Below are 71,646 nucleotides of genomic sequence, written 5' to 3'. Positions count from 1 at the left end.
CCAGTGTTAATTATGGATGACTCATCTGAAGACTTGAACTTCCATGAACAAGGAAGTGAACTCAATCAAAAGTGACACTAGTTTATCTTCAGTCTGTGATTAGGAACTCAAGTTCAGAAATACTTATTTTCCTTTCCCTCTCTATTGTTGTTTGTCTTATTTTTTTTTTTAGAGTAGAAACTATTTTACTTATCCAGAATATGTCAGGATTAGCCTTGGTTTTTAAATTTTGAGCAAATTAATCCCATCCTTGATTATTCACTCACTTTTTTGCAAACACTATGGGATGTACCTTGAGGCATACCATGGCTGCCCCCACCACTAGCTCACAGGATTCCAACACCCAGAGCATGTTCCTAGCATTCTGGAATCCAGCACCCACGTGTCCCTAAAGGCTTCACAGGATGTCTCACGCACCGCCTCAGTGCCTAGCTCTTTTCCAGATGTTGCTAATAGTGATGTCATCAACAGCCAGCTGCTCTGCCCAGGCCCTGTGCTGGACACTGCTGATGGCGAAGACACATGAGCCTCCTTCCCTTAGGATTTGGACTTTGGCATGGTAGAAAAACAAGGTCAAAATTAAGATAACATTAAAGCAGTATGTAACTGAGTAGAAAACTTACAACTGTAGGTATGCTAGGGTGGAAATTAAAAAGTGATGAGAAGCATGACATGTTAGGGAGAATTTAAGTTGGTGGTAAGGAAGGAAAAGCAAGGGAAGTGACGTTTAAGCTGAGATTGCAAGGTGGAGGAGCCAGCTATTCTCAAGGTGAGAATGCAGGGGGAAAGAATTAGTCTGAGGCAGAAAGTTGTTCTCTCCAGGTGAGTGAGTGGGGGGCCCAGCAGGAATTGGGGTGGGGGTGGGGACTAAACACCACTAGAGCAGTCATAGAGAAAAGCCTTGGAGATCATGGACTTGCCTGTCAATCTTGTTCTTGGTCTACAGGAAAATCATTCTGAGTATTTTGGGATGGAAAGTCACCTGAACCAAATTCTGCGTTAAGATTATGCCTCTCAGCAACATGGTGAGTGGGTTGGAGGGGACTTGCATGGAAGCAGATAGAAAATGTGTCACTGGTCTCACTTGAACAAGTATTAATGGTGGTTGCAACTATGGTAGAGAAACTAGCATATTTATGGTATACTTTGGGAACAGAATTAGCAAATTAGCTATATGTGCTAATGGATGGGATATGGGTTAAGGAAATTGGGAGAAAGGATTTAAAGACTACTGGTACGAGGATTGCTAAGCAGTTTGAAGATGCAGCCATTGATCACTGAAAATGATTCGTGCTATTGTAAGATTCTGCTCAGAACTGTAGGAGAGAATTTGGTGCGAATCTGGACTAGAGTTGATGAAAATCTTTTTATTCACTTGAGCCAAAAGTCACTTGACCCAGTCCTTTCTTGAAATAGCAAGTTGTCACCAGTGAAAGAAGCTATGACCTTTATGAGCAAAGGTGAATTAACCTAACTGGGAGGGTGTTTCCTATCCGTCACTTACCGCAAGTTTTCTGAGTCTAAGTACTCACTAAGTAGGTCTAACTAGAATCTCTGTCTGCACTGTATGCATTTTCTGCAAGCTGGCTGGCATATGTGGTGACAACATGTGAGCTTGAAGGTGTTGGTAGACCAGGTAGAGAAGCTAAGATATGGTCCATTAGGGGACCTAAGGCTACCTTTTCCCCCTAAGAAGAAGAGGCAAAGATCTCAGAGAAACAACCTCTGCTCATTCATGGAGTCTTTTACGGCTGTGGCAACCAGGTTGGTTTTTCAGCATCTGTAGGTGATCTCTTTGGAAACATGCCACCCTGTGCTACAGCCACCACAGATGTCTCATGTTGCACCAGTCTGCTCTGTTACAGCCTCTTACGTTGCGTCCGTTGTTTTCTTTCTCGAGTCTTCAGTAACAGAAAAGGTGAAACTGGAATGAAGCTTCCAAGAACTTCAAATGATCATTGTTTTATCTTTATAATGGCTTAACAAATAAATCTAGGATTTTTTTCATAAGCAAGCAAATCATAAAAGTGACCGGATACATTCAGTTTGACATTTCTGTCAGAACATACAGGTGGAGATGTAAACTAGGCTATGAGCGAGTTAGGCCACAGCAGTGGGTCTTGAGCTTCAATGTGTGTATCAGAGGACTTGGGTCCCACCTCCAGTGTTTCTGATTCAAAAAAAAAAAAAAAAAGAATCTGGGTGGGGCCTGGGAATTTGCATTCCTACCAAGTTCCCAGGTTCTGCTGGAGCACTGGACCACAGCTCCCACTTTGGGAGCCACTGGTCTAGACAGAGGATAATTCTAGGAGTACAGGAGTCATCAGCAGAAAGATAACATTTAAATCCACTGGGCTAGATGAGATTGCCTGATGAGGCTGTGCAAGTAAGCAAGAGAAAGAGGCCCCAGCCTCCGTTCTAAGCATGAGTAAAGAGGAACCCAGAAAAGACAGGGCAGAGGTGTGGAGAGGGAAACCGAGAGCAAGGAGTTGTAGACACCAGCAGGAGCTGAGGGCTTCAGGTCCGGACTGATGGATCATGAGAAGTACTGCTGTAAAATAGAATGAGAGCAGTGAAGTGTCTGTTCATTTACTGATAGGAGAACCTCTTATGATTTGTTTGCTGTTAGGTCAAGACCAAGTACTTTCCATTATCTAACCTCAACCTTCAAAAATCTCATTAGATGAATCTCACTGTTTCCATAATGAAAGCAAGTGAGACTCAGGTTAGTTAGAGCAGCAAAGGCTCTGACATTCCAGATTTCCATCTGCTAACATCCCTGAAAATGTAAAGTTCGCATCTTCTACTTGCTGATACAACCTACAAGGCAGGCCCACTTGCGACAAAACCTTGGTGTAGGCATTCTGCTTGTTCCTCTGCATCCAGGACCCTGTGACTGCTCCCCAATTCCCTGCAATGGTGCTACCTTTTTCCAGCATCACCTGCCTCTCCAGTTAACTCCTCATGCCTCCTGGTCTTTTTGCTGGCTTCCCATTCTTGACTGCATTCTTTTCTTTTTTTTTTTTTAATTTATTCTATTTTTATTACAAAGTCAGATATACTGAGAGGAGGAGAGACAGAGAGAGGAAGTGGAGCTGCCGGGATTAGAATCAGCGGCCATATGGGATCAAGGAGAGGACCTTAGCCACCAGGCCACGCTGCCGAGCCCAACTGCATTCTTTTCTTAGTGTTATATACTCCACTGTGATCCAGTGACAGTGGCTGCAAGGGGGTAGCTGGTGTGTAGCAGAGATTTCACTGCCATCTTTGTGAAGAGGGAACAGGCTTGATTTGTGATATGTGGTGGTGTCAATGCTAATGGCTACTTTTGAGCTGTGGATGTGATGTGAGCTTAGGCTATAAAGAGATGCACCCATTAGGCTCTTGTGAGCTGCTGCAAACTGCCCATCACTGGGAAGATTTCAGAGATTGATCTTTGGGTAGCACGTGTTCATTCAAACCTTCTAGACATGTCTTAACCATGGGGGTAGGACTTCAGGTCATATGCCCAGTCAAGGGAGGAAGATACTAGGAACAGGGAGGCCTAGTGCAGCCCTTAAACTATACCTCAAAAGCATCACCTGCTTCCTTAACATTCCATCTAGCTCAGGAGCCAAGGTGATGTCAGTCTCGAAGCTGGCATTCATATCCTTCTCTGGTTTCATAGGCTCAGGAATATTCTTTTCTGGGGATTACTGGCTTGTTGTTATTTGGTGTCAGCACAGCTTCATGATGATTGTTGCAGGAATGAGAGTTTGGGTTTGGATTAAACTGTCCTTTTTCTTGCCAGGCTATTTATAGTGGCGACCAGACATACCTATAGCTTACACCCATGTGTATGTATATTGCAAATGGATGCAGCTAATTTGGGAACAAACTCTTTGAGGCTCAAGCTTGTTTTTTCAATTTGGCAATCTGGGAAAGAATCTTTTGCTGCTTTTTCAGGGAGGTGACCACATTATCAGGTCTTAATCCTTAAGGGCAGCTAAAAAGACAATGGCAATGGCCAAAGAGGCTTGTGGAAAGGAGTTAGCCACAGGCTGTGTCTGATTGCAGACCAGACACCCAGTGCACTGCTTCCCTTTGTAGGCAAACCCTTTTTTTCCAACAGTTTTGTTTGATTGTGTGTCAGTTGCCCAGACTTACATATCCACGGGTTGCTTGTAAGCTGATACTTGAAGGTCACACACTTTCATCCAGGACTTGCAGGTGCAAATTTGCTCACACTTGCATGCATGCAAATGTGTTAAAATAACGCTGATATGTATAATAACACTTTGCAATTCTACACTGCCTTTCATCTGTAGATCTCCAGGGAACTTTGCAAGCATTCATTACTTCTCCCCACATTCCTCTGAGGAAGGTAAATATTATTATCCTCCTCTTTACAGATGAAGCAATTGAGTCAGATAAGTGATTTGCCTGCAGCCAGTAAGGGAGTGTAGGTGGAGGGCTGAGATTACCAGCTCTGAGTTCCTAGAGATGTGCGTTAGGAAGAGCCACAGCAGCTAAAACACGGAGGGCACTGTGGTATGTCACACACGGGGCTGATTCCAGGGGTCGCTTTGTTTTCTTTCACCATGATGTTAACAGTTACTAATTAAAATCTATTCAATATTGAGTGCTTGCCATATATATATATTGCTAAGGTTTCCTGATGCTGAAACTAAAGTCATCCTCATAGTGTGTACCTGGGGACTGAAATGGACCGAGCTGACTGTCTTGTCCAAGATCCCTGCACTGAGAAGTGTCCCATCTGGAATTCAGAGCCAGATGTGTTTGCTTCCTCAGCCTGTGTTCTTTTCCCCAGCACATATCTTGGGCTTGTTTCCAAATTGCAGGTAGGCAGCTTTTCTTCTTCCCAAGTCTCTGCTTTTAGTCTACAAACTCATGTTTGTCCTAGTTGTTTATCCTCAATTTCTTTGCTTTTGACCAAGTTTAGGGATTGGTACTTAGAACATGTCTCATCTGTACAAATTCATTTAAAAAAAAACTTTATTTTATTTGAGAGAAAGAGAAAGACATCTCTGATTAACTGGTTTACTACCCAAATGCCCACAACAACTAGGGGCTGTGCCAGGCTGGAATGGGGACCTGGGGACTGTATCCAGGTATCCAAATGAGTAGCAGGGACCCATCACTTGCTAACTCTTAGAGTGCATATCACCAGGAAGCTGGTTTGAGGAGCAATATTAGGTGAGACTCAGACCCATATGCTATGATATGGAATACAAATGCCCATGTAGTATCTTGAGTAGTCAGTCAGACTCCTGCCCATAACACTTTTTGAGCATAGGAAAGGGAAACCACTAAGGTAAGAGGCACATATGAAAAAATCAGGAGAGACCTTGATTTGAGGTGACTTTTTGCTGTATTTGGTAAATGTTATCAGCTTGGCATTTTTTAAAAATATTTATTTTTTAATTGGAAAGTCAGATATACAGAGAGGAGGAGAGGCAGAGAGGAAAATCTTCCATTCACTGATTTACTCAAGTGACCGCAACAGCCAGAGCTGCACTAATCTGAAGCCAGAAGCCAGGAGCTTCTTCTGGGTCTCCCACATGGTGCAGAATCCCAAGATTTTGGGCTGTCCTCTATGGCTTTTCAGGGCCACAAGCAAGGAGCTGGATGGGAAATTGCAGGGTCGCCAAGATATGAACCGGCACCCATATGGGATCCTGGCACATGTAAAGCGAGGACTTTAGCCACTAGGCTACCATGCCAGAGCCTTAACTTGGCATTTTTAAAGCAAAACAAGGGAATCATTACAAAGAAATATAATTTCTCCAGCAATAGGAATATTTCCAAATGCGTTGTCAGGAGGAGTCCAAGGAGGAGCTAGAGGGCATAGGGGGAAAAGTGCAAGATGAACTTAGTTTCCTTCTGGTCTTCATACTCTGCAGAACTAACGCTGCTTGCAAGGTTTGCACAGAACCCCAGAACCTCTGTAAATCAAGCTGAAGGTCAAAATGGTATGTCTCGTGGACTGGGGTAGTCATGCCATCTATGGAGTTGAGAGAGGATTGCTGAAAAGACCTGAGAGCCCATGGAACTGCTGATGTGGAAAGGAGCTGGGCAAATGATGCAACTCAGAATGCGAGCCCATTCAGTGAGCAGTAGAGACTGGTACAGCCTCAACAGTGCCTCCTGGAGGCAGGATTCGCAAGGCCCAGCCTCAGGCCACCATGGCCTGATGAGGAGTTTGGGGAGTGGTGTAGGAAAGGGCTTCCAAGATTCAGTGAATCACACCAAACCAGATGGAATCAGCATCCTCTAGAATTAGACTCTGGGCAGTTAGCTTTATAGTTTGAATCACTCTGTCAGCAAGATAAGAAAAATCAAGTATAAATTATAACTCATTGGAAACTTCATTTTTCTTGGAGAAGTGAGAACTAATACATTTTAAAAATTAGTGCTTCTACAAGAATCTGAACAGAGCTGACCTGTTTTGTTCGATTCTTTTACAATTATTTCTATTATAATCTCAGTGCCCCCTCCCAGCTATCCCCTATTCATACACAGTTTATGTGTGGTTTCTATCATATGCCTATGAGCCTAGCTTCAGCAGAATGATTGATTATCAGCATGCTGCCTTGGACTGACTCAGGGTCCACTCACTTGTCATCATGTGCCCCTCTATGCATACACTCTTAAGCAACCAGGCGTAAGTCTCCAGGAGAGACTGTGACATGTGTGGCTGAGGAATAGACTTTTGTTCGCTATTTCCAAGGGACTAAAGTGTCCAAATCTAGAGAGCAATAGGAGGACCGGAAGAAGCTGAGCACCCTTATTCAAGAGGATTTTAAACTCAGATACAATCCACGCTTTTTATGACAGATTGAAACAAGCCCAATGTTAATAAACACCTTCCCAAAATAGCAGTGTGAGCTCAGCTTCCACCTATCCCACGGAATAAACTAGCATGCTAGAATCTTTTGTACATACTGGCAATCTTTTAGGAGAACTGCAACATTCATTCAGCCATGAAATAAGGATTCTAACTAGTGTGCTTGGTTTTTGGCATGAATGAGAACAATAGAAGGAGAAAATTCCCCCCATGTGCCCGCTGTGCATCGTGTGGAAGGCAGTGCTGATGATGGATGGGGCTGTGTGGTGACTGGCTGGGCAGCAGAGCCTACACCTGCTTTGAATGAATGTGGGCATCTTCTGTGCCCAGAATCCAGTGCAGATCAGCCAGATTGGGCAATGTGCTTCCAGCCCCATGCTTAACCTCACAATCATGAAAGAGCAGGAACTTCTGCTTGTAATCCTGTGCTATAGGGAGGGCTGGCATATTTGGACTGCCTCACATTCCTTCTGGCCTGCTTTTGAGAACATACTACATTTTAAAACTTGTTAGTTTCTTTCATGTTTTATTTGACCCTATGTAATTGCATTCCTGAAGGAATAACAGGCCCCCCTGGTGATTTACGCCCTGTATTAAATGTCAGTTTTGAAGAGACCCAGTTAACAGTTTGGTTTAACCTTCTGCCTTCCCTCTCTCTATTAGCTCAAAGCTGAATGTGAGCCCTGCGGTACAGGCTGGGAGGGAGGGATGAAAAGATAAAATAGTGATTGGAAGCAGCAGCAGCAGCAGCAGTGGTGCCATGCAGGAAACCCTGAACTCTTCTCAGTCTTCCTATGCTTTTCTCCTGGGCAACCAATCCCCAGAGTACAAGAACAACCCTTTGCTTAAGGTGGTTCATGCCGTTCCCTCTGTCCTGATACCACGGTGAAGGTGGCGAATCAAAACCACCTTCTGGACTAACTGGGCTTCTGTTTCATTTGCCAACCCTTGTTCCAACCCCAGGGACATCGACGTGGCTGTCAACCGTGCATCTGTCTCAATCATGCAGTTCTCAGTGAGTGGTAGGTTTGTTGGATTTGTGGTGGGGAAAAATTATTATTGTATAATTTGCTCGCTTTCATTTCATTTTGTCATATTTTATTCATGTAATTGACTTCTGTAATGTTAAAATATCTCATTTGTTTCTGAGATTCATTGAAAGCACACTTTTAAAAAGATGTATTTATTTATTCATTTGAAGGAGAGTGATAGGTTTTCTATCCTCTGCTTCACACCCTAAATGCCCTCAGCAGCCAAGTCTGGTTCTGCCCAAGGTCTAGATCCCTGTCTTCTATCTGGGTCTCCGATGCAGGTGACAGGCTCCAAAAACTTGGATCATCTGTCGCTGCCTACCCAGGCGTACAAGCAGGGAGCTGGATTGGAAGCAAAGTAGCCTTAACTCAAACTAGTGATCCAATATGAGATGCTAATGTTGCAAGGCCATTTAGCAACATTCTATCACCTGTTATGAATTAAATATTGGAAGAACCTTTCAATAAATCTGAATGTAAGGGTGTATTCTCTAGAACTCTGTGTGTGTGTTTAAAATCTAGAAGTAAGTATAATCTGGTGTAATCACCGGGTAACTTAAAATTTCATTATTGCTTTCAGAGATACATTTTTTTTAATTGGGAGATAAGAAATTTCGTTTTCAAAAATAGCTGTGTAGCATGTACACTGCATTCGTCTTCATCTCGCCCAAAATATCCTCCCCCCCAGTTTTCCCTCATTGATCACACCCCTTTACAGTGGCTAAAAGTGAAGTCGAAATAAGGACATTTGTGTTCAGCTCACTGCCAAGGTGAAGATGTGACTCGTCATCCTGTCAGCACCTGACTCTTTGGTCCTCCTACTCTGAAGTCACTCGTGGCATCAGCTAAACCATATGAACCCGGAACTTCATGTCTCCAGGGAGAACAATTCACAAGGACTTAGGAGGTGGGAAAGTTTGGCTTTTTTGGCACATATTTTCTGAATTATTTCAGGGGGCTTATGAAATAGAAGACATTATAAAGCAAGCAGGACAAAGACATGGTGAGGCTATGGGAAAGCAGGACAGTGTGAGAAAAACAATGTAATGATGTTCAGAATAGCACTTGCTAGTTGTAAAGCAAGACACGGTCATTTTGCCACCACTATTGCAGCTGATAGCAGCCGTGACATGGTAACTGAAGGGACACAACTGCTGAGTGTTAATGCTGTGAGATGCCACCCACAACGAGCTGGGGTTCATGTGTCCAAGCGATTCAGCTTTTGTAGTAGCCACATCCAGCAAGGTTAGGCACTGTCTCCAAGAATGGATGAAAGGAAAACTTGACATTTATATTCCATTTACAAGCACATGTCTCCAATAGATAGCATTTACAAGTTGCTAATATTTACCACTTAGTGCCTTACTGTGATCAGTGTTATTTTTATGTTCACTTCTTTATTAAGTCATGACTCTGATGACTATGTTGTAACACTTTCAGTGGCAAAACATCTGTGTGGGACAAGTCCAAAGGGTCTCCAAGGAGTTACGGAAGATGTATATTATGAAGAAACCATGCGTGGATTTCAAAATTGTCTTAAATCAAAGCAAACTTATCTTTTTAAATTGTATGTTTTTAAAAAGAGTTACTATTTATTTATTTATTTATTTGAAAGGCAGAATGACAGACAGCAGAAAAAAGCAAAGATCTGCCATCCTCTGGTTTCTTGCCAGAACAGCCAAGCTAGACCAAAGAACAGGAACTCCATTCAAGGTTCTCATGTGGATGACAGGAAACCAAGCACTTGGACCATTTTCTGCTGTCCAGCAGGAAGCTGGCTTGGAACTCAGAGAATGGAACTGATCACAAGTGCTCAATATGATATATGAGCATTCCAAGCCACTGCTTTAACCTGCTGTGCCACAATGCCCACCCTATAAAATTAGCTTTTGGAGCCAGTGCTGTGTCAAAGTGAGTAAAGTTGCTATCTGCAGAGCCAGCCTCCCACATGGGCACTGATTCAAGTCCTGGCTGTTACTTTTCCAATTCAGTTCCCTGCTAATGTGCCTAGAAAGGAGGAGATGGTGCTGTGTGCTCATGGGGAAGACTCAGATGAAGTTCCAGCTCCTGGCTTTGGCCCGACCCAGCCCTGGCTGTTGCAGCCATTTGGAAAATGAACTAGCAGATGGAAGATTTCTCTATTTTTTTTCTATTTAATATTATTTCGCTATAATTTGCAATAATCTTAACATATGTTTATATTAATCCTTATTATATAATCCAGTGGATATGGATATATTTTGCGTAAAATATATCTCATGGGAGCAATCACATCATTGCAAAAAAGTAGAAACAAAAAAGTATTCTTTGTATGGTTCTCACAGTTCCAAACAGCTAATCTTTTTAACCCCCTTTCTATGCAAATATACACATTGTTATCTATTGTATCTATTTCATAATCTAATTTCCCCCTTATCGTTATGTCTTGTACATGTTTTTTAACCACTGTATGCCTATCCACACGTACTCTTAATTTTTAGTTAAAATTTTATTATGTTGTTAGCCCATAGTGTATTTAATAATTTTTACACAATTTTGTCAATTATTTTATTGAGGCAAATGTTACTTCTTATGTGATATTTGCTTTTTTTGTTAGACTTCTGATTTATAACCCAATCTGTGGCTTACACAAATCTATGACATTCGTATAAACGTAAAAATGGGCAGGAGCTTGAATGGAAATTCTAGTATTTTTTACTGATTTCTATGTTATTTTAAAAATAAATTCTGGTCACAGCCTACTCGATTCATTTCATGACCCAGAGAGGAGCTCTTCCCTTCATTTGGAAACCCCCGACCATTTATGCAGCTGTAGGGGAGATGGGACATGCCACTCACAGCCATCCCTGTGGAATGAACAGACTGTTGGTGAATGTGGCGTGCCCCGCATTAACTGTTGCAGTAACATGGTGTCACAGCAGGGCGGCATTCTGAAAAATGCATCATTAGGCGATTGCATCATTGTGAGGACGTCACAGTCATAGATTGTTCTTGCACAAAAGGTCTGCCTAAACAACTCCAACCTGCTGGATCTCTCCTTCCCGTGAGCGCCAGCCAATTATAGGCAGTTCCATACCATGTAGTACTTAATTATCTGCTGTCTAGTTGTAGGTTTGTCTCAAGGTGCTAATGATTTCCCCCAATTAGAGTGTAAGCTCTTTGAAATCAACCACCATGTCTCCTATTTCTTTTGGATCCCTCACTGGCTTGACACATAGTAGGTATTTAATAAATCATCAAAGATCAATTGTTTGATCCGAGTGTCAGTTGTATGAGATTTATATGTAGACCTTACACTGTTCATAAAATAAATTCAAGATAGAGCAGATATGAAAATATTTTCAGTGAGGTAAATCTAATTACTAGAGTAAGATAAGTGAGATAGTCTTGTGGTTCATCAATGTTTTGATTTGGCTTTTATACTGTTGTGTGAGAGAGATGTGTCTCCTTCTAACCCTGTTAAAACATCAACACATTACCTATCTGGCTTGAGCAAATTATTTATGTTAAAACCATGGAGTAAATGAGATGAGCCAATCTTTCTAAATAAGATGCAAGGTCAGAAACCGTACATGAAATAAAATGTAGGTAATTTTCATTTTTAATGATGTTAACCTGTCTATGCAAAGGCCGAATGTATGAGGAACTTATACAAGAAGGTGATGAACCTCGCTGCCCACATCCAGATGGCCAGAGGCTGGAAATGGTGTTTTCCCTGTCAGTCTTTGTTCTTCACCCTTCTAAGGGCCTTTCACCTCTGCTGAGGCTCTGGGAAGTGAGCCTTGCAGAGAGGTGAGATTTGCTCCCTGGTGAGATCTCCTCTCCCTAGATGCGTTCTCCTCCTTTCCTGTCCTCGCTGTCATCCTTTCTGCTGTGATTCCTCAGCATGTCAGAAGTGAAGGACTTTGTGGTCATGCTTTAGAACAAGAACTCACTCTAACTGGATGGTTGTTGAAGATGTGACTCTCGCTGGGCACACCAGCCATGCAGAGTGTGGGTTTGTCCAAGTAGCACACTGTTGTCACCAGTTTGTAACTGGGACCGGGTCTTGGATGGCTAACCTCTCCTGACTGGTCTCCTTGATGTTGAACTCAATGTGGTATCTGCCTTGTTAGAAAGGCTCTAACACTGCAACGTGCAAACTTAGAAAACTTGGAAGCATCAGAAGTTTCCTGCAATGCTTTATTTTGGGATGAGGGCTGAAGTATATACAAGAAGAAGAAAAATCATACATCAATATTTCATTCGTCTTCTATTATTTGGCACAACAGAAATCAAACCAGGAGAATCTTTTTTGTTTTTATAATACCAGAGAAAATATTAGGCTTTCTGATATTGTCAAGCAACTGAAAGGCAGCATGGGAAGACACTGAACACAGAGAAAACAGTGCCCCCAGCATCTCTTCTGGATGGCATTTTTGAGGATATTGTTCGTGAGGTTGGCGTAGAGATAAAGGAAGGCACTGGAATGGATCTAAGTTCATTTTAGTTTTTTTGGGAACACATGAAAAAGTGCCATTGTTGATAAAATGGAAAGAGAAGTTGACACTGAGAGAGAAGCTTATCTTCCATAAAGTATAAACTACTACAAAGACTAAAGAGGAATTAAAACTATCAGGTTAGCGTAGCCAAGAATGTCCACTTGGCAATGCCGAACTCCCGACATTCTGATTATCTCAAAGAGTGCAGGGAAGACCACGCACGCACAAGCACACAGCTTTGTTTTCCTTTGGAGTTTCTTCAGAATATTCCGGGGAAGTGAAATTTTGTCAAGGTGTTTTGTTTTGGAAATTTAGAAAAGATGTTTCTTCATCATAATTATCATGTATTTCCACACACCTGTATGTAAGATGAAAGATACTATTTTGTACAAAAGGTACATTTTGTTCAAGGATATGGAAGCTTTCAATATAGTAAAATACCAAATTGCTGCAAGAAAGAGACACAAGCATAGTTGTATGGTAAGCCTGGCAGTGAACCCAGCAGCCCCAAGGCAGTTTCTCAGCTGCTGGAGTGGCCTTATGGTTGCACACGAACTAGCTCCCAAAGTGGGTTCCAAATGGTCCCATTCAGTTTACTCAATGTAAATCCTTCATCACTTGTACACTTTGGAAAGTAAACATGTTAATGAAAATTGAAAATTCGAGCCATCATCTCTATTTTGTAATTTTTATTTTACAGTGCCTGCATCCTCCAGCTGAGTCCCTGTCATCCATGTGGGAGATCCAGGTGCAGGTAGGCTTCCAGGGTCCTGACTTCCCCCTGGCCCAGCGCTCACTGCTGTGGACCTTCGGGAAGTGAAGCAGCATATGGAAGATCTCTCCCCACCTCTCTTCTTCCCTCCCCCTCTCTCCCCTCTCTAGCTTTCAAGTAAAGTGAAAATGATTAGAAATTCTTTTAAAAATGACAACGTGAAACATTTAAAAACCTGTAGTCATACTTCTCATCAAGCAGTAGAAATGTTAAAGAAAAACAGAAAGGATACTAAACTGGGTAGGGAAAAAATATTTTAAGTAGGAAGAAAAAAAATAAAAACATAAGCAGAATACTAGTGACATAACACAAAATTCTTGTGTTTTACAGCACGATATTTGAACCTTGGAGTTGGAATGTCCAGGGTCAAAAATTGTTTCTGTGGTTTACAGATTGAGTGATGCTAGGGACTGTTTGCCTTAATTTCCTCATTTAAGAAGCTGGGATGGTGGGGTTTGCTATTAAATAGGGCTGTCGTAAGGAAAGAGAGTCTTCAATACATTTTTATAATTATTGTATATCCGGTTAACAACATGTCTATAGGATAGTTCACTGTTTCAGGAAAGCAAGCACAGAAATGTTTACCTTCCTTAACTTCCACAGCAATGATCTTTCCTTGGGGGAAAGCACATTAGGAATGCCCATGTAATTATGTGCGTGCAAGTGTGGTGGAAACTCATTGAGGGCAACAATTAGATCTTGTTCAATTTTTTCCCAGGATCTCGCCAATGTTTCACCTGCAAATGCAAATAGTGCTTAGGATAGTGCCAACAATGTAATGGGTACTGAACAAATGTTTGTGAGGTTGAACCCGAACTGAATTGAAATGCAAAGACTGGGCCCACCCAGGAGAAAGTGGCTGAGAGAGCTAGAAGCAAGCTGAGAGGTGGCCACCGTTTGTCATGCAGAAACAGGGCTGTTTTGCTGCTCTGTACCTGAATGGCAGGCACTCAACATTGTTGTGGTATAGTGGCAGAAAGGTAACAAAAGCTTGTTTGAGCCTACTGAGGTACAAACAATCTTTTAGGAAATTCAGACCGGCTAGTCTTGTAACTTGTAAGAATTCTGCCCCTCCCCTCAGCACCCCCATTGGAGGGCTGGTCACTCTGAGAACCTGAGGGGCTCTGGATGAGGCTGCCCTGCAGCATTCCTAGAGCGACTTTTCACTCTGCTGCGGTCCTAGTTGCTTAGATCCCTAAGGCTCAGATCTGACAAGAGTGTGTCTAGCTTTACTGGGTAGAAATCTGAGCAGAATTCCAGACACTGCATGTACTAATGAGACTGTCATATAAACACCGACGTGTGCGGGCATCCATGCAAAACACGGACTCTGAAACACACAGGTCTGTCACACATACACGTTCTCAGTGATACGCACAAATCCCAAACACAGCCAGAGCGCACACACGTGTTTCTAGTAATTGCTTCTAAACTTGCATTCACGGAGCTTTTGAGCAGTGACTGCAGGCATGGACATCCTTTCATGCGTGTGACATCACCAGTGCCTATCAGCATGTGGCCCCAGACCTAGGGGTTCTCACCAGACCTCAGTCTGTCCGAATCTCTTGGGGGGCGTTGACAAGGCACACTCTTGCCCTGTAGCTTTAGAGATTTGCAGCAGAGTCTAAGAACAGCACTGGCAGAGCAATCAAGTAACAGGTGACTCAGAACATGAACCGGCTGAGGACTTGTGGGTACTTGCTGTGGTCTCCCAGATGCACCTCCGTTTTAGCACAGACTCAGCAAGACCAGGGAGACCTCAATGGTTTTGAAAACTCAGACATCTAAGTCTAGCCGCAGCCTGGCTGCCTCCCCTAGCCGGTGTGTGTGTGTGTGTGTGTGTGTGTGTGTGTGTGTGTGTGTGTGTGTGTGTGTGTGTGTCAGAAGCATCCTAATTTAGGCCTCCTGAAAGGTGGGCAGATAACAATGATCCCGATGCTGCACACGGGACAGCTTGAGCAGCACTGATATAACAACAAAATGCTATGTTGCAGAAATGTTTTAGATTTCAAAAAAATTTTTTAGAATATTCACATATATAGAATGAAATCTTTTGGAGAGGAAACCCCTGTCTAAATGCAAAATTCAGGTTTCATACACATCTAAACACATAGTCTAAAGATAATTTCATGAAATATTTTTAGTACTCCCTGCGACTTATCACAGGAGGTCAGGTGTGGCACTTTCACTTGTGATTTTAAGTCTTTAAAAGCTTTCAGATCTTGGAACATTTTGGATTTGGAAATTTTGGAGTTCAGGCTGCTTCACTTATAGCTCATTTTTGTCTTGTCAAAGAAGGTACTTTGAGCCAAATCTCTTTTCTGAAAATTGTTATTCATTTATTTTTTATTTGGCATAGTGACAGGAAAGGGGAAAGGAGAAAGACAGCATGAGAGAGAGGGACCTTCAGTCCCTGGGTTTGCTCCTAACATATCTAACCCGCAGGGCTGGACCAGGAAGAAGCCAGAAGCCAAAACCTCCAACCTGGACTCCCACGTGGATGGCAAAGAGAACCACTTGAGCCATCTTCTACTGCCTTCTCAAGTTCATTAGCCAGGAGCTGGATCCTAACTAGAGCAGCCAGGACTGTAACTGATACTCTGCTAGGGGAAGTCAGAGTCACCAGCAGCACCTTAACCTGCTGTGCCACAATGCCAGTCCCTCCCCAAATCTCTCAATGACGCCAAACTCAGTATTGTTTCACTGAGCACAGTTGTCTTCACCAGGTGACCAGGAGTCTGATAAAGTGAAGCCTTTGTAGCACGTGATATTAAAAATACTTTGCAACCAGTAGAACAGGTGCAAGGCCCATCAGCTCTTCTGTGTATGTGTATGAGCCCCGAGGTTGTGGCCTGAGTGGAGTGGAAGGTGGCTCCGCCCCACTCTACTTACCCACCCACTGATAATGGCCAAGTACACTTCCTGATATTATCACGGGGACTCAGGCCCCTTATTAGGGGTGGGAGAGACAAGCAGGAAATCACCTGCTTCCATCTAACTTCCAGGACAAATCAGAGTCAACAGAAATTGGTGACTCCAAAAAATGCAAGTTCACTTTTATCTTGAGACTAAATAGAGGGCTGAATTCCTGTAGGAATGGTGACAGATCACCCTGAACCTTCAAATATATGCATGGCAGGTCCAGAGTTCCTGTATTTGTAAAGACCAAGGATCCTCCACATCTGTGACAACTGGCTGCCCAGTTACAGGCATCCTGTGGTAGGCAGTATAACCCCTGTCCCTCAACACATCAGACGCAGATACCTGGGCTGAGGTGGCTGCCTGTCTAAAGGGAGATTTGTGGAGTTGCAGCCAACCTCAGAGCCCAGATCCAGTGCAGCTCAGTTGCCAGTGGCTTTCTTCAAGGGGCTCTCAGAAGCCCCAGGTGAGGCAAGGCTGACGTTCTGAACAGACTGTGGCTCAACAGGAACTCAGCCCTTCTTCTGTCTCGCCTTTGGCAGCTGGCAGGCATCTAGCCTATTCACGCCTCAGAGTGAATCCTTTTAAATTTCACCACTCAAGAGTTTGTGTTTTGTCATTAAGCTCAAGTTTCTTGTTTGGTAGAAGGACCCGGCCTTCCTCCTCTTACTCTTTGTGCGGCCACTGACATGTTTGTCGTGAGGGTTCCAGAATGGTTTCGATTGTGAAGTCCTGCCTCTGATTCCAACCCCACGCTTCCTGCAGCCGTGCCTAATGAGCATACCTATGAGGTAGTTAATGTAATTGGAAAATATTTTATTTTGGCTTCACTTTCCTAAAAGCATTCCAACATCACTCATTCAAGTAGCGAAAATAGAAGTTTGATCTCAGAATTAATTAGGGATTAACACAGAATCTTAATTTTGAATGTATCAAAGGAAAGAAAACAATTTAGACCCCAGTGTACATCAAAGGATAATTCTATCTGGCAAGGCACAATGGCTTTGCGGAGCCTAATCTCTCACCACACCCTCGTGCTTCCATAGCTACGGCACCACAGAAACCACAACAACCTCCCTAGCCCCGACCCCTTCATGGAAGGAACCCTCCCCGAACACCACCAGGGCCAGGCTGTCCTTAATGATGGCTATTGACAACCCCCTGAGGCTGGTGAGACGCTAGCAGGAAAGCTCCCCAAACTCCCTGGGCAGCTGCGGTGAAAGTTAGTCAGTGTTGCTGCTGCTGCCACTGCCACTGAGCGCCAAGGGGACCCTGACCAGGAGGCTGGCTTAGCTTCTGCCCTGCTTTCCATCTCTGCAACGGGGAGAGGCTAGTGAGGCACAGGGCACTTGGCCAGAGGGGTAAGTGAGAGTCCACGAACAAGGTGGGAGAAAGTTCAGAGTCCAGAACGGGGCTGCATTCAGGGTTCACGGCCATGTCAAATGTCTGCAGGTGATCCAGAGCAGATTCATATGCGCACGCACCTACCCTCTCTAGGCACACATCTCTTGTGAGAGTTTGGTTTGGTTTGGTTTTTTAATTGATTGGAAAGTCTTGCTCTGCCACTGGAGGTGGAAGGGATCATGTACTGGGAGTGTTTCATTTGCAGAGGGCTGCTGCCTCCCCTGGCATTTCAATCACTGGGAAGGGGTTGGGGAGGAAGCTTTTCATTTAAAATCTGAGCAGGCACCATAAAAGAAAAAAAGGGGGGGCTCAGCATGCTGAATTCCAAATGGTCAATCTGAATGAAAGTCAATCTTTTGTTTTAGAGATCAAGTTTGACTCAGCCTTGAGTCAGGCTGCTCATAATTGGAGTCTGTAGTAGAAGAGTGGAATTTGGAGCTTGAAGAGTGAAAGTGGTCTCCCTAGGATGCAGATGCTTTTCATCGACTACAAAAGCTGTTCTACGCTCTGATCTTCCTCCTTTTTCTTTTCCTACTAAATGTCACTACAAAAAAATTGACAGGTTCTCCTCCAGCTGCTCTGCATTTCCAAATATTTGGCTTCCAGTGGCTTCCACTATGGTGTGGAGTTGGATCCTCCTGACAGTAGAATAGATATCATGGACAGCCTTTTTACTTCGGAAAATACTCCCCTGGCTACTTTCCCTCTTTCCTGGAGCCAAATCCTCCACTTGGATGTGAGATCCTTTCGCTGGGATTCTCTGGTGCTGAGATGGTTTTTATCTTGAAGAGGAGATTCTAACCAGAGTTGATCAACAAAAATATGTCAGTGAGTGTTTGCCTTGGGATAGTGTATCCCTCAAAGCATTTTTCCTAAGAAGGAAACCTTAAGCTCTTGATAAATGAAAAAAATAACCTCTTGTTCTCAGAGATAAATCATTACAATGAGAGCTTTCTTTCTCAGTCTTAAGGGGAAAAAAATAGAATACTAATCTTTGGTGTTGCATGGTAGAGTTACCTTAGACTGCCGGACGAACCCCACATTTCTCAGACCCCGTTTTGATGGAGGACGAGAGGAACACTTCCAGTGGTCTGAAACATTTAACCCTTTAACTAGTGGAGTTTAAGTATTAAGAACACTCAAAAGCATGTCCCTCACTTTAGACATTCTCAAGTTGAAATCGGCAAAGCAGAAAAGAATAAGCCAGGCTGCTCAGTTCTGATGAGACTGGTGATCGGCTCTGGTGAGTTCAATTTCTTCTCTGACTGCACTGAATGGCAAGAGAAATGACAGATTCTCTCCTCTGGGAGCCATGAGGTTAGTCTTTCACCTTTACAAACATTTTAAATTCTATCTCCTTACCTTGCTTTTGTGCATCCAAAAGAGGTTGTTGAAAACCCAACCATCCCCATTTCTAGCCTTGATCAAAAGCACCATATCATTGATCATTAGAAGGCTTTCTTACCAGCAGTTTCTAACTCTTGACCTAAATGAAATAAAATAAGTTTGGATGCTCAACCTCTGAAATGACAGCCCCTCAAAGGAAATCTTTTCTTTCAGAAGTTAGGGACTTCAAAAAGTTCGTGAAAAGTGAAATTTAAAAAGAAGTTAATTTTGATTTTGATGGAAAAGAATGGGATTCCATGCATATGAAGGTCATTACAAAGTTCAAGGAGGGGCAGGCATTGTGGCACAGTGGTCCAGGCTACCCAGTTGGGATGCCTGTGTCCCATTTTGGAGTGCCTTTGAGTCCTGGCTCCTCTCCTTCCCATTGAGCTTCCTCTGGTGGTATCATGGAAGTAGCAGATGGTGGATCAAGTGCCTGAACCGCTGCTACCTACGTGAGAAAGCTGGACAGAGTTCTAGGCTTCTGGCTTCAGCCTGGCTTTTGGGAAGTGAAACAGCAGATGAATGATCAAACTTTCACACATATACACTGCTCATTATCTGCTTTTCAAATAAATAAAATAAAAATTTTAATAGAAAGCTGATGAAAAATGCATAATATTGAAAATAACTAAAAATCAGGGAAGCCGACATTTGGTGCAGTGAGATGCCTCTTAGGACACCCACATGCCATACCCAAGTGCTTGGGTTTGAGTCCTGACGCTTCTAATTCCAGCTTCCTACAGTTGACAGCTCAAGTAGTTGGGTTCCTGCCACCCACATATGAAACCCAGATTGAGTTCTAGGCTCCTGGCTTTGCCCTGGGCGAACCCTAGATGTTGCAGCTAATTAGGGAACTCCTGGATAGAAGATTTCTCTGCCTGTCTGCCTTCCTTTCAAAAAAGTTTTTAAGAAAACTATATGAACTTAAGGTATTTTTTAAACAACAAAATAAATGTCTGTTTTAATTCTGTTTAAAATTTTTTAAACTTTTACTTACTTGAAAGGCACAGTTACACAGAGAGGTCTTTGATCTTCTGATTCACTCCTGAAATAGCTGAAATGTCCAGGGTTGGGTCAGACCAGAGCCAGGAGTCAGAATCTTCTTCCAGGTCTCCCAAGTAGATGCAGGGACCCAAGGGTTTGAGTCATTCTCTGCTGCTTTCCCAGGTGCATAAGCTGGATCAGAGGTGGAGCAGCCAGAACATATACTAGGCACAATACTTAATTCAGTTTTTTAAGTCCACTTCAGGTGAGATTCCCTTAGAGATCTGCTAGGGTATTGATCCCTTAGGGGACTGCCTTTCTGTGCCTTTCATGTCCAGCCTGGCTTTTCCTCTCCTTTCTTTCACTGAAATGAGATGAAAGTTGTGGCATCCTCAGCTTATAACCTAAATAGACTCTGTCTGACCCTCAGTAGAAAGTTGAGGTAATGAATGGGGATCTGCTTGTTGCAGCTGCTTATCATACACGGGTCCCTAAAATCCATGCGCCCTGGGAGGGATCCTTCTTGCCGGGCCCAAGGGTTTGGTTGTGTGTTCACCAGCATTCATCCTCACTGCAGAGCCTGTTTATTCAGTCTGGATACCTGAAATCTGGCAAAGCAAAGACTGCAGTCCCTTTAAATTTTATTCATTATTTTATTTTTTGGAAAGAGAAACCAAGAAAGAGAGACTGGCTCACGCCCCCAAAGTCCACAATTGCCAGGACTTGGTCAGGCTGAAACCAGCACAGAAACTCAATCCAGGTCTCCCACGTGGGAAGCAAGGCCCTACATCCTTGAGCTGTCATCTGCTGCCCTGTCATGGTACTCATGAGCAGGAAACTGAAATAGGGAATGAAACTAGGACTCATGCTCAGCTACTCTATTATGGGATGTGGTCATCTCATGCAATGTCTTAACCACTAGAATGTTTGCTTCCATTCCTTTTAAATTTACCTCATAAGAAAAGGCATTGCTTTTGAAATGTAGACAAAGAAGTCTCAGCTTGGTGATCTAACCTAGAGATGATGGTCATAATTATAGTTGTAGTGCTTCCTTATTTGTTTCTAGTTTCTATAGCAAGTTTCTATTATTTTTATCATCCAGAAAAGTTAGTTAAGGAAAAAAAAATTCAGAACGCAGACTAAAGAGTGTGTCTATTTGAAGAGCTGGTTTGCCAGCAGGTAATTCAAGAAGCCACCAGTGAAGTGGAAAGAACCTCAGCTACAAAGTCAACAATTCTGAATTTAATCCTGATTTTGCCTTTCAGCCTTCACCTCTGATAACTCATTCTTACCTCCTGCTAAGTGGAGATAGCACTGTCTGTAGGTCAGAGTTACTGAAAATGCTAATAACAAGTCTGTGTCTATGAAGATCTTTTGTGATGCACCACCCAACATCAGGTTGAGGAACTTGGGAAGCTCTGGTGAACATTCAATTTTACTGAATAAGAAATTAAGAGATCTGCAGTCCAGACCTGGTGCAGGGAGTCAGTCCTGGACCCAGGCTCCTTCTGTCTAAGGCATTTTCTGCTTGTCCCCTTAGAACAAAGCATCCCACCCACATTCCAAGCAGGAGGGAGGCAAGACAGCCAAAGGCAAAAGTTGAAGGCAAGTGCATGTAATTGATCCTGCCCTATGTGTAAGGCCTTTCCAGGAATCCCAACCAGTCAGTCTTCTCTGCTTGTGATTCAGGGACCAGAAGGCTGTCACTTAGTAGAAGGTAACTAGAGGAAGGGGTGAGATTATGAATGGATGGAGGGCCTGACGATGCTGACCCAACCCACCCCGACACACACACTGCTCTAATGAGACAACTCACTTCACTTAACTTCACATCTGCCCTCACATCATTTCTTTCACTTCGAATGATCTTTGTTCATCCCTGTCTCTGATTACTAAAGTTCTTTCATTCTTTAAAGTCTTAAGGAAATACCATGTCCTCCGAGAAGCCTTTCCTGACTCCTTCCAAACCACTCTGACGAAATGTCTCCCAAGATCAACCACTGTTTATGCTGCTGCTACACGGAGACCTCCTCACTCTGCACTGTAGGTGATTGTGTGCGTTTTGTCTCCCCATCTGTGTTTCCAGGTCCAAGGGAGATAAGGAGCGTGTCCCATTCATCTTTGTATTGCCACACAGCTTAGCACAGAGTAGGGATTCAGTGAGGCCTGAATGAGCACAGGCGTGTTCTGTGATATGCCATTCTGTGCAGGGCAGTCTGCAAGACGTGTGCTGTGGCTACAAAGGGCCCTCTGACCCAAGTTAAAGAAGAACATCTGCGCTCCTCCGTGAACACTGGGTGCTGTCCTCTGTCCTCAGTCAAGGCAGAGACATCTGTGGTGGCAGTGTGACTCTCCACCAGTGCTTCTTATGGCCCTCTGCCCAAATGGGCAGCTGGTTCCTGGGTGGGAAAGTGAAATAGTGAAAAAAAAAGTCAGATGCCATAACAAGCAATTTCAGCAGGGGACTTGTATTAGGCTTGTATTAGATTGAGGACCACAAAAGTGTGTTAGTATATAAGAAATACTAATATTAGTGACAACTAGTAGCAGCTAACAATTTCTTTATGCTGAACATCACACTAAGCCATGCACTTCCTGAGAACATGCTATATTCATTCGTTAAATATGAAGAATTTCAGCTATTTGTGCAAAGTCCTGTCATTTAGATGTAGCCAAACCAGGCAATGCTGGCTTCATAGCACCTATGTGTGAGAGAAGGGGCATTAGGTCTGTTTTGCATATGATGCAATGCAGACGGGGATGTTGAGTGTCTTGTTCAAGGCAGTGGAGTGCAATGGTTGTGAAGATTCTCTAGGGATGAAGTTTTCTGTGTGTGCTGCAAACTATCTAGTGTTTGTGTCTCAATTCCCTCATCCATAAAAAAAAAAAATAACACTTGTTTCATAGGATACTTGGAAAAAAAAAATAGGTTGAATTCACTTAGAGAAACTGCCTGGCAACCAGTCCTAGGTGAGCGTTTACTAGCTTTCAGCCAAGGCTGCCACCAGCAATAAGCTAGGGAAGTTGGAGGAACACCTGCTGTGTGTGCTGAGCGCTGTGGAATTGCGTTATTTAGTTGTACTTCGGTCCTTCTGGAGAAAGGAAGCAAATACTGCTTTCTAGTTCCCAGTAGGAGAAATTCTCTTCTCTCTCTGCTTAACCATCACACCCCTCAAGGTCATCCTTGGTGAACAGAATGGTTCTACCAGCGGTTTTCCATAATGGCTGCCTGAATTGACTGGGAGCATTAGCAGGACTTGGCTTTAGAATGAATTTGGAAAAGGACCCTAACAAGAGGTGCCCAACTGAATCCAGGCATTCTGAAGAACTGTGAGAGAGACAATAAAATGTTATTTTGAACCTCATCTGTTCTGAAATAGTGTATTATGAAGCACTAAACAAATGAAATGCTCATGATTCCCCAAAGCTGTTGGTGGTTAAAAAATAGAGATCCCTTTTGTTAGAGAGAAGAGATCTCCAACTATGGGGGACCAGAAAGCAGTATTTGTTTCTTTTCTCCAGAAAGGACCAAAGTACAGTTATCAAGCACCCAAATTCAAACCATTGTAACTTTTAAAAAATTATTATTAAATTAGGTTATTGTAAATATACAGATCAGGATCAATAAAAATCCATATGCAGAACTTCTGTAATTCTTTCCAATTTCTTCAAAAGAGCAACACATTTCTAGTGCCTCCTAATAGTCTACTATATGTTTATTTGCTTGTCAGTTGTCTACTCTTTTTAATGTAATTTAAAAGATAAAAATGATTTTGTTTCATTCTCTCTTGTATCCCCAAATGTCTAGCACAGAGCTTGATTTACAGTGAGTTTGCAATAAACCCACTGTTAAAATAATTAATGAACATTTGAGGCTAGAGAAGATGAGCATATGATAAAAGAAGACAATATGTAATACATTGCCCATGTAAAGAATATATCTAGTCCAAAGAAAACCTCTCCTATTGGCTTTAAACCAATTCTGAGGTGAAGGTGTTCAAGATACACTAAGTTTAAAAAGGGGCTGATTCCTTTTTTAAAAATTATTTTTATTTTTAAAAGGATCATTTATTTTTCATTTGAACGACAGACTTTACAGAGAGAAAGAGGCCTTCCATCCACTGGTTCACTTTCCAAATGGCCACAATGGACAAAACTGAGCTGATCCAAAACCAGGAGCTTCTTTCTGGTCTGCCATATACCTAAAGGGTCCCACAGACTTGGGCAATCCTCTGCTGCTTTCCCAAGTCATAAGCAGAAAGCTAAATCAGAAGTGGACCAGCTTGGATACAAACAGGTACCCAGATGGGATACCAGCACAGGTAGGCAGAGGATTAGTCCACTTAGGCCACCCAGCTGGTCCCCACAAGGCTGTATTTAAAAACCAGCAAATATGGCGTAATTCCATCAAAAGCATCTTTAAGTATACATTTGCAAGGAAAGAGGGCAAAAATATCTTTGTCAGATTGTTGACCATAATTATCTATGGATAAAGAGCTCACGAGGATTTTATTGTTTCTTAGTGCCTTTCACATAGTTCCTAAGATTTTTAAGACAAATGTTTGTTTTGCAAGCAGAAAATAAGTTATTTAATAAAAACTAAATTGGAGTGTTAGTCTACTTATTTCTTATGTACAGGGGTGCCTGAAAGAGTTGTAGAAAAATAGAATGAATAGATAAATTTATTGTGGTGCAGAATTTTTGAAGTCCATGCGTAGCTTTTTCATAGTATACATTTTCCATGAATGCTTTAAAGATCCCCTAGAAATTAGCCTATTCAATCTCACTAAAATTAATCTCCTTCAGCTCTTTCTCAACCAACTGAATGTTTCATATGTCTTGTTCTAGTAAAAGTTTTTTCTAACCCCCAATCATTGCACAGCACTTTTGCTCTCATGAAGAATAAAAAGTTCACCTATGTTTCCAGTAAATTCCTGTAGCAATTTCTGCAAGTTATATCACTGATTGATTAGCCCGCGACATCATGGATGCTGGTAAAAATGGAAACTTCATTGGTTATAATCTATGCTTTCTAAATGCAACAGGAAAATAATTGTACAAAAGCAAAAATCAAGGGTGGTACAGTGGCATAGCAAGCTGATTATCTCCCTGTGGCACCAGTCTCTCATATGGGCATTATTTCAAGTTGTGGCTGCTTCACTTCTGATCTAGCTCCTTGATAATGGCCTGGGAAAGCACTAAAGGATGGCTTAAGACCTTGGCCACCTACACATAATGTGGGATCCTCGGGAGAAGCTTGTGGCTTCTGAATGGCCCAACTTTGGCTATTGCAACCGTTTGGAAAGTAAACCAATGAATGGAAGATCTCTCTTTGTCTCTGTCTCTCACTCTCTCTCTCTCCTTTTGTGTGTGTGTCTGTCTCTGTCTCTTTCTGATTTTCAAGTAAAAATAAATAATTTTTTTAACAGCAAAATGTCTAGCCCATTATAAAATTGATCAATCACTGAAGTAAAAACAGAGCATGCGTGTGCTGTTTACATGTGTCTGTGAAAGCCCAACAATTGCTGCGAATTTTGAAATTATGTGAACTCTGCATTTTCCATTTTAAATAGCATGGAAGACCAGATACTCATGATAATGGGTGATAGGAATCCCAGTTCTTATATAGACCTCTTAAGGTGAAATGATTTTTTTTCTCTAAATACTTCATCATTAGGATTGAAGCACAATTTAATGGTGGAAATGCTTTCGAGAATATAGCTCATCTTATGTTTGGTTAGTGTTTTTGGTCATTATTTATACTCCTGTGGAATTGTGGCCTTTCCACTTTTCACTAGTGAATATTGTGGTTAGTAGTGCATTAAGCCTGTGAATTAATTGAAATTATGTTTATCTTCTTAGAATTGTACCTATGAAATACATGAAATCTATTTTCTTTATATTAATAGAAATTGTTCAAAAGAAAAGAAAAAGAATATAGCCTAGCCTCACTGATGACCAGGCTTTATCTTTTTAAGATCTTTTCATTCATTTACAAAGATGGCTGAAAAATAGTGGAAGCTCTGAATAGTTTTTAGAAAACACAGCAGGTACATTTCCACTTGCGATGCCTACATCCCATATGGAGGGCCTACTTTTAAACCCTGACGCTGCTCTGATTCCATCTTCTTGCCTAGTGCATGCACCGCGAGGCAGCAGGCATAACTCATATAGTTGAGTTTGTACTACCTAAGTGGGAGGTCTGGATTGAATTCCCAATTTCTGTCTTTAGCTTGATCTGGTCCTGATGGTTGTCAGCATTTTGAAGTGAACCGACAGATAGAGAAGATCTCTCTATATATATTTTAGATAAGGAAGGGAGGAAGAAAAAGCGAAAGAGAGGAATCCTGCTGATATTTTGATCTTACATATCTAGCTTCTAAAACTGTGAGACTGGATTTTTGCCATTGAAGTCACCCAGCTTGTGAAACTTCGTTTTGTCAGCCCTACCAAATCTTTCCGACAACTATGAAAAATCTCTGAAAGAAAAGAGGAAAGAGAAGAGTAGGATAAGGAAAAGAAGGAGAGGAAGGGAAAGGGGAAGAGAAGATGGAGTTGGGAGAGAAAGAAATAATGACAGAGACATCATGTGTCCGATGAAATCTGAAATACTTCTGATCTGTTCCTTTATAGACAAAACTTGCTTAGCACCTAAAGCTTAGAGTGATGTATCCCAGATAGTGCCAGGAGAAACTGAGGCATCCAGAAATCAAGTCCTCTGACTACGTCTCTGTAACAGTGTGATGGGTTTAAGGTGTCTCCCGAAGCTGACATGTTGGAAGGGCAACCCCCAGTGCATTAGTAATAAGAGGTGGGACCTAGCAGTGGGTGATCAGGTCATGGGTTGCTGCCATTACTGAGGGAAGGGTTCGTTGTCCTGGGAGTGGCATTCTTCCAAAGGTTGGTGCTTCAGTCCCCCTCTCTGTCCTGAGCAAACTGGGTCACCCGAGGCTGCTTTCTGCCATGTGATAAGACAACAAGAATCCCCTTAGCAGTTGCAGCCTCTGCATCTTAAGCAGCTCAGCCCCAGAGACAAGGGCTAAAGACCTTCTTGTTTGTAAGATACCCATCTAAGGCATGGACTGGCATGGACATATACTGTGAACTGGTTTTGGCTGTGTCTAAGTCTAGGCCATCTGACTTCAACTTCCTTAGAAAGCTATATCATGCTGATGATGTCACTAACATTCCATGCACTAAAATGTTTCTGATATGTTTTCATCTGTTATACCAGTCATCAACTCCAGAAATGTACCAACATTCATTCATGTTTATGAGCAAAGCATCTGTTAGAATCCATATTTTGGGGCCTGGTACAATGACTCAATCATCCTCCTTCAAGTGCTGGGATCCCATATAGGTGCTGGTTCATGTCCTGGCTGTTCCACTTCTGATCCAGCTCCCTGTCTGTGGCCTGAGAAAGCAATTGAGGATGGCCCAAACCTTGGGACCCTGTACCTGCGTGGGAGACCCAGAAGAAGCTCCTGACTCCCGGCTTCAGATTGGCTCAGCTTTGGCCTTTGCAGCTACTTGGGGAGTGAACCAGTAGATGGAAGATCTTTCTGTCTCTCTTTTGCTGTAAATTCGCCTTTCCAATAAAAAGAAATAATCTTAAAAAAAAAAAAGAAATGAAAAATTCCATGATTTCTCACAGGATCTTTTTTGGGGGGTCTTGTTCCCTAGAACCTTATTTTCTGTGATACTGGTTCTTATTCTGTAATTAAACCATAACCAAAGGAAAGAACTATGTCTGCTTGCCCTACAGAGCTTCCATGGCCCGCATTAGAGTTTGCTGTTACAGAAGTGAAACAAGCAAGAACTCACTGTGGAATGAACCCATGAGCCAATGCTAAAGCATAAAACAATTCAGAGTCTATGGGCCCGGCGACGTGGCCTAGCAGCTAAAGTCCTCGCCTTGAATGCGCCAGGATCCCATATGGGCGCCGGTTCTAATCTTGGCAACTCCACTTCCCATCCAGCTCCCTGCTTGTGGCCTGGGAAAGCAGTTGAGGATGGCCCAAAGCTTTGGGACCCTGCACCTGCATGGTAGACCTGGAAGAGGTTCCTGGCTTCGGATCTGGCACAGCACCGGCCATTGTGCTCACTTGGGGAGTGATTCATTGGACGGAAGATCTTCCTCTCTGTCTCTCCTCGTCTCTGTATATCTGACTTTGTAATAAAAATAAATAAATCTTAGAAAAAAACAATTCAGAGTCTATGGCAGCTTCTTTAATAGACACATCACTCAGAGAATATACCAAAAAAAGCTGTTGTTTTATCATCCTTTTGCTTAATCACCAGGTGGAAAGTTTCATCTCAGTGACAAGAGCATTTTGCTGCTATAGGTAAAAATAGCCACACTCTTGCCAATTAACTCTGAGGGAGATGTTTAACTGTGAGTGTGTGCATGTCTGCATGTGTGTAGTGGGAGGAAATGGATGGGGTTAGCATCCTTAGATGTCTTGGCATTTCTTAGCCACTGAAGACCTTGGTTCCTACTGCAAAGGATGCCTGAAAGAAGTTGCAAACGTCCGGCTGCTCTCTGGTCCCTAAGGCCATGTCCTTAGCTCACACAGCAGGTGTCACTAATAAGGAATTATGTGTGTGTTTTCCTATTAGCAGGTGAGGAGATCTGAACTGCCGGGAAGCAAACCGGTTAAAGACAGTTTTCCAGTGCAGCAGGAGAGGCCTGAGCGTCCCAAGGGTGGCCACGGCATTTAAAATTCCTGCACCTTTGCTCAGACTGCACAGCAAGTACCTTTACCTAAACGTGAGCACAATTTGCTGTTTTCCTAATACCCCTTTTTGAAAGCAGGGACTTTCTCTGGAATTCAATCCTGGTGTTTATTAGCTGACAGACTTGGGTAATTTATTTAACCTCTCTCTGCCGCTTCTTCCCCTTAAACTAGGAACAACAACAACAGAAAAGGTGTGGGGCAATGAATATAGTATATAAACTATAGGTTATTTGAAGGGTTTCAATGAAATGATGAAACATGAATATATATAACAAAGGTTAGAAACCCAAAGGTTTAGTGTGTATGGGCAGGGTAGGGGTTGGGCTCAGGATCACTGTCTTATCAGGGTCTTTTCCCTTCCCCTTAGCTCAGCGGCATTCTATCCTCTCAGTGGAATGTTAAGAGCATTTGCTGGTGAAGAGGAAAGCTGTGTGTCCCCAAATCAAACCTGTCTGTGCAGCTTGGAGGCGTTCTCCACTTTAGCATGTGGACCCCATTCTAGAGAAGATTCTGAACCCCCGTGGATCGTAAGTTTCTTACAATTTTAAATAGTCATTCCCTCCCCATGCAGTTTTACACTTAAAACATTATATATGTAAAATGCAGAGTTACAGAGAGGAGAGATCTTCCATCTTCACTCTCCAAAGAGGGCCAGGGCCCAGCTGAAGCCAGGAACTTCATTCCTGGCTCCTACATGGGCACAGGGACACAAGCACCTGGTCCATCATCTGCTCTTTTCTAGGCACATTAGCAGGGAACTGGATTGGAGAGGAGCTCATGGGATTTGACCTGGAGTCCGTATAGGATGCTGTCTTCACAGACATCATCGTAACCCTCTGTGTCACAATGCTAGTCCCTAACTTTTATACCTACTCTGAAAATTGTATGCATGAAACTTTAGATTTTCTCACAGATCCCTAAAATCCCTATTAAAGTCTTTCATGTGGCCATGTAGCAGGCTGAAGACATCAACACTCTTTGTGTTCCCTGTGATACTCTTAAGTCATCCAGTTTGGGTGGCTGTTGTCACCCCATACTCACTACCAACTAAAGTTGGGGAGATAAAGCCAGGCTTTTCCAGTCCTAGACAGGCACAAGAGTGGCACTGCCTTTTGGTGCCAACAAAAGGCATACTTATCTGTCTTCTGGAGCTAACATCTTAACATGCCAGAAGTGAGCAAAAAACAAAACACAGTTTTAGAAATGAAAAAATCAGCATGCTGGGGCAAAAACTTCAGACAGTAGCTGGGCTCTTCTACCAGGAACCACTAGCCCACCGGGTCTTTCTGAAGCCCAGGCCGGCTGCTGTACACCTCCAAGTCAGGGCCCTTCACCTCACCTTCCAGCCTCGCAAAACCTATCTAACCTGCAAGGGTGCACTGCTGAGTTTGGCAGATCCTGTCAGCGCAGACGTGGGGCACGGGGTGGTGAGCTCATTTTTGTACATATGTGCGCTGAGATGGAAGCGGACCCAGAACGGGGATGGTCTAGGAATATACCAAGTATTGAAAAAGGACGGGACAGAATGTTGAGCCCTCGCTGAACTTCCATCACAATCGGACATGCAAGCAAATTCCGAGGGGGTGCTTCTGCGCGGCTTGCCCGGGGACCCACTGTCTGTTCAAATGTGGGTCAGATTAGGCACCTGCGGCACACATCTTGCAAAACGGGTCCAAGAGCGGGCAAACTCTTGCTGATAGAGAGGTACAACCGCTGAGCTCTGAAAAAGAAGAGGAGGAGGAGGAGGAGGAGGAGGAGGAGGAGGAGGAAGGAGGAAGAGGAGGTGGAGAAGAAAGAAGAACAGGGCCAGAGAGAGGCGGGAGAGGGTGAGAGAGATGGGTCCAACTGTGCTGCCTGATCCGCGACTTCCCCCCCCCCGCCTCCCCCCATCACGCATGATGGATGATGAAGGTATCGCTTCAGGTCTGCAAGGAGAGCCCAAGGCAAGGTGCAGCAGCCCGGTTCCCACAGTCTCGCTTCGCTCCAGCTGTGGCTTCAGGGGAGCCCTGGAATGCACGTGGTATACACCAGGAAAGTTCAACCCTGTGTCGACGGGGAGGGCGTGGGGGAAAAGAGCTAGGGAAGTGTTGGGGCAGCTACCCAGGGAAGGGCCCAGAAGGACTTAAGTTCCCCCGGAGTGCAAGGTGCTCCTGCAGTCCGGGACTGCAACCTGCCGCTTCATTTGGCTCCAGCGCAAGTCCCTCTCCACGTGCTTCAGCAGCTCTCCGGAGAGAGCAGGCAAGACCTTCTCCCAAGCCCACCCCAGGCCTTCATGACTCACGGCTCCTTTTCTCAATCCTCTTTCTCTGCTTTCTCTGACTCCCTGGGTGACTTTGCCCCGTCACAGCTCCTGGCCGCGGGAACGCAAAACCTCGGCAGTGACCCAGCCCAGAACACCCTCTCCCTGCTTTGGAGCTGGGACTTTGGGGCTTGGCGAGGGATGGAGAGAGGCACGTCTTGGCAATCCCAGTTCCCATCCCTATCATCTCCCCATCTGTCTCCTGAGGCCAGGATGCTCATCGTCTCTGTGAACATTATTTCTTGCAGATGGGCTAAAAATGAATACTGAAAGAAGTTAACTTTCAAACAAAGTGTTCTAGGCAGCCGACATTGTAGTATAGAGGGTAAAGCTGCCTCCTTTGACATTGGCATCCTATAGGAGCGCTGGGTCCTATCTGGGCTGCTCCACTTCCAGTCTAGCTCCCTTCTAGTGGCCAGGAAGAGGCAGCTCCTGTTGTGTCCATCTGGGGAATGAACCAGTGGATGGAAAATCTCTCTCTCCTTCTCTCTGTAACTCCAGCTTTCAAGTAAGTAAATCTTTCGAAAATAAATTTAAAGGGTCATTGCAACATGCATTTTCCTCTAGATTTTTTACTCAACTATTACAAAGAGAAAAGATGCAAATCTCAAATTGGTGTCTTATTTTAATTTTTGATGATTTTTATATAACTGATTAGGGTGATTAAGGTCAAAGGCTACAGAAAGGTGGGTGAGATCACCATTTCCACATTCTCTTTTTCTTCTTCCTGTATCTGGGGGAAGTGGGGAGACAAGGAGAGAAGCCACACCCTGACTACCAAATGCCTCTGCACCCTGGGATGGAGGACGACCACCTGACAGACACCACTCCAGGGACCCCAATGTGGGGCATGCTCCGAGGGTCCTGCTCATGAGTTTTTGATAGTTCAACAGTTCTGAATTACTGCCACTCCAAGCACGATGAAATCTCTCCAGAATCTACTGATTGACATAGTCCACCTTAGAGTCTCCATTTGCCCTATTCACTGCCAACACTTGGCCAGGGTAGTTGATCGATTTGTTCTGATCTGCATCCTTGGTTGTGGTACTTGGTGTCCTTTGCAGACTCCAATATAGTGCCATGTGCTGCATGTGCACCTGGATAGCATAGGCCTGTTAAATGGTGTCTTGGTATCAGCTTCGTAATGGTACTTCTCGATCGTGAGAACTGAAGCAATGTCCCTTTTAGAACCGTGGTTCTCAAGCTTCAGTGTGCTCTCAATGACTGGGAACTTTGTGAAATCTACAGCCTTCTGGGCCCAGATATGGAGAAGGGTCTAGAAATATGCATGTTCTCTGCACCTCTGTCCTTACTGTGAGAATTATGGTCTTCAGAACAGACATCCAGAAAGGCAGTGGCAAGGGCCCGTGGCCAGCTACTCCCCAGTTAGAGCCAACAGCCAGAGCCTTTCAGCAGAGAGGAAAGAGTTGCTTCTGAATTTTTCTGATCTTCTGTTCATCTGTGTTTTCACGATGCAGCATGCTGGGAGATTACCTGTACCTTATTCCAGGGCCAGTACTCACAAGTATTCACAGTATTCCTGAGAGAGGAAGAACTGGACAGACTTCAAGGCCTGGGAATGACTTTAGCCCTCTGAACTTTGACATGGGGAAAGTGCATGCTGGAAGAGAGAAGAGGAGTGAGTGAAAGTACCCACATATTATGGGCGCAGCTGGGGGACTGAGAAATAAAACTGTCTTAAGAGAACTATAGCTGAGCTCTCCCATCACCGTCTAAAGCATCTAAACAAGGGATGTCAGGTGATCTAATTGGATTTCAAGTTTCCCAGTCTCCTGGGTTGGCCAAGGGCCACTTTACTGTTGTGCCTTCAGCCAACTAAGATATATGAGGAAGCCTCAAAAAGTTGACAGAGAATGGGATTGAAAGATAAGTTTATTTTGTTGCAAAAAATTGAGAATCCACAGTTTTTTTTTCATAATGTGTATTTTCCGTGAACTTTTTGAATACTCATTGTGGACATCCTCCAAAGAGATCCAAGAGCCAAATAAGAGGTCAGGGAATGGAATGACTCATTGCCTAGTGTGATCCACTTACAGTGTGTGCAGGTGTTGAAATATCGCCTTGGACCCTCATTAAAATGCCCACATATGACATAGTAATCCAAAATTTAAAAAAAATAAATGGAAAAGAATGTTAAAAAATTGAGGTTTGAAAAATAATCAAACTCTATGGTGTTTTAAAGTCAAATAAATATTTAAAAAAGAAGTCCAAGAAGGCCTCACTGTTACACACAAGTACACCACTGTTGTTTCTGAGTTTAAGCATTAAGGAACAAGTTTCATTAATGATTAAAATGGTAGTGATTGATTTAGGGAGCTCGGTGAACATTTAATCTGTCCTCACTCGGTGCTACAAGAGCATACTGGCTGATGCCCCAGGAGAGGCATTAAGTAACTATTTAATGGAGTTTTAATTTTGTGTTGTTATTTTTAATAATTAATTGTAATTTTGCTGAAGTTGGAAGCTGGTGGTGTGTTTTCAGCCATGCTTTCAGGTGTTATTGCTCTGCCCTGGTTAATTACAGGTTCTTAAGGAGGAGGTGGGCTCGGCTGTGATGTAGAATCAAAGAGGGTGCATGTTTACTAAAATGACAATAAAATAATCAAATCACTTTCAAATTGAAAGGGAACATGCAGCTTAATTATCCTGCCCCATCTTTACCTTGCTACACATGAGAGAACTTGAAAAGCTGTAAGATTGGAAGAATTTGCCCAAAGCCAGATGGGGATCCTTTCTGCTATCTGATGCATTCTGGGATGCAAGGGGAAAAGGAAAAAGCCCTCCCTGGACCTGGAAGACAGTGGAAGGCAGTGGCCTTCTCTGGCGCGTGTTGCTCTGATCTTAGTGGTTCCCACCCTCTGTAATCTGTGTTTCCCCCGGAACACAGGAAGTAGTTCCTGTTTTCTAAATATCGAAGGTGAGCAAATCTGACAGTTCTACAGAGCTGCTACCCTGGGCCTGGCCCTGTTTCCCTGAAAAGGGTTAAGTATTTGGGGGGAGGGTGAAGTGCGAGTTCCATCCCAGGGAGAGCGGGCCAGGCGTGGAAATGGTCCTCCTGCAAGACTTTCCTGGCTTTACGGTTGCCAGCCTGCCGGCCTGCCAGCCTGGCAGCCTCAACCCTGCCCCGCAGCACTGAGCTCAACACTGGGATTTTGCTTTGTGGGCTCTGGGGAAGTCGCTGTAACCTGGCTGTCCTTCCCCTTCTTGTTTGGCAGAGATGGGCCTGACAGATAGCTCTCTCCCAGCTCCGCCAGAGGCAGCCTCTGAAGGGAGTGCCTGTTTGGGGGAGGTTTAAAAGCCACCACGCATTCCCCCTCTCCGCTAATATGATTATTATTCGCTTTTTTTTTTTTTAATGGAAGGGGGTACCAATTCTCCCCACTCCTCTTCTTTCCTCCAAGGTTGGGCCAAAGGGCATCTTCTCTGGTCCTCCTGTGGCCCGGGAGGCTGCTGCTTTCTGGGGTTTTTACCTCCTTGGCAGGTCAGATCCCCACGGGTAAAGGAGTCTTGGGGCAGCACATACAGTGACAGGAGAAATAACCGCGGGGCCCGCGGTTCCGAGGCCTTCCCAGCCAAGTACACTTTCCTGTCTGAAAACAAGGACCCTGCCTGCTCAGTTCAGAGGGGAGGCCTTGGAGGCCGTGGGGAAGACCACGGGCTTAGAAGGAGGCTTGTCCTTCTGAAGGTCCTCCCCACGACCCTGCAAAGAAAACACCCCCAATCCGTGTTTGGGAAGAAAGTGGCCTTTTCATAGCGCGGGAACCACGTCCTTCGGCGCACAGCCCTCTGCACAGCCTGTTTCTCAGCGTTTGGAAATCCTTGAACAGTTTATGGAAGGCCACCCTTTTAACCAATCCCAACAGCTCCTTTCTCCATAACCTGATTTTAGAGGTGTTTCATTATCTCTAATTACTCAGGGTAAATGGTGATTACTCAGTGTTTTAATCATCAGTTTGGGCAGCAGTTACTCTAAACTCAGGGAAGCCCAGACTCCATGGGTATTTTTGGAAGGCCCGGCGACTAGTCGGTGCATGCTTTCTAGTACCTCTGCACGTGGTCCCCAGGTGAGCCCCGGGCCGCTTCCCGGAACGGGAGGCGGCGGCGGCATCTGCGGGGCCGGGGCGCTGCGCCGGCTTCCGGGACCCGGGCCTGCGAGGCGAGGCCCCGCGGCTGCAGGGGAGGATGTGGGCGGGGCTGCCATCCCCAGAAAGGGAGCGAGCCCGGGAGGAGGGGTGAAGGGAGGGGCCGCCAGGGAAGAGGAGGAGGAGGAGGAGGAAAGAAAGAAAGAGAGGGAGGGAAAAAAGAGAAGAACGCTGTAGATGCGCGAGGGCAGAGGCGGCGGAGGCAGGGAGCACGGAGCCCGGCCCAAAAGCTAGGTGAGTTCTGCATCCCAGCCGAGGCGCGGGAGCCGGAGACGCCGCCGCTGCGGGGCCTGACCGTCTCGCCCTTCTCCCCTGATGGGATTTCCGTTCGAGCCGTCTAGAGCCTGCAGCGCCCCAGCCCCCAGGCCCTTGCCCAGGTTCACCGCAGCCGTTCCAAGGTCCCCAGGAGCTGCCGCTGGCGAGCCCGCTACTGCAGGGACCGATGGTGAGCATGGCTACCTGGCCACGGGCACCAAGAGGCACATCGGTTGGGGTACAGGTCGGGGGACCCAAGCAGTAAGGGAGGCAAAAGGTGGCTTGTTTGTGTGTGTGTTTTCTCCACTGATGGTAGAGCTGGAGGTGGAGATGCGTGGGGAGACTTGGCATGTCTGTGCTGCCCCGTTGCAGGCACCGGACGACTTGGACCTTGGGGAGGTGCGGGGCTGGAGAGGCGGGAAGAAGAGAGGCGCCTTGATGGTGGTGGTCGCTGTGGTCAGTAGCAAAGACCATCGGGGTCGGTTGGTTCTTGTGGGCTGGAGGTTGTGATCACCAATCACCAGACGCAAGCCGCTAGCAAATTAGAGTCCCCGAGAGCGTGAGGGGACGGAGGGTGGCGGAGTGGGGACAGCACCCCAGGCGGACTGGCTGCAAGGTGGGGAGCGCAGCAAGGTTGCGGTCTAGAGCTCGCGCAGCTGGAGGGACAGCCTCTGTGTCACTGAGCGGAGCCCCAGCGGGCCGTTTCCCCCTAGGGCTTGGAAAGGGCAGTGGCTGGGCGCTCCGTCTGCACAAGGTCTCTTTGGGGACTTGGTCACTCTTGAAGCCTCATCTCCATCCTTTCAAGGTACCGAGGAAGGTGAGACGCCGACCAATGTGCCAGGGGGTTCCCCTGCACGGGTCTTCCTGTGGTGTCGTGCTGTGTGTGTGTGTGTGTGTGTTATGGGGGGGGTTAGATAGGGGGAGCTGGCGGGACGCAGCAGAGGACACGCGGCTCTTCTGGCTCTTAACGCCCGGGACCGATAAGTATAAAAGGTCCTGGGGTGGGACGGGTCCCTGCGGACCTCTGTCCTCGGAAGTTGGGCCCCGGGCGGCGAGACGACCCCAGTTTGCAAGGGTCAAGTTCTAGGAAGGAACTCAAGGCACACAGACGGGATGTCCAAAACCCTAAAGACACACACTCGGTAAACCTCAGTAACTCGAGGCGTCGGAAGACTGGGTAGTTAAGTGAAGGACTGCCGCAACGAGCCACCTTCCCGCTCTCCAAGAAAAAAAAAAATGTCCTGAAGATGAAAAGAGCTTTTGCCTTTTGGTATCTTTTTAATTTAAAACTTTGGAGAGAAAAAACTGATTAGAGATAAATCACAGCTAATCCGAAATAGAAATTCAGTCCTCTCCTCCCCCAAACCCTGGGTTTCGGCGCAGCGACAGCGCCTGCACCCCTGGGAGATTCTCGCCTGGGGTCTCCCTGATTCCTGCGTACGCCCTTTCCGTCGTCGCTTTGCGGAGGCCACCGGCCCCTCTTCGTCGGCGTCCCTCCACCGCTTCTAGATCTCCTCTTTAGGATTCTAGGTCCCTCTGCTCTCTCCAGCTCTTTCGCGGTCTGCCCGGCAGTGGCGCGGGACACGGCACGGCAAAAGTCGCTCCAAGAGCGACGCGGCTGGCGGGGCGCGGACGGTCGCGCAGGGGCGCCCGCGGCCTCTGCACTCCGACCCGCGGGGCGGGCGGCGCCGGCAGCGGCTGCCAGGAAGGACGGCTGCGCTGCTCCAACCTTCACTCTTCTTCCCCTAGAGCTTTTCTCCAAGGGTCCCTAAGTGGGAAAAAATCAAGTTGGGGGCGGGGGCGAGAGTGTTGGGAGTGGACCACCTATGCGTCCCCAGAGGAGGACCCGAGAACGGGGGCGAGTGGAGTGTGGCGCGGGTGCGGGTGTGGTGGTCGCGCCCCCGGGGCACCCTGTGCGTGGGTCCCGGCTTTGTAAAGGCAGGGTGGTGCGGGGTCCGGATTTTGGACAGGCTTTTGCTCTGAGCCATCCGTGCGGGTCCGGATGTACCAGTCACTGCTGGAGCTGTGACCGGTCAAATCCTTACTTGTTGAGCCTCCGCAACTCGCGCAGCGGAGGAAGAGGGTGGGAGAAGGAGTTGGCGGGTAGGTGGGGTGGGGTGGGGGGGAGTACAGAGGTTGGAAAGAGAGGGAGGGAGGGAGAGAGAGAGGGAGAGAAGAAGAGGAAGAGTGAGCGAGCGAGCGCTCCTGCCGAAAGTTGTTCACGGTCTTCTCCAGTTTTGGGAACCTGGTGCGATTTCCTTTCTGCGCCGGGGGTGGTAGTCGTAAAAACCGGCAAAGTGTGATGCGCCCTTCAGCAACGTGAGCCCCAGCGCCCGCCGATCGGCTTGGTTGGGAGGAGTGGGGACGGGGGCGGTTTGAGCGTTCTCTGTAATGGAGCCGTAGAAATTACTATAGCAGCCGCTCCCTCTCACTTTCTCACACCGGGAACCGCTTACACCCCCGCCGCCGGCCGCACGACTGAAATGGGCTGCCAGCTCGGTCCGCCGCCAGGTCCTCCGAGCGCTCGCAGCCGATCGCTGGGGCCGGAGGGGGTGGTGTGTGTGTGTGTGTGGTTGCGGGGGGGTGAGAAGGACCAGCAGGGCGCGCGCCTGTGCTTGGGGGCGTGCGTGCGTGTACGGAGTCCATCTCCCCGCTTCCCGATATCAAGTGCTCCTTGGTTGCTGAGGCTCGGAGTGGTGAAAACTCCATCGCCGACACTGCAGCGAGGCTGGAGCCGCAAAGAGCAGCCCCCTAATTGCGTGCGGGGGACCCTGTGGCTAACAGTGTCGCTTCGCTGGAACGCTGGCCCGGCATTCCGCACCGCGGGGAATGGGCGAGGACACCGTCCTCCGAGCGCGGGCGCCGCCGCCCGAGGAGCGCGCCGGCGGCGGGGCACCAGCCGAGCTTTCCGCTGAGCCACGCCGTCGGGAGTTCCTTCCCGGCCGCTGCCGAGGCTTGGGCGGCGGGCGCAGAGGCTGGCCCGGCCTGGCCCGAAGGGGCGGGACGGAGCGGGGGCGGCGGGTGGAGGAGGAGGAGCGGGCGGGCGGGGCATTGGCGTTCACGTGATTCCAAGGGGCTGGAAGAAAAACAGAGGCTGTCTGCGCTGGAGTCTCATTATATTCAAATATTCATTTTAGGAGCCATTCCGTAGTGCCATCCCGAGCAGCGCGCGGCCGCAGCTTCCCTGAGCCTTTCCAGCAAGCCTGTTCAAGATTGGCTGTCAAGAATCATGGACTGTTATTATATGCCTTGTTTTCTGTCAGTGAGTAGACACCTCTTCCTTGCCCTCTCCCGAGAACCCACCGCCTCCCGCCCCTCCGGTCGCACCTCCCTTCCAGCCCTGGGTGCGCCGACCCCACTGGTGCCTTTTAACAAGTGCCGCTGCTTCCCCAGCCGTCCTTGGATCGGGAGCGGAGCAGGACAGGGCAGCGGGGGGGGCGGCTGAGAGACCGGAGGTCCCCTGCCCCGGGTGGTCCCATGCTCTCCACTCCCGGTTCTTTCACCGCTTGCCCGCGGGCGGGAGCGTTCGCAGCTTCCCGTGGCGCGTTCCCAGCCTCTTGTCAAAACTCGGGGAGTTCGCTTGGGCCCCGTCTCCCACCCCTTTCCCGGGGAGTGAGCTTGCCAACCGCACCATGCTCTCTGGCTCTGCTGAGTGTCTCACGCTCTTCGGCTCACGCGACAAATCCAGCCCTTGGGCCACCCGGGCAGCCCAGACCCCCTCCTGGGCCCCCGGACTGGTGCTGCCCGCCCAGCGCCAGGGCGCCCCCACCCCCGCCCGCCGCACGCAGCAGTCCTACCCTCGCGGCTCTGCCTCTCCTCCCTGCCGCTCCCAACCAGCTGGAAATTGTGGAAGTCGGGCGCGGAGGGCGGAGGGAGGTGGGAGTGGAGGAAGAGGGGGAGAGGCTGAAGGTCCGAAGGGGAGCGCGGTGGCCTTTTCTTCCTCCCCCAGTCCCCCCTCCTCACCTCCATGTTAACTGTTTATCCCTGAAGAAGCCACGTTGAGATCATGGCCCAGATAGCAGTTGGGACAAAAAAAGATTAACAGGATGGAGGCTATCTGATTTGGGGTTATTTGACTGTAAACAAGTTAGACCAAGTAATTACAGGGCAATTTTTACTTTCGGGCCGTGCTTTGCAGCAGCTGCTGGGGAGGGGGAGGTGGCCTGAGGGACAAGACGCAGTGAGGTCTTTCTGGACCGGCTTTACATCCCACCCCTCCAGTGCTCGCCCTGGATGCAAATGCAGATACCTCTCTTACTTCTCTCTATTTACTCGTGTTTATTTATTCTTTAACCTTCCAACCCCCTCCCCAGAGACACCATGATTCCTGGTAACCGAATGCTGATGGTCGTTTTATTATGCCAAGTCCTGCTAGGAGGCGCGAGCCATGCTAGTTTGATACCTGAGACGGGGAAGAAAAAAGTCGCCGAGATTCAGGGCCACGCGGGAGGACGCCGCTCAGGGCAGAGCCATGAGCTCCTGCGGGACTTCGAGGCGACGCTGCTGCAGATGTTCGGGCTGCGCCGCCGGCCGCAGCCTAGCAAGAGCGCCGTCATCCCGGATTACATGCGGGATCTCTACCGGCTCCAGTCTGGGGAGGAGGAGGAGGAAGAGCAGCTCCACAGCTCCGACCTGGAGTATCCTGAGCGGCCCGCCAGCCGGGCCAACACCGTGAGGAGCTTCCACCACGAAGGTCAGCCCCTGCTCCCCCCGCCCCCCACAGTCTGGACCAGGGGGAGAACGTGGAGGGGGAGCCCGGGAGGGCTGGCTGGAGGGGCCTGGACACCCTGGGGAAGAGTTCAGGTTACATCAAAGCCCCAACCCAGGGAGGCTGTCGACCTCCAAGAATTTCCAGAGCTGCTGCTGAACTGATTTGGGGGAGTTGGGGAGGGGAGGGGACTATCCCCATGGGCCCCAGCTGGGGTGGGTTTGCCATATCAGAACCTTTTCTGCCACCACCACCACCACCACCATCACCATCACCACCACCACTACCCCTCCTTTTTTTTCCTTTTTTACTCCAAAGCACCTACCGAATTTAATATTACAGCTGTGTGTTAGTCAGGTTTATTCAATAGGGGCCTTGTAATCTGATCTGAATGTTTCCTAGCGGATGTTTCTTTTCCAAAGTAAATCTGAGTTATGAATCCACCAGCATCATTACTGTGTTGGAATTTATTCTCCCGCTTCCCTCCCCCGTAACATGATCAACAAGGCATGCTCTGTATTTCCAAGATCGCTGGAGAAATGTTTAGTAACATACTCGAAAGAGGAAAAGGGAGAGGGTGGTTGTGTGCATGGGTCCTTGGGCCTGAGCTCTGTGCACCACTACTGCCCCCCCACCCCCCACCCCAGTTTTGCTCTGCAGCCACATGTAAGGACAATTGTGTGCATAAAGCCAAAGGGGGCTTTTAAAAGAGGAGTTATAGGGTGATGGGGAAAAGCAGTGGGTGCATGGGAACTGTTGGGCATCACCGGGGGAGGCTGGGGGACGCTTTGCCTTAGGTGCTAGATAGACACTAGCTGGGCCTTTCTAGCTCCTCGGCTGCCCCATTTTTACTTACTTCTTCAAACCCTCCTCATCCCCCACTCACCACAGGCTTCTAAGCCACCTGCAACACCCTACTCCTTGGCTACTTCTTGGCTGTTCCCATCTCAAGAATGTTCATGTGCTCTCTCTGTTTTCCCCTTCCCTCCTCCACCATGCTCAGAACATCTGGAGAACATCCCAGGGACCAGCGAAAACTCTGCTTTCCGTTTCCTCTTTAACCTCAGCAGCATCCCGGAGAACGAGGCCATCTCCTCTGCAGAGCTGCGGCTCTTCCGGGAGCAGGTGGAACAGGGCCCTGACTGGGAGCGGGGCTTCCACCGGATAAACATTTATGAGGTTATGAAGCCCCCAGCAGAAGCGGTGCCTGGGCACCTCATCACACGACTACTGGACACAAGACTGGTCCACCACAATGTGACACGGTGGGAAACTTTTGATGTGAGCCCTGCAGTCCTTCGGTGGACCCGGGAAAAGCAGCCCAACTATGGGCTGGCCATTGAGGTGACTCACCTCCATCAGACACGGACCCACCAGGGCCAGCATGTCAGGATTAGCCGATCGTTACCTCAAGGGAGTGGGGATTGGGCCCAGCTCCGGCCACTCCTGGTCACCTTTGGCCACGATGGCCGAGGCCATGCCTTGACCCGACGCCGGAGGGCCAAGCGGAGCCCAAAGCATCACCCACAAAGGGCCCGGAAGAAGAATAAGAATTGCCGGCGCCACTCACTCTATGTGGACTTCAGTGACGTGGGCTGGAATGACTGGATTGTGGCCCCTCCGGGCTACCAGGCCTTCTACTGCCACGGGGACTGCCCCTTCCCACTGGCGGACCACCTCAACTCCACCAACCATGCCATTGTGCAGACCTTGGTCAACTCAGTCAATTCCAGCATCCCCAAAGCCTGTTGTGTGCCCACTGAGTTGAGTGCCATCTCCATGCTGTACCTGGATGAGTATGACAAGGTCGTACTGAAAAATTACCAGGAGATGGTAGTGGAGGGGTGTGGGTGCCGCTGAGACCGGCGGCCCTTGAGGGCAGAGACACACACGTTCCCATCCAGTTCACCCACAAACTACACAGACTGCTTCCTTATAGCTGGACTTTTTATCTTTGAAAAAAGAAAAAAGGAAAAAAAAAACCTAAACATTCACCTTGACCTTATTTATGACTTTACGTGCAAATGTTTTGACCATATTGATCATATATTTTGACAAAATATATTTATAACTACGTATTAAAAGAAAAAAATAAAATGAGTCATTATTTTAAAGGTAAACCCTGGCCTTCTTCATCCTCATCCTTTTTTTCTTTTCCTTTCTTCTGCTCCATCTCTTTGGGATGTGTTTGTGTTTTGTTTGTTTCTTTGTTTTTGTGCTATTGAGTGGGGTGGCAGTCCGGGTGGTCAGTGAAGGTGGTTAAATTATGGGGACAGGAAGTCAGTGCATGGCCTAGAGAGATGGTAATTGCCAGGATGAACTGTTTTGCATTTCTAGTTCATGTTCACAAGGACGCAGCATCTTCTCCCATCTGGATGACACATGCCTTGGAGACACAGTGGGATGAAAGCACCAGGTCAGATGACTCAGTGTGGGGCTCCTGGTACATCTCCTGTTTCTTTTTTTTTTTCACCTGTTAGAGGGGTGTCTGGGCTGAGTGTGTTGGAGACGTCTTACCTCTAGGAAAATGATTCTTGCCTTGATGATACCTCCAGTGTCTGTGGTTCTTAAGGCGCCGCTGTAGTTTCCAGGCAGAACTACTCTGTATGCCTTACATGTACATATGGGCCTTTCTGAACAGGAGGGGTTTCGGTCTTTGGTTCTTTCTCAGAGAAGGAAGTTTTACCCAGTAAAATAGATAATAGGCCCTGCCTTTGGAAAGCTGTTGGACCACTACTTTAATACACTGTGTGGAAATATCCAGTGTTTCTTTGACATTTTTTTCCATGTCCCCTGTTGCTCACACAAAAGCCTTTGTCGAGTGCAGAATCCCCACAGGGTTCAACTGGGTAGGGAGTTGAAAAGCAAGACCAAGAGTGGAGGCCTGGGTTTGTGAGCAGGCACCAAGTGTTTCACCCTTGGGATCTCTGGGGTCCAGCCCTGCCCCTGGCTCCCTTTCCCCAAGCTGAGCAGAAGTTGATTGGTTTGTGGGATCTGATGTTCTGAGCTGGGCTTACTTCAAGGAAGAAGCTCGCTGCTTGATCACAGTGTAAAAGGACAATGCTAATGGGGGCGTGGGGGGCGAGGGAGCTAACTCTATTAATGGCAGTCAGCAGGTAGAAAAATGGTGTTCTGGAATGGCATGGTGTCAGGGTCTGGGCCAAAGAGCAGGCCTTTGCTTTTTCTTCATTGCCACCAGCTAGCTACTAGGTGAGGTCTCCAAGTTTAGGCATGGTCAGGCTCACTTCTCAAGTGTATGTTGCCTCTGCTCAGACCTGGATGGGTCTGGTGGTCTATCTGTGGGCAGAGGGCTGTCAGGCAAGCACTTCTCCATGCTGCAGGTGGAGAGAGCAGAAGGAATGGCAGTACTGCTGCCGGGAGTCCAGAGGAAGGTGCGTGGCGTGCTGTTCTCCTGTGTGTGTTGTAGTCATACTCTGGCATATGCTCTTGGGGGTGAGGTGGTGGGGGGAAGCAGGCTTCATTTTTGTTTTTAATTACTGAAGTCCTACAATGGCTCCAAAACGAGCAGCTTAGTGGAAACCAATAAAAATAGAAGGGAGGCCCTTGCCAAAGCCCTAGCTCCCTGGAGAGCACAGGTGGAGAGAAAAGAGAGCCAGGCCAAGGCGGCAAGACTCCACCACAGCGCTCCAAAAACTCCTCACCCCCACGTCACTGCCCCTGGGATGCATGGTATGAACTAGGAGAAAGCAGTCTTGGGTTCCCCCCAGGATGTCTGGTCTTGGGGTGCTCCATTTCCAGCAACTTTCAGAAATGTCCTTTTCATTAAGAAAGAAACCCGAGATCCCTACCACTTGAGCCAATGACCCCCTGGGGTCAGTGCTAGACCCAGTGGCCCCCTGTACCTACTCAGGTCATTTCCTAGAAACTCTCCCTCCTGCCTGCCTCCACACCACCAACTCCCCACCCCACCCCCTCGCTACTGGCGTATTTTCAGGAATGGATAATGTTGTTTATTTGTTCAGCCAAATATTTGGTCTGGGGAATTTACCGTGAAATTCTGTGAATTGCATATACCTAGTTAGCAAAATAGACCTAATGCCACAAATGTTACTGGGAAAAACAACGACCTACCGGCCAGTATTAACTCTTCACACTCACTTGGTCCTGAGACCCGAGGAGATAAGGAATTGGATGGGAGTGGAGAGGACTTCATTTAGATCTCAGAAGTTTCTGGTTTTGCTCAGCCTGGTACCCGTTGGCAGCTGCAGGTGGAGGAAGGGATTGCTGGCGTTGCTTTGGAACCAAGCCTGCCCCTTCACCTCTCCCCCCGCCCCCCGAAAGTAAAGCTCCCATTGCTTAAATGAAGATGGATCCCTTGAGAAGTTCAGCAGTCATAAACCACATCAGAGGCGCTGCTGGATCCATCCCTGCCCAACCCTTCAACTCGAACAGGCTTCCGAGGAGCTTAATACCAGAAGAAAAAAAGTGGGGGTGAGGGAGTAGGGGGAGGCTGGGACCGCATGAAACATTCCCCTGCTTTCGTTGCATAATGCGCGCAGAACCTGCCAGGCGACCTGCTGACTTTGTTTTCCGTCTTGACCGTGCGGCGCTCCCGCCCCCACCCGCGGCCGCCGGGCAGCGCCACACTGCGAGGGCTCCGCGCGGCCCCGGCGCTGGCCAACCCCGGCCAGCCCCCGGCCTTGGCCGAGCGTCAAGCCCGGCCCCGCAGGTCCACCTCCCGCCCGGGGCCGGCGCGCACAGGCCCGGCGACTACGGGGGCAGCAGGGGGCGTCCTACGCGCCGGCGGCCCGCAGGCTCCTGCACCTGGCGGCGGCGCGTGGAGCCGTCCTGCCCCCCACGGGAGGGCTGAGCGTCCGCGGAGACCCGGGCGCAGGCGAAGCTCGGCATAGGCCGACGGCGGGGCGGACTGGCGCACGAGGGGCCTCGGGACTGAGGGGGGCGGGGCAGAGGGGTCGCAGGCTCGTGAGGTGAAAGCACCTGGGAGCCAGGCTGAGGTTGGCGGGCGGAGGGTGGTCTCCCAATCCCACCTCTCAGGAGAGGACTGAAAGCAGTGCAGGGCGGAGGTACTCTGGTGGGCTGTCCCCCAAGCCGCTTTCCCTCAGCCCCTCTTACCTAGGGCTAAAACGTCGAGCCCCGGGCCCCGCCCTTCAGCACGCACCAGCCGCTCCCCTCCCCAGCTCGCGCGCGCGCGCACACGTGGGGGGGAGGGACCCTGGCGAGGCCGGGGGCGCACGAGGAGTGAAGTGGAGGGGCGGCCGGTTCTCTCAGGAACAGGGTGCCACGCGTCCCCTCGTACCCCCGCCGCCGCCTAGGGCCGGGATGGCGGCTCCTCAGTCGCACGCCCCCTCATGCCCCACAGCCCGGCTCCTTCTGCCGGTGACCCCGGGACTCCCGGCGGCCCGCCCCCTCCGAAGGTGAGCCCGGAGCTGCGAGGAGGAGGAGGAGGAGGAGGCGGCCCAGGTCGCCAATACCGCGTCCTCAGTGACCCTTGGGCTCGGCACACGCAGGAAGCAGCTCGGTCCATCTGCTTCTGGAAAGCGAATAAAGTCAGGCCGAAGCCGCGCTGGTGAGAGGCGGGTTAGCTGTACCCCCGCGAAGACTTGGGGAGCCCTGCGGGGTGAGGGATGCCCGCACAGACCTGAGGCCGAGCTGTGCGTGTCCACCACGCGGCACCCGCGGCCCTGGGTGAGAGACGGGAGGGGACGAGGAGCCGCGCAAACCTGTGGACAAGGGACTCCCCCGCCCCCAAACCGAACCAGACCTACCCCCCCTGAAAAATCTGGAAAGCTCAGGATGTGCAGTGTCAATCCTAGTCAGCCCTAGAAATTCTAGTCAATCCTAGAAAAAGATACATTTTCTTCACTGAGAAGCCCATTTGAAATGACAGTTTCAGTCACCTAAGGTACTCTACCTGAAGGAAGTTCCAATCCTCTCTGCTTTCTATTCAGAATAATCTTTAAAAAAAAACCTTGCAGGAAAATATAGCTGCTGTGTATTATGCTGTCTACAATAGGCAAGTCAGAAAACAGGAATTCTATAGGATTCAGAGATATTAAAATATGAAAAATGCCTTCTTTGAGGAAGAGAAGCTGGAACAATAATTTGTTGTGCTGTGTTACTGGTGAGAATTTAAGTCCAACTTTTGGCTTTGCCTCATTTTCTGAAGAAAAGATCTCATTGATCTCTCTTAACTGTGTGTAACATGGTTTCTAGCAAAAATATGTAAGAGCAATGTCCCTCACCCCTTATCTTGAAACTCACAGGATGCAAACAATTTAGTCTTAGAGTGTAACATCATGACTTTAGCATCCCCTCACGCCCCATTTTATTAGCAGAAGTGCTACCTAGCAGACTATTCTCTAAGGCAGTCAGGGCACATTCGCTGACTGGGTCTGGAGTCACCAGGCTGTAGTTTCTGCTCTTTGCACGTGGTCCCCGCACCTGACTGCTTGGAGCTGCCTGAAATTCAGTTAAGATAATGTGCAGCTGGTTCAACATAAGCTTTCATCTTCTAATCCTTGCCATTCTGTTTTCCAAGCAGTTAGCTCTGGTGAGAGCCCAAGGATATCTTTGTTATTGGGAGGAGGAGGAGGAGAGAGAGATTTGAGTATTCTTTAGTTTTCACTTGAATATTATGCAAACATAATGGCACCCCCCCTTTTTATAGACGAAAACGGGTATTGTGAAGAAGACATCCTATTGTCCCTTGAATTGATGTATAATTCAGATGTAGAAATGTGTGTCTTTCAAAAACTGATTTAAAAACCTTCATTAATCACCCCATGAGAATTATATAGCTTAATGCTAGTTTACATAATTCTAAACTTACTTTTGAGCCCATTCACCTAAAGCATCTACTTAGGTTTTCCTGTTTCCTTCTAGTCTTTGTTCATATATTTATATCTAGCTTTTTCTGTGTTGCAGGTCAATGTAACCTTAATATATTTTAATTCTACAAGTAGGGTTTTTGTGCATGTTAAGGTGTATCCTCTGTGCACCTGTGTGAGAAAGCAGGCTAGATATAAAACTCATATTGTGTAGGCAGTTTTGAGCAGCCTGGCTATAATATCAGGGCTGCGGTCAAAGTTCCAATCTTAAAAAGATTCTTCCTGTCTTCTGAAGGCTTGATTTAGCATTGTGGTATGAACACAAAGCAGTGTTTAAAGTATCCAAAAAAGTGGCTTCCTGACATCCCAGGCTTGGAAGTTTTAGTTGACCAACCAGCAGGATTTAGCCATCTTGTACATACATTACTGGAGGAAGGCAGCTGTCACAGAGAGGGGTGCTGCACATCTCTGTCTCATCCTCCATGCGGCCACTGATGGGGTCGTTTCCTCCTGGACACTGTGCATCCCACATCGTATTGCTCTGATTTCTGGCACTGGTTTTCCTGGGACCTGAGGGTGATGGGAAAAAGAATGATCTACAGACAGTAATAACCAGATGGAAACTTAGTCAAAAAATTCAGTTACTAGCCTCAACCTGACCTTGGTACTTTGAGACAAAAGCTTCCAGTTGGCTGGGGTCAGACACCAGTGTGGAGTGGCTGGGTAATTTCCACAGGTTTCCTTTGTGGGCATTCACAAGGCTGGACAAAAGCTGCTTTCCCAGCGGTATTGCGTCTGTTTGAGGCCTGACCCTCAGAGGAATAAGCTAATCTTGGAGTGATTTTGAGGCTGTGGGGCACTAAGAGAACTCTTAGAGCATGGTGAAGTAATTTGTTCAATGGTGTCTTAAAAGAGTTAATTTACCTCCAAAAGGTGAGTTTCTCTAACCATCCAGAGCCCTTTACTTCCTCTGAGATCAGTCTCATTATTTGCATAGCAAAGCATTCCATTTAGCTTGAGAGTAAGGGGTGGGGACAGTGAACAAGCAAAGCCACTTTTCCCACAGTCTTTGAAAACGTAGCAGCATGCTAAGTGGGTTTGATCAACCTTTTCCTTCCCCAGAACCCCCAGACTTCAGACTATTTTGCTCATTATCTATCTTGAGATTGGCCACCTTCTTCCGGCTGGAAGAGTAGGATTTGGCAGATAGCTGCTAATAAGAGAGTTTTGCTAACGTTGTTTGTTTTGGCAAGTTGGTGTAGACTTGCAGGTGAAAACACACAGCAAACCCCAACACTATCCCTCCTGCTCTTCACACGGCACAGGACGGCTTTTATCCTTCAGAAGGCTGTTAATGCATTGGTGACACTTCGCACAACAATGATGCAAATGTAGCTTGATACAGTGTTGGCCAGTTGGCTGTCTCACTTGTTCTACCCAAACTCATTTGAATCACAGTCCCTGAGGACCTCCACTTATGTGTAGGTTATTGTTTATTTGTTGGCACTTAGCAATTCTCCAAAACTAGCTCATAATTTATTTTAACCGAGTATGTTCCACCCTAGCGACTCCATAGCCTAAGTAAAGGGACCTTTCTTAGCCTACTGGAAGTTTGAGCACTCAGGAGTTCTGATTTACGTGGGATCTACTGGTAGTTCTTTTCAAGTGTCTATGATTTCCAGATGGAGAGGTGAGTTAGTCCCAGGGATCCATGGCAAGAAACCAACTAGGTAAATAAATATATTTTTAAGATTTACTTTTATATGAAAGGCTGAGTGAAAGAGAAAGGGAGAGAGAGAATTCTTTTACCTGCTGGTTCATTCCCCAAATGCTCACCAGGGCCTGGCCAGGTTGAAGCTGAGAGCCAGGAACTCAATCTGGGTCTGCCATGTGGATGCCAGGACTCAAGTATTTGGACTATTATCTGCTATTTCCCAGGAGTTTTGGTAGGAAATTGGATTTGAAGCTCAGTGGCTAGACTTGGATCAGACTCTGTGATAATGGAGTGCTGGTCTCAGAAGCAGTGACTTGGCCTGCTGTCCCCCACCGTGCTTGCCCTACAAAACCAGGCCTTTAGTGAGCTCAGTTGATAAGCAGGGGGCAGTAGCGAAGATGTGAAAGTATTGCTACTAGAGAACAAACCGCGATTTTTGAATTGGGAGCTATTCTGTGATGAACATTTGTGAGAGACTCTTCACGGTAGCCATTATTAGAAGAAAATTCAGTCTGAAAAGAAATTTTTAAAGATATAATAGCAAATGTAAGAGACTTTTGTGTTTCCTTTTTGTCACCCATGTGCTGGTTACTCAGTGGCACATTTTCGTGGTGCTGTAATTTGTTGTTGATGTTGTTGTTGTTGGTTTTGTGGCTGTTCTAACACATACCAGTTGTTGACCTTGTTTCATGACTTCTCAATTATGGAAATGTATAGTGATAGAGTACTGGGATCTATCATATACAGATGTGGGGGAGCAACGGAACATGCATCCCTGCCTGCTTTCAGACGAAAGATGGATTCCCAATGAAACTGTCAGACATATGTAGACAATGGTATGCTGGACTGTTTGACATTCTCTGTACCAACAATGTCGGGGTACACTTAAATAAGAGACTGATAGAATTATGATTCCATATGAAGGACTACACCATTGTAGTAAATTGGGGAAAATCTGTCGGGGGTGGCAGTTTGGGGGGGAATCCCAGCCTATACGAAATTGTACCACACAATTCAAAATTCAAAATAAAAATATATTAAAAAAAAAAACTGAAGCCAGAAAAAAAATAATAGCAAATGTAACAAAATAGACATCAAAGCCCAAATCCAGTGTATGTATAACAGGTATTTGATACATATTTACTATAAAACATGTAAATTATATTTATAATTCAAGATCTTTAGCCCAGATAACTTTTCTCACTAAGAGCCAGATAGTACAAATTCCGGGCTTTGTGTACCAGATTTCGGAAGCAATGACTCAGTTCTACTAACGCAGCAGAGCAGCAGCCATGGAGAATAGTAAATACACGTGGCTGTGTATGACTCCACTAAGCTTCGTAAACAGAAGTTTGACTTTTACTTCATTTTAGCTTATGAAATATTCCCTTGATTTTTAAAGATGTGAAAAATGTCAGAAAAGGTTCCTCCTGGGCTGTATGAAAGCAGGTAGTGGGCTAGACTTGGCTGGCCAGTTTAGATCGCTGAGCAGGGTTTTTGACCAGTGTTCTCCAAAGCATTTTCCTTGCAACAATAGTTTCAAGAGCTCCTTTATGGTAAAAGGGGAGGGTGACGAAATCTGTTTGGGAAACCTTGGGCTCTGTATTACCCACTTGAACATTTACAAGCAATGTTCCCACTTTAAAGGCTTTGAGAAGGCTCACAGTGAGAAACCTGCTTTACTTTGGCCAACTCAGTGTTGCCTCAACTTATTTAACCTCTGTTCCCCCTCTTTTCCCATAGATTTCAATCCTATGACACTTATGGACCATGTGGCCCTTGTCCATGTCTCTGATACTGTTTGATGTATCTCTTTCCCTTTTTAAATGAGATTCTAGTCAGCCAGGCCTTCTTCCTTTTATTTATTTATACATTTTTTTCCTTTAAGATTTATCTATTTGAAAGGTAGAATTATACAGGAAAGGAGGGAGGGAGAAAGAGAGAGAGAGAGAAATCTTCCACCCACTGGTTTTACCCCACACATGACCTCAAAGGCCAGAGCTGGGCTGGTCTGAAGCGAGGAACTTCTTCTGGGTCTCCCACATGGGTACAAAGGACCAAGCACATGGGTCCTCTTCCAATACTTTCCTAGAAGCATTAGCAGGGAGCTGGATCAGAAGTGGAGCAGCTGTGATTTGAACCAGAGCCTATATTGGATGCCAGTGCCATCGGCTGTAGCTTTATCCTGCTTTGCCACAGCGCCAGATCCCTTCCTGTTGTTTTAATACCATGTATGCTTGACCCTTCCTTTGTGGATCTCCTGTCTGTTGCACCCTCTGCTGAAGTGTCCTCGGCAAAGTCTTCACCAATCTGCCCCTCGTGCTGCTCCATTCTCAGCTATTTCCAGCTCAGAGATGCTGCCTCTGATGCTGCCCTGGTGTGAAGCCATGCCCTCCTTCCCAGTCCTGAGCACATGGCTGGCTCTGCTTTTCCTGTGCGATCACAAGAAGATGGTCCTGTGTCAGGGTGCCAGCTCCCCAAGGACAGGGATGTGGTCCCTCTTGTCTCTGTTAGATGGTCCTGGCCCTAGCAGAAGCTACTGCATAAAATGTATGCAATGAAATTTTACTTAGATTGCAAGATGTAGAGAGATAGAGATGTGACAGGGCGGGGAGAGGAATAGAAGGAGAGTAAGAACATATTTCACAGATCACATTTCACATTTTGGGAAATACCACAGTATGTAAAGAAAGTGCAAATGGTAAATTATCTCTTGAAAAAAATCCAAAAAGTCACCAGCAGTTACATTCAATTAGTAGACCTTAAAGCTTACATTGTGACTCGAAGGCTATTCCAAACAGATCATGTAATTATCTTCACCAATTATTGATTTTAAAAATTTTATCTGAGAAAATCAGAGAGGAGCAGATTTTGCATTCCCTGGTTCACTGCCCAAATGCCTGCAATAGCTAGTCCTGGGCCAGGCCAAAGCCAGGAGCCAGGAACCAGGAGCCTCATTCAGTCTCCTACCTGAGTGGCAGTGACCCAGAGACTTCAGCCAGCTTCCACTGCCTTCTCAGGCACATTAGTAGAAAGCCTGATGGGAAGTGGAATTCCCACGATTCAAACTGGCCCCATGGTACAGGATGCAGGCATCCCAAATTGTGGCCCAATCTGCTCTGCCCCCACAGTAGCCATCTGGACGCATTAATTGTTGATGCTTGTGTAAATTGTCCCATTTATTTGCTTTCTGGAGCAGGGAGAAAGCCTGCAATAAGTAATAATAATCTTTTATGGAGAAAAATTTTCTATGGCTCTTAAAATGGCAATAATGTAAATGGGCTAGTGTTTACCAAGCAACATCAAATGATAAGAGTACAAAGTACCTGCCTTCTGATGATACAGATGTGAAACACACTAAGTGAAGTTGGATGAGAAGTTGCAGTGAAACAGATTTCATGTTTCTTTCGCCATATGAAGGCAGTGACAAAAGAAAGAGACTGAAGCTTGTTTGCACTGAAGAGAGGAAACCGGTTCTGTGCATGCTTTAATTTGTCTGAGTCAAGGAGAAGATTTAAATATCCTGAATTAAAGGTGGCAGGGCTTGTCCCGTTCAGCCTTTTAAGGTAGGTCTGAGCCTGCGGTCCCAAAGCATTCTCATTTCTCAGCTAATTCATTTAGTCATCCTCTTAAGTCTTTGGAAAAGCAGGAGGTTACAGTGTGCCCTGAAGTGTTTGCATTCAGCATGATGCGGCTGCATAAATTACATGGAACACATTAGCTCCTGCACCTTGAATGTGTTAGCAGTGTTCTGTTGGTCTGAAAGGTTAGCAAACACCTAGTGCTTAAAACTTAAAGCAGCCGCGCTTGCCCAGTCCTGGCCATGGGGCAGGAGACTGGCAGCACATTTAGAGCTGCTGTGTGCTTCTGCTGGAGCACCCATCAGGCTGTTTGATGTGCAGGCTGAGGATCCCTTGGTGTGTACGTGAGCTTCGTGGAGAAGCACTGGTCAGAGGAGAACTGTTATGTAATTATAGCATCCACAGCGTCCGACGCGCCGCCTAGCCTAGCCTAATAGTTTGTACTGGGAAGTGGGCGTCGTAAGGATAGTGAGAATTAATTAATGTTTATGAAGCCTTGTCCAGATTTCATGGGAGAAAAGCACTGTATATAAAGTCAGTGTGTTAAAATGTTAGGGGAAAATGATGTCTTTTTCTTAAACTGAAATCCAAAGCTGGCAGGGCAGAAAATCTGTCATTTCAAAGTAAACATTCATCTAAGTTCTTCGAAAGTTCTGGTTTGACTTCTCATTTTATGAGTCAGATCTGTTTGAAATATGGTGGGTATTTTGTGAGCATGCAAACTTGGTCTTTATGTATATTAGACATCATTCTTATCAGTGAACAAATGTAATTGCCTAGCTCTTCTATGTTACTTCACCACTGTATAATGTGCATAGTGAGCAAATATAATCCCAGCAAATTATACTGGTTTATAGTCCAGGAATAATTTTTACTCAAGATTAAAGAAACATAATGGCTAGAAATGCTTATCAGAATTGTTCAGATATAAATTTCATCTTAGTTTAAAAAAACCAATCATGATAAAAATATGTTTAAATGCTACCAACTGAGATTTGTTTATAGTTCTAATGTGACTAGATGGCTAGATAATCCTTTAGGTGATATCTTATATAAAGATTATTTGAACACTAAAGGCAGAAAATAAGATTAATGTTAAAAAGTTAAAATAAACTACTCAGAGTCCAGCATGATAACCTAGTGGCTAAACTTCACGTCTTACATGCACTGGGATCCCATATGGGCACCAGTTCTTGTCCCAGCAGCCCCACTTCCCATCCAACTCCCTGCCTGAGGCCTGGGAAAGCAGTGGAGGACGGTCCAAAGCCTTGGGACCCTGCACCTGCATGGGAGACCCAGAAGAAACTACTGGCTTCAAATCAGCCATTGCAGCCACTTGGAAGGTGAACCAGTGGACGGAAGATCTTCCTCTCTGTCTCTCCTCCCCTCTTTATATCTGCCTTTCCAATAAAAAAAACTTTTTAAAGAATAAATTGCACATAACATTTATAATACCATTGGCTCATCTACATGGCATTTGATATAGAAACATTTCTATTCAATATATTGCCTGTAATTTTAAATGTAACCTAGCATGAGAAGAAATTATTAGCTGATGTATACTTTAATGGCTTTCCAATCTGTGTTCCAGGTGCTTTATAGAAATAGGATTAACACAATTCTGCGATGTGGAGCAATATTTCCGGTGTTCTAATGAACATTATTAGGTGGATAAGGTAGCATCATCCTATTTAATTTGGAATAATTGTTTTTTAAAAAAATACTTGAGAATGGCCCTTCTTTGTAATTAAAGGAGATGTTTAGAATATCCTTAATATTACACTGTAATTTTCTTGTAACAGGTGCTTAACTCAGCAGTTCATTCAATCCATAAACGTTTAATCAGGCTAAACACACTTCTCAGTGGCCCATAGACTAAGGAAGCTTAACTTTTGTGCTGGAGAGCACAGTATCAAACATTTGCAAGGGCCAGTAGTCAATTGTGAACTGGAAGTACAGCACATTTTTTTTCTTCAGGTGTGCAAAATCTTTTTCAATTCTATACTACTATAAAATTCTAGCTTGTCTATAAAGCTGGGAAAATAAGGAAACCCTACAAGGAATCTCGAGTCATCCATTTACTGAGTCAGTGAGCATAAGCCACGAGTACTTGGAAACTCAGGATATTGCATTATTTCTCATTGAGCTGAACGCCGAGTTCAGCAGTTCCTATGTGTAAAATAGAGGCCCAGAAAGGCAGATGAAGGCTGTGCTGGTGTTAGCTGTGGAAATCAGGACAGTGGGAGGAAGGGAAAGATCCAAAAGAAACCCTGCAATGTTCCCTTTAATGCAAAGTGGAGAACAAAGCTGCTTTGGTTTTTTTTTTCCATCTTATGTTTTTACATTTGGTCAGTATGAGATGGAAACTAGGGTGAGTAACACATATGACAGGAGAGCCAAAAAGCCATGCGTGCAAGAAGACACCTTGGGCTCAGCTGCTTTGCAATCACATCCACAGGGCTTGATGACTAACAACCTGGGGTCAAACAAGAATGAGCTGAAGTCACTCGAGGAATGGAAAGAACATTCCGAGGCATTGGAAGTTGACTGACAAGATGCCTATATAAAATGATAAATGTACTTTTTACATAGGGGTTAATCAGTTTGACAATTTAACCTTAATTTGTAGAGATACATACAGGTTTGCTTCAAAATTGCCTTAAAAGTAAGCTTTCCCAGAGCAAGTAAAACCTGAACCAGTTCTTAAAGGTTTATAGTTGGATCGTGCTAGGCACTCCATGTGGATTCTATGTCTCCTTTTACCCTCCCTGCCCGCCCAACCTGGGTCCCCCGTTCATACGTTAGGCCCCAGCTCCAGGAGGATGGTGTGAGGATGGGGTGGTGTTCAGGTGCTAATTAGGTTCAGAGGAAGTTATGAGCAAGGAGGCCCATGATGAGGTTCCTGTTTTTATGAGAGAAAAGACAGTGGAATCTCCCTCCCTCTTCCTCCCAACCCTGTCTTTCTGTTCCTGTTTTCATCAGACTACAAGGAGAAGATGCTTGTGTACAAATCAGAAAGAGGGCCCACACCTGACACCAACTCTTCCAGAGCCTTCATCTTGGCCCGCCCAACCTCCAGTACTGTGAGAAGTACTGTGGCTGAAGCCATCTGTTCCGTGATCGGTAGAGCAGCCCAGGCTGACCAAGAGAGGCACCCTCACCAGTCCCTGGCCTGCTGTTGCCAGCCCCAGGTGACTTTCCTCCAGTGTCCTGGACTTGCATTGCTTTTCCACACAGTTCTGGTCTCCAGGTCCCTCTTGGGATCACAGTAATGCTGAATTATTAAGGCATTTGTCTGCGACTGTGCCACAGAGGGGAAAGTCACTGATTTTGTAAGTTGATAGCTTGACCTTGCCCCTGAGCAGACAATGCTAAAACCAACTTAGCTAACTAGTCACAGACCCAAGTAGATGAGCTTGGTTGACAGAGGGGAAGCAATAAATTATGTTTGTATTGACCTTAGTAAACCTTTTAATTCTTTCCCACATGATAGAGTTCTTAACAAATTGGGAAAATATGGCCTACAGTCCAGGTGACTGCATTGACGACAGACCCATGGCAGAAGCCTGCGTGCGTGGACTTGAGCAGTTTCGTGCTGCTTGGAGGGTGGCAGGGCCCTCCTACCAACTCCAGGGCATCCCTGTCCATCAGCCTAGCGAGGACACTGCCTCTTGCTGTGGCTGTGAGGGTAGTAGGGGCTACGGCCTTGTGCCCCATTGTGGTGGAGACACTGGTATGGGTGTGCTGGGATCCGCGTTGACGTGAGGCCTGAGGTTTATGACAGCATTCCTCTTCAAAGTTGATTTCTGTGAACAGGGAAAAGGACGCATGCTCTCCCTTGGCTGCTGGCTGCTGTTGAGTGGACATCTTTCCTTAATCCGTGTCTGTTCAACTAAGTCTTTTGAACATACCTGGCTAGTGCTACTTTGGCAAATCTCTGTACTTCAGTAGACTACTCTGGCTGTTACTCAGTGGATTGTGGAGGAAGTACTACCATGAACAGATGATCCAACAGGCAGTGGGCGTGCTAAGAGTCAGATCATAGTTCCCAAGGAATTTAACTATGTCTTGGTAGACTCTGACATAGGTAGATGTAACAACTGTGTTGGTTTCCGTATCAAAATACAACAGTCGAGGAGGCTTTTAAACAACAGAAACGAGTTGTCTCACAGTTCTGGAAAGGTGTCAGCATGTTAACTGTCTCTGGAGGCCTGTGTGTGGCTGGTCAGTGGCTACTTCTGACGTTCACACGTGGTCCTGCGTCTGAGGGTGAGAATCCTGAGTGTCATTTGGTGTGTCTAAATTGCCTCTTGGAAAGATTACAGATCCGACTGGATTCATGTCACTCCTTCCCCTGCCCAAGGCCCCATTTTGACTCCATCATCCCTTTCCGGGTTTATCTGGTATAACATCTGAGGTTCTTGGGGTTAGGGCTTCAGCACACGCCTTTTGGGAAGGGCACAGTATGTAAAGAATGACCCGGTGGTGAGGTAAACATTAACAGAGATGTGCAAAGTGTCCTGGGCTCAGACATTGTCTGAGGACAAATGTTAGTCCTCAGTGTTCTGGAACCTCAAGCAGTGGTCAGTCCTGCAAGTTGGAGATGGCATTGGGCGGGGGGCCGTGAATTCTTTGGCCAACATCATACTTGAAGAATTCTAGTCTGAAGGCCTCCACTGTGGAACAAACACTGCCTGGTCTCTACATTCATGGTGCCTGTTTGACCCTCTGAGGTACCAAGATTGCAATGCATGGCAAAATTAATCGGAAGAGAAACATTTTCTTAACTGTTCTGGTTTTCAAGGCCCACATAGTATCAGCAGGCCACATCTTTATATCCCTGATTATGATTTCAAATTTACTTTTAACTGATCCAGAAAGATTGCACATACTCCTGGGATATCATGTGATGTTTTGATACACATTGTATAATTTGATACACACTGTTTAATGCTTGAATCAGGATAAATGTGTATTTCAAATAAATCATTTCTTATGGTGAAAACATTTAAAGTATTTCTAATTTTAAGGAATATTATATAGTACCTTATTATTCTCTGTTCACTGCACTGTGGAATAGGACATGGGAATACATTTGTCCTGTCCGGCTACATTGTAGCACCTGTTAACCAGCCCTGCCCCTCCCTCACTTCCTCCTCTTTACTCCAGTTTCAGTAGTGAGGATTCTACTCTCAACTCCTTTCTTTTTTTTTCTTTTTTTCGTGCTTGCAACTTCTGCAAGATTAACTTGCTTATTAACTTGTCCATTGTTACTTATCTGTTTGTTCTTCTCTCTCCACCTGTTTTTCACTTGATTTCTCTCCCCTTCAACCAAGAAGTGGGCTTATGGTGGAGCCTGTGGCGTGCGTCACTTTATAGCTCCTCCTCTAGCTGCTTAAAGATTTAGCCAAGTTTTGAATTTTTTCCTTAAATTTTTAAAAAAGAATTTATTTTATTTACTTGAGAAGTAGAGTTATGGAGGAATGGGACAGAGATCTTCCATCTGCGTGTTTACTCTCCACGGTTGTGTTGAGTTTCTTCAGGGTCTCCCATGTGGGTGCAGGAGTCCAAGGACTTCGGCCATCCAGCTTCCACCACTTTCCCAGGCAAAATGGGGAACTGTAACCAGCATTCATATGGGATACTGGTGTTGCAGGCAGCCGCTTAACCTGTTAGACTGCAATGCTAACCCCCTAAAATACTTTAATCACTCTTAACTAAGACTTTTCTCTGGTACAATAAAACTATATTCTGTCTTCTCCCTTCTCTTAATTTTGAATTATGTTATGACTGATGCTAGGCAAAACCTTTGTCAGGTGAATCTTTGCCATTCAGCTCCATTGCCAAATAGCATGCTTTCTTGGGATATTCTGCTTGAACAGTTGGGAGATGGCATTTGACTGGCCAATTCACTTTGTAGCCTCAGGGTTATAAATTGTTACCATGTAAGGTGTATAGGAAGCTGGAAAATAGTCCTCTAAAGGAAGACTCTGTGCATGGGATATATATTTATAGATGCTCCAAATACTTTTCCTTTTTTTTAAGATTTATTTGTTTATTTGAAAAAACAGTTACACAGAAAGACAGCTAGCAAAAGAGAGCTTGTCCATTTGCTAGTTCACTCCCTGTATGTCCACAATGGCCAGAGCTGCTTCGATCTGAAGTCAAGATCCAGGAGGTCTACCATGTGGGTGCAGGTGCCCGAGGACTTGGGCTGTCCTCTGTGGTGTCCGTAGGCTGTTAGCCAGGAGCTGGATCAGGAGTGCAGCAACCCAGTGTGAGGTGCTGCCACTTCAGGCTTTACTTGCTCTGCCACAATGCCAGCCTCCACAATATGGTATAATCTTGTTATTGCCTATTTTTTCCTGCGATGGCTTAGAAATAAGAATTTAATAAAGGAAAATGAAAGTATTTTACGTAAAATCTAAATATGATGAGAGTTTCTGATAGTAAATAAATACAGATTTGAGTTACCACATTTGAAAAAAGCTTGCAAAGATTTAAATTGTGGTAATATCCTATATTTGTCAGGATATGGGAAGACAGACACTTCAAAGACATTTCAAGTAGTTTACGGGAAAGTAGAATTAGAAGTTTATTTTTGGTGCAAAACATTCTGAAATTCATGCTTATGAGAACTCTTCCAAAAGTTCGTGAAAGACTTATTAGGGAACCTGGCATATCTCTGTGTGCTTTTAGCTCATCTTGCAGTGTCTGTGTTTATGTGCAGGCTCTGCGTCTTGGTCTAGTTTCCTGCTGATGTGTACCCTGGGAGGCAGCAACATGGGCGTTAGTGATTGAGTCCTTACCACCATGTGGAGTCAGGCTGAGTTCCTAGCTCCTGGTCTGGCCTGGCCCATCACTTGCTGTTGTAAGCATTTAGGGAGTAAGCCAATGATTGGAAGATCTCCATTCACTTTCTTGCAAATAATATATACGTATATATAAAACAAAACCCCACACATGAAATATCTTATGTGATATCTAACTCTAGAGGCCCAAGGCCATGATCAAAGTGTCTGTGGGGCTGATTTCATTTCCCCAGCACTGGTGGGTGTTAACTTTACCATATGCTTCTCAAGATATTTACCAAATGAATTCTGTTATTACTTGATTCTACTCAGTGTTGACTTGCTCAAACATTTTGGCTTCAGTTATGGGCATAGTTGTTGTATGTGGAATTTATTTAGAAGGATTCTCAATGCATTGTGCATTAAAACATATGAACTAGTCCAACAGCAACTGATTAAATTAGGAATATGACACATACTCATTGAAGACAAGTGTGATGGACTGAATTATATTTCCTCAAATGGTAAAGTTAGTACTATCATGTGACCAAGTTAGTAGCCACCAGTGCTTCAAAATGTGACTGAATTTGCAGATGAACTCTTAAGAAGGTAATTAAAATAAGGTGAGCCGACCTGATGTCACCGAGTCCTAGTCGGAGCAGGACACTGGACCCAGACGGGTTGGAGAGGGAAGCCTGGGGCTTTGCTGTGAATGCCCTAGGAGACACTTAGTAAACCTGCCTCTCCTGCCATCCTGCTTGTATTCTATAACATTACATAGCAAGAACAATTAAGGCATAAATGATATTGGCCAGGTTTTGTTAAGCTGCCTCAGTAGAAATAAACCAGAAGTAAGTACCAGCTTCATAATTTTATAACTAAAAATAACCATCCAAGGTATAAACTTAAGACCAGAGAAATGAAATTATATCAGCCCTTCATTTAAATAAATGTATATGCCTAGATGCAGAGTTCCGAAATTTTAATTATCAGGAATGGGGAAACTTTTTTCTCTGCTCAGGATCATTTGGATATTTCTAGTGTCACTCCTGGGCCATACACACTTTTCAGCTTAAAAACTGGCCTGCTCTAGATGTATTAAATTTAGAGTCCTGCCTGCAGGGCCGGATCAAATGATTTCGTGGGTCTTAGACGGCTGGTGGGCCAAATGCTCCCCACACCTGAGCTGGATATAAATATTCAGAATATAAATATGATTTTGTAAAACTGAAGAGCATAATATTTGTTCTTTGCATTGTTTTAATGTATGTAACTTTTTACAGGAGAAGGAAAAAGTAGTTCGGGGAATTTAAAAATCAGGAAAGGTAAACCACTTTTTAAGTTAGCAGATCTTTTAAAAATGTGTAGTGATTAATGAAGCTTATATAGCAATTTTTATTTAATAATACCTAAAGGTTTTAGACAAAACTTTCTTGATTTTGGAATGTTAAAGCATGTTTGTAACCAAAGGGTTTAATTTTTACCAAAGTTATGATAGCTACTTGGTAGTTATAGAGTATGAAATCCTCTGGAACAAAATGACTTTGTTAGTGTGTGTTGGATCTTGCATATTTACAGGAAATGTTTCAATTTAAGATCATTGATACATTAATAGTTCCCAGGCACATTTTATGACAGGGCCTAAGTTTATTCTCTTTTGAACAGCTAGGAAAGGATGTTTTTAAAGTAAGCACTTAGATTTGCCTGGATCTCATTTATAAAGCAAGGGTCTTAACTCCAAATGCCTCCGAAATCAAACTGTGCCCTGGAATGCATTCCCCAGAGATGACCAAAGCCTCTTCCCCTCAATTTCTCCCAAGTCCCTGGTACTCTGTTTTTTTTTTTTAAAGCAGGGAGTGCATGCAGGAGGTGACCCCTGGGTGTCCTTCCACATTGCCCCGTTCTCCCTCCCACCTCTTTTTTTTTTTTTTTTTTTTTTTGCTAGTCTGCTTTTGCTTCCTTCAGAGAAGTTGCTCATCACTAGTGACTTAATGCAGTACTGCTTTGAAGCTCTGTGCTTAGTTTGACCTTGGGGTTTGGCCGGCTTCTTTTAGTGGTCAGCATGAGGACTGGAGGAATTGGGGAGATCTAGCTAAGGGATCCCGGAAAGAACAGGTGACCTGCCTGAATCTTTGGTCTTCCAGCGTCTCGCTGAAGCCCCCTAGTGGCCAGGTGACCCCAGCCAGGTGCCACGTGCCCCCCTTCTTAGGGGAAGAAGACCCTAATGGAAGTCCTAGCTTTTCCTCTCTCCACCTTTGAACTTTGGGAGAAAAACTGTGGGGCTTCCAGTGCAACCTGATTCTCTGGCTTCAAAACTTCTCAGGGACTCCTGGTCTTTGCCACGGCAGGCGTCCCAGGAAAGGCTGGAAACAACCATTTCCCCAGCTGGGAGGAACAGGTCTCTGAAGCCTTCCTCTAGGTCTTTATAAAGTGGCAGGGGATATTCCTGCTGGGAAGCCCGAAAGATCTTGCTGTGCTGGAAGCTGTGAAGGGGAGCTCCCCCAGGTGGCTTCCTGGCTTTAGTGGTCTCACCCTGTCTGTGCAGGCTCCGCTGCAGGGAATGGGGTCCAGATTTGTCTCTAGACCTTTTCGTAAGGATACATAGGAAACACAATCATGTGGGGTGTGGACTTACAATCATGTGAGCGACTTGATTCCTTGCACAGCTTTCTGTGCCCTGTCGTCGTCGTCATCGTCTTCTTCTTCCTCTTTTTTTAAAGATTTATTTATTTTTATTGGAAAGGCAGATATACAGATAGAAGGAGATACAGAGAGAAACATCTTCCCTCTGCTGGTTTACTACCCAAGCGGGTAGCCACAACAGCTAGAGTTGAGCTGATCGTAAGCCGAAAGCCAGGAACTTCTGGGTCTCCCATGCAGTTGCAGTTGCAGTGTCCCAAGGCTTTAGGCTATTCTTAACTGCTTTACGAGGCCGCAAGCAGGGAGCTGGATGGGAAGTGGAGCGGCCAGGATCCTGGTATGTGCGAGGCCACACTTTAGCCACTAGGTTACTGTGCCTAGCCTGTGCCCAATCTTCTTTGCCCATCCAGCCCCACTGGGTGCTCATGAACACGAGACCAAGGGCCATACCTCTTGTATGTCCTCAGTGATACGCAGTGTGTGTGGCATATCATGGGATATAAACGCAGGCATTCAAATCAGGTTGGCACAGTGTGTGGTTGTTTCTGAAGAGGCCCTCTCCAGCTGTAAAGATGCACTTCACTGTGCTCTTCAATGAGGACACTTTCTGTTGCATGTGAGGTATGCACAAAGCAACTTGCTGGGTGCCGTGGATGAAGCGTTCCCATCCCAAGACTCCCTTCCAGCCCGGCCAGCAGAGACTCTCAGCTGTTTCCCTCTCTGCTTACTACTTACGCTTTCTGCTCTTCTCAGGTACTGGTTCTTCCTGAGATCACAAACTGAGAATTGAGTTCTGCCCTCACACCTCCATTTCCCCTCTGGGAGCATTCACAGCCTGCGGCTACTTCCTTTGCTTCACCTTGGCTTGTTCCCACTCTTCTCATGGCCTCTCTTGGCTTCCCAAGGCCAGGTTAGTTTTCCTCTGAGTAAGTTAGTTCTACCGTGGGTTCTTTCTTCATGTCATTTCTCTGGTTATGTTAATCACAGATGTATGTTGGAAGAATCTGGGGAGATATATATTTTTTAAGCTATGCATATCCAGATCCTAGACATCCTGATTTATTGGGCCTCCCCTGTTTGTATTTTGAAAGAAGGAAATTCCACAGGTGTTGTTTCATATCAGCCCTTGTTAAGAAGCAAGGTGCTAGTCTTCCCCTCCCTCTATGTGAATGCATCCTCATCTGTGGCTTCCACTTGCTGATGACTTCCAAAGCTAAAATTTTACCCCAGAGCTGGCTGTGAATTCCTAGTCACTGTACATTAATAGATTCTCAGGTAGCTCAGAGGTTTGCCATAAAACTCAGTTTTATTAAAATCAATCATGACTTATTTCTTGGGTCCGCTTGCTTGTTTTCCTGTCTTTTCTATTCCAGGAAATGACATCGTCATTTGTATGAAAATATTTCAAAAAGCCTGTGAAAAATGGAACTGAAATTTGTTTTGGTGCAAATAATCAAAATTCACATGTAGTTCAGTAATATGCATTTTTATGAGCTTTATGAATACTCCTCATAGTAATGAACTTCAGAATTCTTTGCACCAAATAATTTTTAAAAGAGATTTATTTTTATTTAGTTGAAAGACAAAGTGGCAAAGAGACAGAGAGGGAGAGACAGAAAGAGGGCTGGTCCAACCTGAAGCTGGGAGCCTACAACTCCATCTGAGTTTGTCACATGGGTGCAGGGGTCCAAGCCATCTTCTCTTGCTTTTGTAGGCACATTAGCAAGTAGCTGGATCAGAAGCAGAGCAGCCAAAGCTAGAACTGGCACTTCCATATGGGATGTTAGTGGTTTTGGCTGTGGCTTAATGTGCTGCTCCATAAGGCCATAGGTCTTAATTCCGTTTTCCATGAACTATTGAAGGACCCTTGTTAAATCCAGAGAACAGGTCACTCTCCCTGACTGTTGTATATCTCATGAAGCAATAAGTGCTCAACAAGCCTGTTTTCTAAACATGCAATTGCTGAGAAGCAAACTTTTTGCCTCTGAGAAAGAGGGCAATTTCATATTACTCAGTGTAAAACTGATCAACTGTGTTCACTCTTCTCCATTGCAATGACAGCATCTTGCTGCAAGGACTGATTGATTGTTGGGAAGGATGGAAGATCTTTCCTACTGGCTTCTCTCCCTTCTCTCTTGTTCTGTTCTCTACACTGTCTCCAGATTGACCTTGGGTTTCAATGCAAACCTAATGGCACAAGACCTTTCAATAGGCCCTCTGCACTTTAAATAAAATCCAAAACATTCAGATTCCTTAAAGCCCCTAATGTTATTTAGTCCCTTTTTGCCTCTGCAGCTTCATTTCTAAACAAGTGTTTTCCTTCTGTTTACTTTAACAGTCAAGTCTTACTGGCTGGGATAGGCATTGGGCACAGCAGTTAAGTCGCCACTTGGCGTGTCCGGGTTCAACTTCTAGTGTTCTGCCTCCCATTTAACTTTCTGCTAATTTTACAAGTGATGGTTCAAATACTTGGGTCCCTGCCACCTACGTGGGAGACCTGGATGGAATTTCTTGGTCTTGGCTTTAGCCTGAGTCAGCCTTGGCTGTTGTGGGTATTTGGGGAGTGTACCAGCAAATGGAAGATCTGTCTCAGATCTCCCCACCATGTATCTTAAACAAACAAAGGTCTCACTAGGCATCTTTGAGTGCCTCTGGTATAAGAGACTTTGTAGACAGAGTCTGCCATCTTGTCTACCTGATAGCTTATCATCACATTTTCTTGGACTAGCCTCGGCAGTTCCCTCACTTGTCAACTTAAACTTGGTTTCCTCTGAAGCTTTGCTTCCTGCTCTCCTACTTGAGTAGAAGACTATCAACCTAATAATTGCCATTGTTATGCGTTATGGAAATTGCCCTGGAATTATTTATTCGGCATTTATTTCATTTGCTTCAGTATCTGTAACTTCTAGTCCAATGCCTTAAATCCAGTGTACATATTTGTATGTGTGAACAGCATATAATAACAAATGCCTGAAAGTATTTTGGAGGCGTCATAAGTAGAAATAGAGCGTAATGGATGTTGGAGGATAAAGAGAGATTACTGTAGGCTTTTTGTGGAAAATTTCACATAGAAAGTGGTGCTTGTCTTGGTCCTTCGGTGATGGTGGAGTTCCCCTGGATGAAGAACAGCATCCTGGCTGAGGGGAAGGCAGCTAAAGGCATTAATTTAAGGAACAATAGAGTAAGCTAGAGGAATAACAATTGGTCCAGTGGACTGAAGAGTGAAGGATGTGCTGGGGAGGTTGTAAGTGGCCAAGCTGTAACATCCCTAAATGAGGGACTATATGCTGGAGAACCTAAGGAGTTGACATTTTTCATTTCCATCCGTTATATAAACAGTGTTCTGGGAGAATGGCTGTGGCCCTGGTGTGTAGGGAAAGCTCTGGATACCCAAAAATGAGTTAGGAAGGTTGCAGTGAACTTTGTAAGCAAGAATGAACCAGAACTCAGTTATTATACTAAGAGTGGAAGGGAAGATGAAATGGAGCCAAGTTCACAGAGACGGTATTGCTGGCATTTAGTGACTGATTCCATGGAAAGGCAACGTGGCCTGTTGGTATGAATACTTAAAGAAGAGCAGTGCCTAGGATTTGAGGAGGTAACTAGTGATTGCCTTGAAGGTAGTTCTGCAGGGGCTGAAGTGGTTCCCTGGGCAGACACAGACAGCCTGCAAGACCCCCGGCTTCCGGTCTCCCCTGTGAGCATTCCCACTGGCCAGTCACTGGGCATTGAAGTGTTTTTGCAAGCTGATTTTGTGAGGAGTGATTTTAAAATATGAAAGGTTTTCGTTTGGTTCATTTTAAAAACATTTTTTTTCTTTTCTGTTCTTTTCCCAGACAGTTGTTATGGTTCAATCCACTTCACAGGTATGTCTCGGGCTTGCAAATGACTATTTCACATTTGCTATGTAAACTAGTGACTCAGTGTGTTGCTTTAGAACCAAAGATGTGTGGTTTTGCTTCACTTGAGGAATTCAGTAAAGAACATACTTCATGTCAGCAGAAACCCTCGTAAATCTGTGTGGAGAAGGACATGAGTCCAGCCTCCTTTTATGATCACATGGCTGCATGGAATCGGTTTCCTTTTATTTATGGAGTAGCTCTAGAGTTTTTTCTAATACCCCGGCAAAAGCTTATTCTGGTTAAAGAGCTGATTTGGGAAGAGACTACATTGTTATCCTGGGCTGAATTTACTCTTGAAGATTAACAAAATAATTGAGTGAGAAAGCGAAGTGCTAGGGGTTGTTCATTTGCTTTGCATGTCGGAGGTATGCTTTTTCCCTCTAGACTCTGTCCTCTGGGGAAGCTTGCCAGAAACAACAAACGAGGCGATGCCACCCTGAGCAGTTTCCTTGAGCAATGGCTGAGCTTCTGTGTCTGGCTGTATGTATATAAACTGTGTGTCCCGGGGTAGAAAGTCTTCCAGAATTACAGAAATAGAGAAGATGTAGGGTGTAGAAATACAAAATTTAAAAAACTTAGTTGTGAAAGCACATTTCTACCATTACTTTTTCAATGTGGCTAGAGATTAAGCTTTAAAAATATTTCTGTCCATGGCATCTTCAGGCTGTGTATATTTTGGCTCAGAAATTGGGATTAGGGAAATTAAGTAAAAAGAGATAAATATTAAGGAGAAGTCCCCTTAATGGAAGGGTTTCTGCAGAAAACACCTGCTCAGCTTGGCATAATGGACTCAGCGGCCTGGTAGAACTTTTGAATATTGTGGTTGGATTGATGGCCATTTGCTGCATGGAAAGAACACAGAATTCCTTTTGGAGTTCTCTGATGAATTCTCGAGGAAGCAGACGCCTGGCCTAGGGATTAAGCTGCCACCTGGGGTGCCCACATTCTGTGTCCCAGTGCCTGGGTTTGAATTCTGGCATTTTCCCTTGTTCCAGCTCCATTGAGTCATTCCTCAAGGGTCTGGTGACAGACCTGGCTGGGCCAGAAGCCGGGAGCCAGGGGCTCAGTCACAGTCTCCTACATGGTTGCAGGAACCCTGTGACTTCAACCATCACTACTGCCTCCTCGGTTCTGAACTGGCAGGAAACTGGAGTCGAGAGTCAGAGTCTGACATCAAATCTGGGTACTCTGATGTAGAAGAACGTGGGCAGTTGAACTGATATTTCTTTAAAAAAATTTTTTATTGGGCCCGGCACAGTGGCCTAGCGACTAAAGTCCTCGCCTTGAACGCCCTGGGATCCCATATGGGCGCCGGTTCTAATCCCGGCAGCTCCACTTCCCATCCAGCTCCCTGCTTGTGGCCTGGGAAAGCAGTTGAGGATGGCCCAATGCATTGGGACCCTGCACCCGCGTGGGAGACCCGGAAGAGATTCCAGGTTCCCGGCTTTGGATCGGCACACACTGGCCGTTCTGGCTCACTTGGGGAGTGAATCATCGGATGGAAGACCTTCCTCTCTGTCTCTCCTCCTCTCTGTGTATATCTGGCTGTAATAAAAAAAAAATGAATAAATCTTAAAAAAAATTTTTTTTATTTATTATTCTTAAAAGATTTTGTTTTTGATGATTTTTATATAATTGATTAGGGTACAAAGGGTCAAGGGCTAGAGGAAAGTGGGTAACATTCTCTTTTTTTCCTTGCTGTATCTGGGGGAAGGGGGAAGATAAAGGGAGAAGCCACACCCAGCCTCCTCACCATCCCAGGGTCCCTGATATGGGGCATGCTCCAAGGGTCCTGCTCAAGTGATTTGATAGTTCAACAGTTCTGAATTGCCAATCTTGCCACTCCAATCACGATAAAATCTCTCCAGACTCCACTGGCATAGTCTACCTTAGAGACCGTCCTTGCCCAGGTGTTCACTGCCAGTGCTTGGCTGGGGTAGTTGATTGATTTATTCTGTCCTGCACCTGCTGCTATGGTACCAGGTGTTCTCTGCAGGCTCCAGTGTACTGTCATATCCTCCATATGCACCTGGATATGCTGTCCATTGCTCCATCTAAGTCACTAAGGAGGCCCAGCTCTGACACATGCACTCCATGGTCAGACCATGGAACCTGCAGTTCTGTCCATGGTTGGAGTTCTGAGTCTATCGATTCATTTGGGGGGATCCCTAGAGAAACCTCATCTGAGGTGATTCCAGATCTGATTCTTGTGTGTGCCTGCCAATACAGGGTCCAGTACAGTCTGTTGCCCCAGTCAACCTACATGCACACTGGTGGTTGCCAATTGCTGGGTCAGTTCTGTCTCCAGCTGTGTCTTCTATGCAAACCAATCGGCTGCCCGATCATGCCCACTACACACTTGGTCTTCACATAAACCATGGAAGCTGAAGCCTAGTTGGGGCGACCTGCAATAACCCTCACCAGGCTTGCCTCCTGCCCTGGTTTCTGCACTTGCCAATATGTACAGCATACTGGCCCAGTCTGTCCTATGTTCCATTCAGCTCTCATAGATGTCAATAGGCATTGAAACCTAGTTCAACCCAACCAGCCTCTCTGTCCAATTCATACTGGTGTCGGTGGTGCCACTCTGTCTAGCCATGCCTGTCCTTAGTCCTGGTTCTTGTGTTCATCAGTGTATCTTAGGGTTAGGATTAACTAACCAGGCTAAAGAGACCCACCCTAGCAGCTAGTGTGTGCACCAGCATTTTAGGAAAGCTGATGCACTTGTGTCCAATCACATGAGTCATCGCTGTTAGCAAAAAGCTGGAGTCAGGAGCCGGGAGCCAGGGCTTCATTCCAGTTACTCTGATATGGGACAGGAGTCTCTTAAATGCTAGGCTACAGTGCCGGCCCCGCTTAGTTTCCTAGTCATTTTAGACATGTTTTGTTTCATTTGTGGCCTGAAAAACACCATTAGGGGTGTGTGTGTGTGTGTATGTGTGTGTGTGTACTCATGTCTGAGATTTGTCTCATTTTGTCTATAACTTTAGAAGATATTTGAGACTCTTTGTCATGGATCATAATTAGTACATGGGAGTCTACATGTCCTGAATGCATAGGTCTTGGAACTGAGGTTGCCACCCTTGGATTAATAGCAGCCCGAGTGGTCTGTCTCTGAGGCCAGATATTTTAGTATTCCTTTTGATAGCAGAGCTAGAAAACATTGTTCCTTAAATTTACAGATGACACTTGCTTGGAAGGAAATGCTGAAGCTGTACATTGAGATCAGAAGTAGACTTCAGAATGCTTCCGGTAGCAGTTGAAGAATTAGCAGAGCCAGATTTTGTTCTGTGGCAAATACATTCCTAGGCTTGCAGGGTAGTCCCATGTCTGTTGTTTCAACTCAAACCTGGCTGCTGCTAGGACTCTTCGTGCTGAGGTCTCTCCAGTGCAGGCTCCTTGTCCAGGCTCCGGTGGGCTTCCCATTTTCTTCTCCAAAGCTGCACAGCTCTGAGGTCATCTCCACCCACGACTCTCTTCCCCTCCTTCTTCTGAGTACATTCCTCTCACTTTCCACGGATGGTCCCTGAAAGCTTGGGTCTGTGCCTTTGTTCTTCCAACAAGTGCTTGTTTTCCACCTTTTCCCTTTAACATGATAGAAAAGATGTTACTACTGCTGCCTCTTGTCAGTCCCTGCTCCTGAGCTCAGGATCCCACCTTCTCCAGGCTAGCTGTCAGTGATTTTATCTGCCTAAGATCTCTTGTGCTTTGTTCCATATATCCAGCTTGACTGCTCACTCTTCAGTCTGCTCCTCTCTTGTTCTCCCTGTCCAGAATTGTGCCTTTTCCCAGACCTTCCATGTTCACAAAGTCAGAGTGAATTCTCCAAAATGCAAACCTCAGCATTTCACATTCTCCTTTAGCTCAGGGCTCCCTTGAATTGCTAAAACAAAGTCCTAACACTGCAGGCCAGCATTTAGGCATCTTCATGATCTGGCCCTGACTTAAGCTCTGGAAGTAGAGAACAGATTACTTCTTCACAAATTAAGTAGTAAGCAAAGTTTCCTATAGTAAATGTTAGTTTTTAAGCGCAATTAAGTTCTTACATGCAGCTAATTCCCGCAGCCAAATCCTCTTTCCACGATAAGTTTACTGCAAGCCAAAATGCAATTTCAGAAGCAACGAGGTCCTTAGGAGGTTCTTTATTCCAACAGGGTAGGAACAGGAGCAGGATTGGAGGGGGAGAGAACAGAATGGAAACACATCAAAACTTTAGCCTAGAGAGGTAGACTTTGAGTCCTGCATTTTGGTCTTATCCAGGGCTTCCATACTCCACCCTAAGGAGAAGATTGGATTTTTGGAAGATTGCTTTTCTAGGTGGTTCTAGACATGCCATTGTGATTTGTAAATATTCTTTCCAGGAATCAACAGATGTAGAAGATAAGTAATACTTAGCTTTCCAGGTAGCTGTACCTGAACTAAACAGAGAAAAGGGTGTAGGTTGAATTCCAAATGCTGCACTGCAGCGCTGTACCCTTTCATTGATGAGGCAGAAGAGTAGCTACTGTGTTAGTCTTCGAGACAAAATATCTTTGGAATATGTTGGCATTCTTGGAGTGCCTTAGCTGTACTTTCTGGAGTTCATTATTAAACTCTAAGCAAAAACTGAGGAGATAGCATCCTTATTTCTCCTGTTTGTGAAAAGACAGGTGATGGAACATTGGCTTGACTTGTTTACTGTAGATTGCGTTACAGATGAGCACAGTTGCATCGGCACCAGGAGGAAGGGACCTGTGAGAGTCACACTTCCATGTGCTGGTGTGGTGTGTAAAGTAGAAAGACTAAGTTCCATGAGAAAACCCTACAGCGAGTGACTGCTGTTTGGATCACTGTCTTCCTGAGGCTGTTAAGCTTCTGAACTTAACCCCTTACAGCCTTGGGGCCTCCTTAGAGTGCACTGTCTTCCACCCCTGTCAGCCAGTTCCAGCTGCCAGTGGCCTCCGCTGCTGAGTCCGGCTGAGCGAGGTTCTGGAATGAACCGGGCACTCACCCTTTACAAGATCATGAAGACGCCTAAATGCTGGCCTGCAGCATTTACCACTCAGTGTCCTCTTAGAAACTTGGCATTTGGTGAGAAGTAGGAAATCAGATTATTGGTTAGAACAGCATCCAAGGCCAGACAGCAACCCTACAAAAGGATTTGGTCAACAGACTTGCATTTGTAGTTACCTTACAAAAAAACTGTTTTATATGAAAATAAAATAGTGTAAGAGATTTCAAGAAAACATGAGGAAGACAGGTCTAGTTTTTGTATTATCTACAAAATAAATCCCAAAAAACTGTATGAAAACTGTATGAAAAACTGCCTATCACCCTAACCATGTCTCTTAATTTTTATTAAAATGCTTGTTACAGAAATAAAGTCTGCTTTCCAAGATAAAAAAGAAAAAAGAAAAAAAATGGAAGTGTCTTCTACCATGGTGGCAGGATGGGGGGCTGCCAGGGCAGGGGAAGAGGCGAGATGGAGGAGGACCGGGGAGAGTGAGGGAAGGGGATGCACATGGAGGCTCATTTTATACAACCCAGGTGAGGCTGGAAGGTGTGGGGGATAGGGGGAATTGCTCGGGAGGGGCTGCGTGTGGGCCCCGGGGATTGAGATTATCTAAGGTGATCGGTAGGTGAGTGGGGACTAGGCAGAAGGGGTGTTGGAAACTGGGGGGTGGTGTTCTCAGGTAAGATGCCATGAGGTTTCATTTCATTGGTGGAGGACTGGGCTGGTACGGATTTCACGAGCTGTGGGAAAAGGGGAAACAGATACAAAATGGCTGAGGCCTTCAGGGCTGATGTTTGTGTCACTCCTCACATAAAAATTTAATTTTTTAAAAGCATCATTCCCAACGTGTGTATGGCCTGGATCATGGAATTTAGAAAGAATTTTGACATTTCTTAAACTTTGTCTTACTAGACTAAAACTGTTTATAATCTTTGCAAAATCTCTAACAGCCTGTCTGTTTTCTCCTTTTGGATTCCTATGGATACATCTTTGAGAAATACAGTTTATAGAAGAAATAATTTAGAAAAATGTTTTTTATTATGGAAAATTGCCCATGCAAGGCACATACATGTTCAATCTTTGCCTATTTCCTAAGCAGTAGGGTCGTGACAAAACTATCAGACCACCTTCATGAGAATTTGTAAAACATGACTAGGAAATATCACAGGCTGTATTATAAAATATTAAGCTGCCTTGCAAACAGTGCTTTTCGTTCGTAATGTGTG

General features: G+C 45.8%; 1 protein-coding gene and 1 non-coding gene across 2 annotated transcripts; both read left to right on the top strand.

Moving 5' to 3' along the window:
• Positions 1–11,259: 11,259 nt before the first annotated feature.
• On the top strand, positions 11,260–11,367 carry LOC118759378 (small nucleolar RNA U13). Its single transcript, XR_004996168.1, has one exon. It is a non-coding gene; the product is annotated as a small nucleolar RNA U13 (small nucleolar RNA).
• Positions 11,368–35,204: 23,837 nt separating this feature from the next.
• On the top strand, positions 35,205–42,131 carry BMP4 (bone morphogenetic protein 4). The gene is given in 5 exon segments (XM_004584832.4): positions 35,205–35,234; positions 35,236–35,261; positions 38,420–38,544; positions 39,649–39,975; positions 40,994–42,131. Coding segments are annotated over 5 exon segments (1,365 nt in total). The 3' UTR covers positions 41,851–42,131.
• The last annotated feature ends 29,515 nt before the right edge of the window (positions 42,132–71,646 follow it).

The sequence above is a fragment of the Ochotona princeps genome, chromosome 6, assembly GCF_030435755.1.
Source record: "Ochotona princeps isolate mOchPri1 chromosome 6, mOchPri1.hap1, whole genome shotgun sequence".
Taxonomy (NCBI): Eukaryota; Metazoa; Chordata; class Mammalia; order Lagomorpha; family Ochotonidae; genus Ochotona; species Ochotona princeps.
This window is presented reverse-complemented; position numbering and strand designations above follow the sequence as displayed.